Genomic DNA, 72,089 nt, shown 5'->3' on the forward strand with positions numbered 1-72,089 from the left:
ACGCACATCATTTATAGTTAACGGGGAGATCTCTCAATCCTTCCCACTGGAGAGGGGTACCCGCCAAGGATGCCCGCTCTCGCCTCTCCTCTTCAACCTGGCTATAGATCCATTGGCCATTCATATTAGAGAGGCCCTGAGGGGGGTGAGTGTTGGTTCTCACTCCACGCATCTATCCCTTTATGCAGATGACTTACTGCTCTATATTCAGAATCCTAATACTGAAATTCCAAACTTCTCGACATGTTACATCAATTCGGAAAGGTATAAGGATACAAGGTCAATTTAGATAAATCAGAGCTAATTTACCTGAAAAACACTGTAGGCCCAGACACATCTCAACTGACACTTAAAATCACAACAATTGCGTTTAAATATCTAGGCACTGACGGATAGTTTCGAGCGGGTGATATGAGCCACATTAGCTTCGGAAGTAAGAGAATCACACCTCAAACTTATGCATCACAGTTACATCACACCTGCCTTGCGAGCCAAATGGGTACCCAACGCAAACAACTCTTGCCTGAAATGTTCTCTCCTGGACCCAGACATATCACACCTATTCTGGGAATGCACCAAAATTCTACAATTCTGGGCAAAAGTACAATTCTGGCTATCAAAAATTAGCGGCAGAAATACTAAGCTAACACGAGACGAGGTCTTCTTCCTGCGAGGCCATGCCCAATCCTCCCCAACAGATCGCTTCATGAATGCCATCATACTGCTGTCCAGGAAGTTAATACTTAAGCACTGGATTCTCCCAAACCCCCACATATAACCCAACTCATAAGATTAGCACACACCCAGCTTCTTGTTGAACAGGCAGATGTTAAGGGGGACGTGGAGAAGAGAGTAAAACACTTCATGACCAAATGGGAACCTTACCTATTGCACCTCGCTCCTGGCATTAGACGGCACCTCCTGACCCCATTTCTCCACAGCACTTACCTTATGACTGAACAAATGAAGGGCCGATGGCTTCTGACTGAAGGAAACCCCTGACTTCTAACATAACAACTGACACCTACACTGCTCGCCACGACAGACTCCGTATTGTAGTCGAAGTTACTGATGTTGAACACTCACAAGCTGGCTGCTGGACTCCGGGATCCCCTCCCGCCCCCTTCTCCTCTCCTCTCTGTCACTGGAGGAATCTCCGAGGTAATCTGGAGGATTAGCCTCAGCTCTCTACTGAACCTCACAGGGCACAGAGTCTATAGTTTGTAGTTTATGGTTTGCTATTGCATCAGGATTGTTACATTCATGTCACACTTTAAAATGTTTAACCACGGTTACACTCGAAATGAATAGTTGTAAGCCACTAAGCTTAAATGAATGCAGTAACCGTTTAATATTAAACTCTGCTCATAGTTCCAAGGGTTGGCACTCCAGCATGAATGGTTGGATGATCTAAAGACTTAGACAAAGATAGCAGGAGTTATCTACTGTGAAACTGGGTTCTTAAATAATTATTTATTTCTCCTTGTTTCCCCTTCCTCCCCTCCTTCCCCACCTCCCAACCCTCACCTCGTCCTCTGCCCCTGGTCCTACCCTTCCACTACCCCCTCCTCCCCCATGCCCCTCCCCACTCTGTCCCTCCCATCTCTCCCAGTTGGTTTAATTAGAAAATGAATACAGGCTCAGGAGGAGATCGTTAGATAATACTTTCGTGTATCTTCCACCTTACTTATCACAAGTCTGAATATGTAAATGCATTGTTTATCCTGAACACCACAGTGATTTGTACTATGTCTCTCTGACTGAGTTTGTTAAAATAAAGTTATTTATTTCTCCTTGCGCCCCTCCTCCTCCCCACCTCCCAATCCTTACCTCATCCTCAGCCCCTGGTTCTACCCTTCCACCCTCTCCCACTCTTCCCCCATATCCCTTCCCACTCTGTCCTTCCCATCTCTCCCAGTTGGTTTAATTAGAAAATGAAAACAAGCTCAGGAGGAGATCGTTAGGTAATACTTACGTGTATCTTTCACCTTTACTTATCGCAAGTCTGAATATGTAAAAGCATTATTGTATCCTGATTACCACAGTGATTTGTATCGTCTCTCTCTGACTGAGTTTGTGAAAATAAAGTTATTAAAAATAAGATGTGATTTCACAATAAAACTTTTCCCACATTCAAAAAAAAAAAAAAAAAAAGCCTAACACCGCCAATAAAGGAGCGTAAAGCTCCGTAACGCCGCCCCATTGATTCCTATGGGGAAAGAAAAGTTATGTTTAAAACTAACACTCTAACATAAACCCCGAGTCTAAACACCCCTAATCTGCCGCCCCCGACATCGCCAACACCTACATTACACTTATTAACATCGCTGCCACCTACATTATACTTATTAACCCCTAATCTGCCCCCCCAATGTCGCCGCCACCCACCTACACTTATTAATCCCTAATCTGCTGCCCCCAATGTCGTTGCCGCCTACATAAACCCCTAAACCTATCCCTAAGTTTAACCCTAACCCTAACACCCACTAACTTTAGTATAATTAAAATAAATCTAAATAAAAATTACTATCATTAACTAAATATTTCCTATTTAAAACTAAATATTTACCTATAAAATAAACCCTAAGCTAGCTACAATATAACTAATAGTTACATTGTATCTATCTTAGGTTTTATTTTTATTTCACAGGCAAGTTTGTATTTATTTTAACTAGGTAGACTAGTTAGTAAATAGTTATTAAATATTTACTAACTACCTAGCTAAAATAAATACAAATTTACTTGTAAAATAAAACCTAACCTGAGTTACACTAACACCTAACCTTGCACTACAATTAAATAAATTACATTAATTAAATACAATTAACTAAATTACAAAAAAAAACAAAGACTAAATTACACAAAATAAAAAAGAAATGATCACATTTTTAAACTAATTACACCTAATCTAATAGCCCTATCAAAATAAAAAAGCCCCCCCCCCAAAAAATAAAAAACTCCCTAGCCTACAATAAACTACCAATGGCCCTTAAAAGGGCCTTTTGCAGGGAATTGCCCAAAAGAAATAAGCTCTTTTACCTGTAAAAAAAAATACAAACAACCCCCCAACAGTAAAACCCACCACCCACACAACCAAACCCACCAGTTAGTTTTAAATAGGAATTATTTAGTTAATGATATTAATTTTTTTTTAGATTGATTTTAATTATATTAAAGTTAGGGGTGTTAGGGTTAGACTTAGGGTTAGGTTTAGGGGTTAATAACTTTAGTATAGTGGCAGCGATGTTAGGGACAGCAGATTAGGGGTTAATAATAATTAACTAGTGTTTACGACGCAGGAGTGCGGCAGTTTAGGGGTTAATATGTTTATTATAGTGGTGACGATGTCCGGAGCGGCAGATTAGGGGTTAATAATTTTATTTTAGTGTTTGCAATGCGGGAGGGCCTCAGTTTAGGGGTTAATTGATAGTTTATGGGTATTAGTGTACTTTTTAGCACTTTAGTTATGAGTTTTATGTTACAGCGTTGTAGCATAAAACATATAACTACTGACTTTCAGTTTACGGTATGGATCTTTTAGTTATAGGCTGTACCGCTCACTTTTTGGCCTCCCAGGCAAACTCGTAATACCGGCGCAAATGATGTCCCATTGAAAAAGGACTTTTGGAAAGCTGCGGTAGTTACGTTGCGTTATGGCCAAAAAAGTGTGCGGGACAGCTAAACCTGCAAGACTCGTGATACCAGCGGTAGTGAAAAAGAGCCATAACGCTGCTTTTTCACTCATACCGCAAAACTCGTAATCTAGCTGATAATCAGGTAAGCATAAGTTTTGTTTTTCTATACAGATCTCAAATCTCTAAACTTGAGGGCATGGAAATTGAACGTTTAGTCCTCAGTGATAGAGGTTTCTCTCTCGCAAGCCTGTTTCAAGGAAGATTTACCACAAGGTTTGGAAAACCTATATTTAATGGTGTTCTTCACATGATTATTCCTGGCATTCCTTTCGGATTCCTAGGAATCTTCAGGATGGTTTGGATAAAGGTTTGTCTGCCAATACCTTAAAAGGACAGATCTCTGCTCTTTCTGTTTTATTTCACAGAAAGATTGCTAATCTTCCTGATATTCATTTTTTTGTCTAGGCATTAATTCAAATTAAACCTGTTATTAAATCTATTTCTCCTCCTTGGAGTCGTAATTTGGTAGTAAAAATTTAGCAGGGTCCTCCTTTTGGGCATATGCATTATTTGGACATTAAACTACTTTCTTGAAAAGTGTTGATTCTATTGGCCATCTCTTCTGCTAGAAGAGTTTGGGAAATGTCTGCTCTCTTTTGTGAGTCTCCTTATCTGATTTTTCATCAAGTTTAAGCTGTTTTGCGGACTTCTTTCATATTTTTGCCTAAGTTTGTGAAGTATAACAACATTAATAGGGAAATTATTGCTCCTTCCTTATGTCCTAATCCTAAGAATTCTATTGAAAAATCATTACACCCTTTGGATGTCTTTAGAGCTTTGAAATACTATGTAGATGCTGTGGAGTGCACCTAAGGTTTTCAGACAGACTTCTAATCTATTTGTTATTTTTTCCGGTTCTAGAAAAGGTCAGAAAGCCTCTGCCATTTTTTTAGCATCTTGGTTACAACTTTTGATTCACAAAGCTCATTTGGAGGCGGGCCAGTCTCCGTCTCAAGAGAATTAGAGCTCATTCTACTAGATCAGTTGCCCCATCTTGGGCTTTCAAGAATAAAGCTTCAGTTGATCAAAGCTGCAAAGCAGCCACTTAGTCTTCTTTGCATATCATTACTAAATGTTACCATTTTGATGTTTTTGCATCTTCAGAAGCAACTTCTGATAGAAAGGTTCTTCAGGCAGCTGTCTCAGTTTGATTCTAGTGCCTATAATTTAAGTTTTTTGATTTTAAAGAAACTTAATTATTTTTGGATTTAATTTCTCAGCAAAAATAGCTGTTTTTATTTTATCCCATCCTTTATTGTTTCTCATGGACTTCTTGGGTATTATATACCATCAGAAACAAGCTCATAGACTCTCGCCACCTATATGAAAGAAAACATCATTTATATAAGAACTTACCTGATAAATTCATTTCTTTCATGGTGGCAAGAGTCCATGAGGCCCACTCATTTTTTTGTGTGGTTTAGTATTTTTTTATATAAAGCACATCTTTTTTCCTGTTCCTCTTTTTTATGCTTTTGCTCCTTATTTACCTCACCAACTTATATGTTAAACTGAGGTATGAGTGAGGTGGGAGGTGTATTTATAGGCATTTGAGGTTTGGGAAACATTGTATATCCCATCAGTAACAAGCTCGTGGACTCTCGCTACCATGAAATAAATGAATTTGTCAGGTAAGTTCTTACATAAGTTATGGTTTTCCACTGATCTTCATTCCAATCTTTGTGACCTTTAGCATATCTTAGCCTTTTCACTTTGTTTGCTTTCCGAAAAAGTGGTTTCTTGGATGCTACCCTTCCACAAAGACTGTTCATGATCAAGCTTCTTCGGACTGTAGAAAGGTCAAACTTGGTATCCCGATGAAGCTGCCAGATGCTCAGCCAGGTCCTTGCTGGTCTTCTTCCAGTCTCTCAAAGAAGAAACCCTGAGAAACTTCCCATCAGATTTTGAAAGTTGTCTTGGCCCTCCAGTCCTTTTTTTGTCCATGACCTCTCCTGATTCTACAAATTTCTTTATAATAGCTTGAATACCACATCTTGAGTATCCAGTTTGTTTGCTGATTTCCCTTTGAGAGTGGCCTTTATGATGAAAAAGTATGATTTTATGTTTGTCAAATTCTGTGATCTTTGAAATTTTGAATGGAATGATGTTATTGAAAGTTGGTCTTATTAGCAAGTGTCCAATTAATTAAGCTCATACCACATGTGTATGTAATGTTCAAGCATGTCTTGCACAAACCTACAAACCTAGTGTAATAGACCTTTTTCACAGCAGTCATTTTGACATGAAATAGTAGAACAAATGCAGGTGTTAGCAATGACATTAATTAGGGTTCGATTCCATTTAGGTTTACTAGAGTCATGTTTCTGCTATTGCTCAAGTGTAAGGGGAGGTCACACTAAATATTTGCCATATTTTTTTCAGATTTTTTTCAGTTTTTTAATATTGCATACAAATATCCTGCATTTTCTGATTGCATTCTAATAAAGGGACTGCAAAATAATTATATATGGTCATTATACCATTGCTAAAACAACAAATCTAATGATGGCCTAAGACTTTTGCACAATACTATATTATATATATATATATATATATATATATATATACAAAACACGGAAGGGAACTGCACTCTCATACCGGACCGGGTACACATCCCATGACCCTGCAACATGCTCAGCCCTGGGTGCCACTGGCACTCACAGGAAGCTGTGCTGTCCCCAGAGCCACAAGCAGTTAACCCCAGACAGGTCTGGGTGCAAGAACCATAGGGAAAATTACAAAATAAATTAATACAACACACAGAGAAAACCCAGCACTCACTTACAAGCTCTCAGCTAAGATTTAAAAGCAAAAATGGAAAGGTTAGTCACCGCATCTGGCCAAATGAGACAAGCTCAGGTACCACGTCAAGGTCCTTTCCAATACCTGAGACCCTAAAACAGCCACACAATGCAAGCTTTCAAATCCAAACAAACTGAAAACAAGGGAAGGGTGCACAGGAATATGTAACCACCCTAGACATATACAAAACAGGCAAGGGAACTGCATTCTCATACCGGACCGGGTACACATCCCATGACCCTGCAACATGCTCAGCCCTGGGTGCCACTGGCACTCACAGGAAGCTGTGCTGTCCCCAGAGCCACAAGCAGTTAACCCCAGACAGGTCTGGGTGCAAGAACCATAGGGAAAATTACAAAATAAATTAATACAACACACAGAGAAAACCCAGCACTCACTTACAAGCTCTCAGCTAAGATTTAAAAGCAAAAATGGAAAGGTTAGTCACCGCATCTGGCCAAATGGGACAAGCTCAGGTACCACGTCAAGGTCCTTTCCAATACCTGAGACCCTAAAACAGCCACACAATGCAAGCTTTCAAATCCAAACAAACTGAAAACAAGGGAAGGGTGCACAGGAATATGTAACCACCCTAGACATATACAAAACAGGCAAGGGAACTGCATTCTCATACCGGACCGGGTACACATCCCATGACCCTGCAACATGCTCAGCCCTGGGTGCCACTGGCACTCACAGGAAGCTGTGCTGTCCCCAGAGCCACAAGCAGTTAACCCCAGACAGGTCTGGGTGCAAGAACCATAGGGAAAATTACAAAATAAATTAATACAACACACAGAGAAAACCCAGCACTCACTTACAAGCTCTCAGCTAAGATTTAAAAGCAAAAATGGAAAGGTTAGTCACCGCATCTGGCCAAATGGGACAAGCTCAGGTACCACGTCAAGGTCCTTTCCAATACCTGAGACCCTAAAACAGCCACACAATGCAAGCTTTCAAATCCAAACAAACTGAAAACAAGGGAAGGGTGCACAGGAATATGTAACCACCCTAGACATATACAAAACACGGAAGGGAACTGCACTCTCATACCGGACCGGGTACACATCCCATGACCCTGCAACATGCTCAGCCCTGGGTGCCACTGGCACTCACAGGAAGCTGTGCTGTCCCCAGAGCCACAAGCAGTTAACCCCAGACAGGTCTGGGTGCAAGAACCATAGGGAAAATTACAAAATAAATTAATACAACACACAGAGAAAACCCAGCACTCACTTACAAGCTCTCAGCTAAGATTTAAAAGCAAAAATGGAAAGGTTAGTCACCGCATCTGGCCAAATGGGACAAGCTCAGGTACCACGTCAAGGTCCTTTCCAATACCTGAGACCCTAAAACAGCCACACAATGCAAGCTTTCAAATCCAAACAAACTGAAAACAAGGGAAGGGTGCACAGGAATATGTAACCACCCTAGACATATACAAAACACGGAAGGGAACTGCACTCTCATACCGGACCGGGTACACATCCCATGACCCTGCAACATGCTCAGCCCTGGGTGCCACTGGCACTCACAGGAAGCTGTGCTGTCCCCAGAGCCACAAGCAGTTAACCCCAGACAGGTCTGGGTGCAAGAACCATAGGGAAAATTACAAAATAAATTAATACAGCACACAGAGAAAACCCAGCACTCACTTACAAGCTCTCAGCTAAAATTTAAAAGCAAAAATGGAAAGGTTAGTCACCGCATCTGGCCAAATGGGACAAGCTCAGGTACCACGTCAAGGTCCTTTCCAATACCTGAGACACTAAAACAGCCACACAATGCAAGCTTTCAAATCCAAACAAACTGAAAACAAGGGAAGGGTGCACAGGAATATGTAACCACCCTAGACATATACAAAACACGCAAGGGAACTGCACTCTCATACCGGACCGGGTACACATCCCATGACCCTGCAACATGCTCAGCCCTGGGTGCCACTGGCACTCACAGGAAGCTGTGCTGTCCCCAGAGCCACAAGCAGTTAACCCCAGACAGGTCTGGGTGCAAGAACCATAGGGAAAATTACAAAATAAATTAATACAACACACAGAGAAAACCCAGCACTCACTTACAAGCTCTCAGCTAAGATTTAAAAGCAAAAATGGAAAGGTTAGTCACCGCATCTGGCCAAATGGGACAAGCTCAGGTACCACGTCAAGGTCCTTTCCAATACCTGAGACCCTAAAACAGCCACACAATGCAAGCTTTCAAATCCAAACAAACTGAAAACAAGGGAAGGGTGCACAGGAATATGTAACCACCCTAGACATATACAAAACACGGAAGGGAACTGCACTCTCATACCGGACCGGGTACACATCCCATGACTCTGCAACATGCTCAGCCCTGGGTGCCACTGGCACTCACAGGAAGCTGTGCTGTCCCCAGAGCCACAAGCAGTTAACCCCAGACAGGTCTGGGTGCAAGAACCATAGGGAAAATTACAAAATAAATTAATACAACACACAGAGAAAACCCAGCACTCACTTACAAGCTCTCAGCTAAGATTTAAAAGCAAAAATGGAAAGGTTAGTCACCGCATCTGGCCAAATGGGACAAGCTCAGGTACCACGTCAAGGTCCTTTCCAATACCTGAGACCCTAAAACAGCCACACAATGCAAGCTTTCAAATCCAAACAAACTGAAAACAAGGGAAGGGTGCACAGGAATATGTAACCACCCTAGACATATACAAAACAGGCAAGGGAACTGCATTCTCATACCGGACCGGGTACACATCCCATGACCCTGCAACATGCTCAGCCCTGGGTGCCACTGGCACTCACAGGAAGCTGTGCTGTCCCCAGAGCCACAAGCAGTTAACCCCAGACAGGTCTGGGTGCAAGAACCATAGGGAAAATTACAAAATAAATTAATACAACACACAGAGAAAACCCAGCACTCACTTACAAGCTCTCAGCTAAGATTTAAAAGCAAAAATGGAAAGGTTAGTCACCGCATCTGGCCAAATGGGACAAGCTCAGGTACCACGTCAAGGTCCTTTCCAGTACCTGAGACCCTAAAACAGCCACACAATGCAAGCTTTCAAATCCAAACAAACTGAAAACAAGGGAAGGGTGCACAGGAATATGTAACCACCCTAGACATATACAAAACACGGAAGGGAACTGCACTCTCATACCGGACCGGGTACACATCCCATGACCCTGCAACATGCTCAGCCCTGGGTGCCACTGGCACTCACAGGAAGCTGTGCTGTCCCCAGAGCCACAAGCAGTTAACCCCAGACAGGTCTGGGTGCAAGAACCATAGGGAAAATTACAAAATAAATTAATACAACACACAGAGAAAACCCAGCACTCACTTACAAGCTCTCAGCTAAGATTTAAAAGCAAAAATGGAAAGGTTAGTCACCGCATCTGGCCAAATGGGACAAGCTCAGGTACCACGTCAAGGTCCTTTCCAATACCTGAGACCCTAAAACAGCCACACAATGCAATATATATATACGGAAATCTAAAAGAAGCACAATATGTTTAATAACACAAAATAAAACAAAAGTAAAGCCCCAATAGGTGGCTACTCACTCAGTAAAACCTCAATCATATGAGGTAAGTTCAGCATACACAGCTGTACAAGTATGGAATCACAAGTATGAGTTTTAATTAAAGCATTTATTTATTATATCTTTTGCTGACCAGAGTTCTTTCTGAAAGAAGGAGAATATTGCACATTGAGCAGTGTCTGTTTTGGGCTACCTTTTCCTTTACGGATATCTGCTCTGGGGATTAATACCAGTTTTCATGCATTGGATCCAAGGTTTCACAAGTCAGCATTATTGGTTTTGGTCCTCTTTCACTCTCCTAATACTGGCTGTGGATCAACATTCCTGCACCAGCTCTGAGACCTCATACAAGTCAGCTGGGCGGCTTCTAACAGTCCACCATGCCTCAATTGCACTGTTTGAGTGCATATCAATCTTCTTGCTATTTCTTCTGCTAGCAGAATTTCTGAACTTTCAGCTCTGCAGTGCGATTCCCCTTATCTTGCTTTTCATGCTGATAAGGTGGTCCTCTGTACTAAGCCGGGGTTTCTCCCTAAGGTAGTGTCGGATCGCAATATTTAACAGGAAATTGTTGTTCCCTCTTTTTTTCCTAATCCTTCTTCCCAGAAGGAACGTCTTTTAAATAACTTGGATGTTGTGCATGCTCTTAAATTCTACCTTCAAGCAACTAAAGATTTTCGGCAGACTTCTGCCCTGTTTGTTGTTTTCTCTGGTAAGCCTAGGGGTCAGAAGGCCACTTCTACTACCCTTTCTCTCTGGTTGAGAAGTGTTATCCTGTTAGCTTATGAGACAGCTGGATAACAGCCTCCTGAGAGAATTATGGATCATTCCACGAGAGCTGTTTCTTCTTCCTGGGCTTTCAAAAATGAAGCTTCTGTGGAGCAAATTTGTAAGGTGGCCACTTGGTCCTCCATTCATACTTTTTCCAAATTCTACAAATTTGATACTTTTGCCTAGGCTGAGGCTTCTTGTGAGAGAAAGTTCTTCAAGTGGTGGTGCCTTCTGTTTAGATTTACCTGGCTTGTTCTCCCTCCCTTTCATTCTGTGTCCTCTAGCTTGGGTATTGGTTCCCACTAGTAATTAGATTGTTTTGTGGATTCTCCATGCCATAGGAAAGAAAACAAAATGTATGATTATCTGATAAATGTATTTATTTCCGGGCATGGAGAGTCCACGACCCGCCCCTTTTTTGCATCAGGCGGTAGTTTTCTTTATAAATCTCAGGCAGCTCCATACCTTTGTGTTATCATCTTTTTCCATTTTCCTTCGGCCAAATGACTGGGGGTTATGGGTAAGGGAAGTGATACTTAACAGCTTAACAGCCAGATGAAGCTGCCAGATGCTGAGCCAGTTCCTTGGTGGACTTCTTCCAGTCTCTCAAAGAAGAAACCCTGAGAAACTTCTCATCAGATTTTGAAAGTTGTCTTGGCCCTCCAGTCCTTTTTTTGTCCATGACCTCTCCTGATTCTACAAATTTCTTTATAATAGCTTGAATACCACATCTTGAGTATCCAGTTTGTTTGCTGATTTCCCTTTGAGAGTGGCCTTTATGATGAAAAAGTATGATTTTATGTTTGTCAAATTCTGTGATCTTTGAAATTTTGTATGGAATGATGTTATTGAAAGTTGGTCTTATTAGCAAGTGTCCAATTAATTAAGCTCATACCACATGTGTATGTAATGTCCAAGCATGTCTTGCACAAACCTACAAACCTAGTGTAAAAGACCTTTTTCACAGCAGTCATTTTGACATGAAATAGTAGAACAAATGCAGGTGTTAGCAATGACATTAATTAGGGTTCCATTCCATTTAGGTTTACGAGAGTCATGTTTCTGCTATTGCTCAAGTGTAAGGGGAGGTCACACTAAATATTTGCCACATTTTTTTCAGATTTTTTTCAGTTTTTTAAAACTGCATACAAATATCCTGCATTTTCTGATTGCATTCTAATAAAGGGACTGCAAAATAATTATATATGGTCATTATACCATTGCTGCATTCTAATAAAAGGACTGCAAAATAATTATATATGGTCATTATACCATTGCTAAAACAACAAATCTACTGATGGCCTAAGACTTTTGCACAATACTATATATATATATATATATATATATATATATATATATATATATATATATATATATATATATATATATATACGGAAATCTAAAAGAAGCACACCGAAAATCTCTTCATAGCATAATATGTTTAATAACACAAAATAAAACAAAAGTAAAGCCCCAATAGGTGGCTACTCACTCAGTAAAACCTCAATCATATGAGGTAAGTTCAGCATACACAAAATCATGCCCCAATACAGATGAACCCAGACTGCAGTCCTTGAGGTATCAGCTGTACAAGTATGGAATCACAAGTGTGAATTTAAGTAGGAATGTTCAGTAGAGTTTAAGGTTATGTTGTCTGTTACACAATCGTAACGATAAGTAACAAGGAAGCAAACACACTCACCTGATGAAACGGTAAACTGAGAAACGCGTTGTGAGCTAAGTGCTTTTATGTTGTATTTTATGAGTTTTAATTAAAGCATTTATTTATTATATCTTTTGCTGACCAGAGTTCTTTCTGAAAGAAGGAGAATATTGCACTTTGAGCAGTGTCTGTTTTGGGCTACCTTTTCCTTTACGGATATCTGCTCTGGGGATTAATACCAGTTTTCATGCATTGGATCCAAGGTTTCACAAGTCAGCATTATTGGTTTTGGTCCTCTTTCACTCTCCTAATACTGGCTGTGGATCAACATTCCTGCACAAGCTCTGAGACCTCATACAAGTCAGCTGGGCGGCTTCTAACAGTCCACCATGCCTCAATTGCACTGTTTGAGTGCATATCAATCTTCTTGCTATTTCTTCTGCTAGCAGAATTTCTGAACTTTCGGCTCTGCAGTGCGATTCCCCTTATCTTGCTTTTCATGCTGATAAGGTGGTCCTCTGTACTAAGCCGGGGTTTCTCCCTAAGGTAGTGTCGGATCGCAATATTTAACAGGAAATTGTTGTTCCCTCTTTTTTTCCTAATCCTTCTTCCCAGAAGGAACGTCTTTTAAATAACTTGGATGTTGTGCATGCTCTTAAATTCTACCTTCAAGCAACTAAAGATTTTCTGCAGACTTCTGCCCTGTTTGTTGTTTTCTCTGGTAAGCGTAGGGGTCAGAAGGCCACTTCTACTACCCTTTCTCTCTGGTTGAGAAGTGTTATCCTGTTAGCTTATGAGACAGCTGGACAACAGCCTCCTGAGAGAATTATGGATCATTCCACGAGAGCTGTTTCTTCTTCCTGGGCTTTCAAAAATGAAGCTTTGGTGGAGCAAATTTGCAAGGCGGCCACTTGGTCCTCCATTCATACTTTTTCCAAATTCTACAAATTTGATACTTTTGCCTAGGCTGAGGCTTCTTGTGGGAGAAAGTTCTTCAAGTGGTGGTGCCTTCTGTTTAGGTTTGCTTGGCTTGTTCTCCCTCCCTTTCATTCTGTGTCCTCTAGCTTGGGTATTGGCTCCCACTAGTAATTAGATTGTTTCGTGGATTCTCCATGCCATAGGAAAGAAAACAAAATGTATGATTATCTGATAAATGTATTTATTTCCGGGCATGGAGAGTCCACGACCCGCCCCTTTTTTGCATCAGGCGGTAGTTTTCTTTATAAATCTCAGGCAGCTCCATACCTTTGTGTTATCATCTTTTTCCATTTTCCTTCGGCCAAATGACTGAGGGTTATGGGTAAGGGAAGTGATACTTAACAGCTTAACAGCCAGATGAAGCTGCCAGATGCTGAGCCAGTTCCTTGCTGGACTTCTTCCAGTCTCTCAAAGAAGAAACTCTGAGAAACTTCTCATCAGATTTTGAAAGTTGTCTTGGCCCTCCAGTCCTTTTTTTGTCCATGACCTGTCCTGATTCTACAAAAATTTTTATAATAGCTTGAATACCACATCTTGAGTATCCAGTTTGTTTGCTGATTTCCCTTTGAGAGTGGCCTTTGTGATGAAAAAGTATGATTTTATGTGTGTCAAATTCTGTGATCTTTGAAATTTTGAATGTTCAAGCATGTCTTGCACAAACCTGGTGTAATAGACCTTTTTCACAGCAGTCATTTTGACATGAAATAGTAGAACAAATTCAGGTGTTAGCAATGACATTAATTAGGGTTCTATTCCATTTAGGTTTACAAGAGTCATGTTTCTGCTATTGCTCAAGTGTAAGGGGAGGTCACACTAAATATTTGCCACGTTTTTTCAGATTTTTTTCAGTTTTTTAATACTGCATACAAATATCCTGCATTTTTTGGTTGTATTCTAATAAACGGATTGCAAAATAATTATATATGGTCATTATACCATTGCTAAAACAACAAATCTAATGATGGCCTAAGACTTTTGCACAGTACTATATATATATGTGACAGGGTCTGAGATCATATATATGTTAGCAGGAGAATGGAGCTCTCTGTTTATCCAGAATGAAAACAGTTACATTTCAGGTGCTCTCAGCTGGTGCAATTAGCTAGCTAGCAAAAGGCTGCTTTGAGAGCAAAGCTTTCTCTCTCTTCCTCTTGTGAGGAGGAAAATCACCTGACAAGACTGCCTGTAAGCACAGAGACACAGAGGGAGAAAAAGCAGGTACTCTAAACTATTGTTTTTCCAATAAAGCAGTTGTTTACTGGGGACAGTTTAGATGCCACAGTACCATAGTTAGGAATCCTTTAAAGTTTAGTTAGCCTCCTGAGTTAGGAGTAGGTGTTTGTTTTGGTTTGTTTTGTTTTTATGAAACCTGCTGTGAAACAAATAAATAGTTTGTTCCTTAATCAAATGAACTGTTCCCTCTTACTAAAGCCAAAAGCTTGGTCACCTTACCACAGTGGTGGCAGCGGTGGGATGGTCTAGTACTGGGAGATTAAAAGTACAGAGCCCACTTAAAGAAATATATATTAAAGTTTGTGTTTGCAAAAATGGAGGAGATCATAAAAGCCCTGTTACAGGCCACTGCAGTGCAGCAGGAAACCAACAAAGCGCAGTAGGAAAGTAACCGTTTACTATCTGTGCAACTTGGAACAGTAATAGAGGCGCAAAACACTGACCGCATTATGCTTAAAGGGATAGTGGACCGTGTCTCAAATTTCAGCAAAGGAGAGACCATCAGTGATACCAGAACTATCCAAGCAAGTCAGTATCTGCAAAAGATGATGTGGAAGCTTACCTCCTTGGTTTTGAAAAGACTGCCACTAGGGAGCAGTGGCCACATGCAAAGTCGGCTGGAATCCTTGCACCATTTCTCTTAGGAGAGACCCAAAGGGCTCACTTTGATCTAGAAGAGGAGGAAGCAAATTACTATGACAGTATTAAAGCAGAAATCCTGGCCAGGGCTGGTATATCCCCTGCAGTGTATGCCCAGAGATATCACAATTGGGCATATCAGGAGCATAAGGCCCCAAGAGCCCAGTTGTTTGACTTGATACATTTGACAAAGAAATGGCTTACCCCAGAAAACTCTACACCAGCACAAATTATAGAGACCTTGGTGTTTAACCGGTTTGTGCGAGCTTTACCAAATGGACTACTCCAGTGGGTGTGGCAGGATAACCCCACTACCTATGATGAGATGGTGGCTATGGTGGAGCGTTATACTGCTGTGAACGACCTTAAATCTTCTTCTCCACCTGCAAGAAGCCCAAAGGTGAAACAACACCTGGATCTAAAAGACTGGAGAACTAGTAGACATCAGAAAATGGTAAACTGGACCAGGCGACGTAAAGGAACTCAATTTGGCTCAAAAAATAATGAGCCCCAGAAATGACTGCAGAATGACACTGTTCCAATTACCTGTTATGAGTGTGGGCAATTAGGACACATCAAAGCTCATTGTCCACAACTGCAGGAAGCCATGGAATGTAGATATGCTTCTGTAGATAAAAACTTTTGTGGCCTTGTGTGTTTAATAGGGAAACAAGTGGAAACACGTGTTTTCAGTATACGTGTACAGCTAAATGGAAAGGCTATACTGCCCTAGTAGACTCAGGCAGTGATATTAATTTAGTTTATGAGAGTCTAGTCACACCTTTAGAAGTACTACCTGGGAAAAGGGTGGGTGTACTTTGTGTCCATGGCACTAAAGTAGAATATGCTACTGTTGGTAAGCCTATAAAAATTGAGGCGCCTATAGTCCCCAGGTTGCCCTATTCTCTAATATTGGGACGCAATTTCCCAGGTTTCAGCAGTCTTATACAAACTGAGCTAACCACAGTAAATAATCCAGAGCCTACAGCTGAAAACCTCTCAGATGTATTCCCTTTTATTTACTCTGATATAATTTCAAAAGGTGGTAAACCACGAAAATCAAAGAGAGAGAGAAGGGCATATAAGTACAGGGGTACAAGTAGTTTATGTGAAGCATTAATTTATGAAACTGAAAAAGAGGTTGAGGGTGAACAGCATCTTGACAATCTGTATACTTATACAAATTTTGACAGAGAACAAGTTAGTGACTTATTTTTACAAAATGCATTCTCAAATGTTGTAGAAGTTAATGGAGGTGGGGTAGAAAGAAAGACTAAAAATGTATATACCCATTTCATTCTAAGAGATGATCTATTGTATAGAGTAACCAAAGAGGAAGGGCAAGATATAGAGCAACTGTTGGTACCTCAGCCTTTTAAGAGAAAGGTGTTAGAGTTAGCACATGCCCATATTTTTGGGGGACATTTGGGAACAGAAAAAACCCATGACAGAATATTAAGAAGGTTTTTTGGTCAGGGGTTTATGAAGAGGTAAAAAGATTCTGTTCCTCATACCCAGATTGCCAGTTAACAGCCCCAAAGCCTCATTTACAGGCTCCTCTTATTCCCCTTCCCATAATTGACACCACTTTTGAAAGAATTGCCATGGACTTGGTGGGGCCTTTGGAGAAAACAGCCAAAGGTAACCAGTATATTCTGGTCATATTAAATTATGCCACACGCTATTCAGAGGCAATACCCCTGCATAACACAGCTTCTAAGAATATAGCTAAGGAACTGGTACAGGTTTTTTCAAGAGTAGGAATACCAAAAGAAATTCTTACCGACCAGGGTACCCCTTTTGTTTCACGTCTAATAAAAGACCTATGTCAGTTAATACAGATAAAGTCTCTGAGAACTTCAGTGTACCATCCCCAAACAGATGGGTTGGTGGAGAGATTTAACAGGACACTGAAACATATGTTACGCAAGGTTGTAAGTAGGGATGGGAAAAACTGGGATACACTACTACCGTATTTAATGTTTGCAATACGGGAAGTACCCCAAGCGTCAATAGGGTTTTCTCTCTTTGAGCTCCTTTATGGGAGACACCCAAGAGGCTTATTGGATATAGCTAAAGAAGAATGGGAAGAACAAAGGGTGCCTGGGAGAAATATCATTACCTATGTGAAACAAATGCAAGAATGCATAAAACAGTATTTGGAAGAGGTTCAACAGAGACAGCAAGTACTTTATAACATACAATCCTCTGTACGAACTTTCCAGCCAGGTGACCGTGTCATGGTTCTTGTCCCCATGGCTGAAAGTAAACTGTTATCTCGGTGGCAAGGTCCATATGAGGTTATTAGCCAAGAAGGACCTGTAAATTACAAGGTGAGGCAGCCTGACAGAAGAAAGGTAGAGCAAGTGTACCACATAAATCTGTTAAAGCCACCCACTCTTGTCCCTAAGGTGCAAGTGTCTACTGACCTTACATCAGAACAACAAAAAGAAGTTAAAGAAATGTTAAAAATAAATGCTGATATATTTTCTAATACACCAGGTAGAACCAGGGACGTAGTCCATGATATTGTTACTGAGCCAGGAGTAATTGTAAAAGTTAAGCCATACAAGGTACCGGAAGCAAAAAGAGAGGCAATACAGGCAGAAGTGGTAAAACAACTAGGGGTTATTGAAGAATCTAATAGTCAGTGGTCAAGTCCTATAGTCCTAGTGCCAAAGCCAGATGGGTCTCTGCGGTTCTGTAATGATTTCAGGAAACTCAATGAGTGTTCTAAATTTGATGCATAGCCTATGCCTAGGATAGATGAGCTTATTGAAAATTTGGCACCAGCCAGATTTCTAACTTAGAAAACTAATGAGGGAAGATCCCCCAAGATAAGAGCTGCACTAATAGCACTCAAAGCTTGGACTTGTGAGCAATGACAAACTGAAAAAAATTAAAATGTAACTTTTATTAGGTTCACTTAAAACATAGGGACCCAGTGTGTGAAAACACATAAAAACAACTAGAGACTTGATTGACAAAATTCCTGTTTATTGAAAATTATTGCCTTTGGAATAATATAAATCTAGCAGGAATTGGCATCTGGCGGATAAATCTACTGTATATTTACTGTGAGGGCATGATCAGAGTGTCTTTACAGTATCATATAACTCATCTAAAGGAGGCTAAAGAAGAGCCTACAAGGATAGATATATGTGTGTATCTCATATACTGTTGAAATTTTCATTGTTTATTCAATTGAGATTAAACAGATAGAGAATGGTGTACTGAATGATAATAACCCAAATATTGTTGTGAGATCATCAGTGTAATGCTTCAACATATAAAATTGAGGATTGTTCTATATAAAGTTCTTTATTTTCGCATATCCTCATATCCATTAGTCTCCTTGTAATATACAATGTTTATACAGTATGCTACTTCAAGCCCTGAGAATGTGGATTAATATGTATATCGTTTTTTATGTTGTATTTTTTTCCACATGTCCTCATATCCATTAGTCTCCTTGTAACATAGAGCTATTACATACTATGTTATCTACAAGTTACCTACATAGATTAATTATGTTATTTGGCACTTTATAGTATAGACTAGGAAGTGACTGTACGTATCTAGTCTTCCTGTGCTCATTAAAAAACGATTATAATAGTGCTGACAGATTGTGGTATTTAATAAAAGGATTGGTACAGAATTTTGTGTTAATATAATTCATTGCAGTGTTATGTAACACTGGTATATGTCTATGTCATTAGATAATAAATACTTGATAACAAACACTGTATCAATTCATTAACAGTTGTTATAAATAACCACCCTTCTGTTATCGTTTGAATATCAAGTAAGCCCTAGTATTAGGATAGTAACTAGTGAATGGATATTTAAAGATCACCGGGACATATTGTCCGTCCCCTTAATCTAGTGAAACTCTAAATAGTTTTCATTCCTTATGTACATAAATGGCTTTTAATCATATGATAGCGCACTATCTGTATTGACTAATTTCGGAAATATAGCTGTCAATAAGTATCAAGTTGATCCCCCAGAAATAACATTCCGAAATAGCCAATAATCCCCTCCCCTCTCTGACCGCTGGTGTAACAAATTTCACAGAGGCATCAGAGTTACCAGCTGTAATAGCTTTGCACGAAATTGCAGCTTGTATAGTCACTCTGATATAGTAAAGAGATTACAGCGTACACTACTTATGTACAATAGTACTACCTTACATAAGTACTTATCACTGAATATATTTGTAGATGTTAGCAATTCTAATTAACGGTTATAAAGTATAAGCTGTACTATTTGAAAATAAATACCGCCAGTGCGGTCAACAAGTTTAAAGTTTTTGTTTTTTTATAAATAAAAGTTTTTTATTGAGGTAATACAAGAAGAAAAAAAAACAAAACAAAAAAAACAGAAGCAAATCATACAATTTGTATCATTTTGGTGAAGTTTAAAGTTTTAAGTTTAAAAAAATGGAGCTCCCGTGTGCTCCTACCCCCCTGACGCGTTTCACCTGTTATGGGCTTTTTCAAAGGCGGCGAGCCGCCGGATCTTTGGGTTTAAATGTCAATACTAAGCCCGGTAAGTCTTTTTGCATATTGTGTTCATTGGATAGCTCACCTGTCAATCAAATCTCTTATCCAATAGGGACTGTGACAGTTCTCATGAATGGTGATAGCTGATTGTTGTTACTATGCATCCAGTTCTTGTATAACTGTCATATCATAATTATGCCTCTAAGTGTATTAATGGAAAGGATCTTAATCCGTTATGTTTTATAGCTGTCCTCTCTTTTTTGGAGATTTTTTCAAATTTAAATGATACACCAACGCTATCTTACATTTTAATCTAGTAGGGAGAAAGTGTGGTAATATTGTTTTGCCTATGAACATTAGAGAGTAAATAAGTTTATATTGAATATTCTTGTTTGATATGAAAGAATGTAAAATGTATAGTAGATAATCTAAAATTCTTTATTACACCTGAGTTGATTTAAATTTATTAGTTCTGCTATTCTACCAGTTGCTGTTATCTGTTGAAGTTTACTGACCTGTCAATTCTAGAGATAGAGAGTAATCTATCAGGTTTTCCAGTGGTGATATACAGTTGTGAAATTTCCAATTATCATTTAGTAGTGTATAAAGTTATGGGTCTGTATTAGACCTAAAAGAGCTGTGTGCTGCAGTGTGGCAGTGTGAGCTAATGTGACCGTTGTGAAATCTGTGATGCAAACTACCTATAATGAATTAAGGTGAACATTAATAAAAATGGTGTGATTGAATTTAGGTTTGTGTGAGAGGGGAGAAAATGGGTTTGTGCCTTGTTGTGAATCATTATGTAGTTGTGAATGTCATTACCTATAGTGAAGCTACTAAATCATTGTAGTAAAATAAGTGTTATATATATTTAAATCAAATAAAGTTCACTGTGAGGTAAAAATTGATTATTTAAATAGTGTTTTGAAAGTTATGGTGCATGGAAAAATATAATCAGTTCTCTTCAAAAGAAACCTATTCTTTCACAAATCTTAACTGTCTTAATCTACGTATATTCAATATGATAATTATGACAGGATCCTTTATCTGCAGAATTACATAGTATATACTCTGTTATTGTCAAGAATGCTGTATATACTCTAATGGTATCATAGATCCTCTGGTTAACTTAGATTGAATTTATATAATCCATAATTGTGACTATTTCTTAAAGGTGTACATAATAATTATTATTTTCATTAAGTCCATAGGGTTGGACTGTATTTAGTAGGTAGATCCATCTACTTTCTATTTTTAATAGAGAATTTTCAAGATTACCTCCTCTTATTCCAAGACTTACTTTCTCTATGCCTTGGCATAATAACTCTTCTTCATTAGCGTTATGGTAGCGTAAAAAATGTATAGCAACACTGGTTAGAGTTTTGCCATCTTGTTTATCTTTCCGTGCATTTCTTATATTACGAAGATGTTCCATTACTCTAACTATTAGCTTACGAGTTGTCATGCCGACGTAAATTTTGTCATATTTACATCTCAAGATGTATATGACTCCCTCTGTTTGACAGCTAATGTATCTGCTGATATAATGTCTTTGTTAAATCTATCAGTAATACATTCTGATTTAATGATATGTTTGCAAGTGCTACAATTGCCACATTTATGGGAGCCTGGAGCTAGAGAAGTCTTAGTTTTATGCCTCTGAAGATGACTGCTTGTGACCATATCTTTGATGTTCTTAGTTCGTCGATAGGTAATAGATGGTATATCACCTACAGTTTCTTTTAGAGTAATATCTGACTTCAGTATATGCCAATGCTTAATCTCTGTTTAATCTCAATTGAATAAACATTGACAATTTCAACAGTATATGAGATACACACATATATCTATCCTTCTTTAGCCTCCTTTAGTTGAGTTATATAATACTGTAAAGACACACTGATCATGCCCTCACAGTGAATATACAGTAGATTTATCCGCAGATGCCAATTCCTGCTAGATTTATATTATTCCAAAGGCAATAATTTTCAATAAACAGGAATTTTGTCAATCAAGTCTCTAGTTGTTTTTATGTGTTTTCACACACTGGGTCCCTATGTTTTAAGTGAACCTAATTAAAGTTACATTTTAATTTTTTCAGTTTGTCATTGCTCACAAATCCAAGCTTTGAGTGCTATTAGTGCAGCTCTTATCATTGGGGATCTTCCCTCATTAGTTTTCTCCTTGATTTGCTGCACAGCACCTCTTCCCTAAATTTATTCTTTACTATAGGTTGTAAAATATTATAACCATGGGGCGTGGCTCTGGGCAGCACCTTAAATGGTAGCAGTATCGGTTGCTCTGAGTGAAGCATTAATAATATGCCTTTTATTGATGTCTATGAGGACCATACATCTACCTCACTCTGATAATTAAGTTCTATTTATCAAGCTGAATCAAATGATATTATAATATTGGGACTACCACTCTTAATAACCGATCTGGAGTGTTGAGGCCTAAGGCAGTCACCCGAGTGAGAGGCTCTCAACACCCCCCGGTATCTTGAAAGCCGGGTATGCAGTGCAAAGACACTAAAAACTCCAGCAAAATGGAACCTGAAGCAGCTATCCTAATCGAAGATATATTTAATCTCTTAAATTAACATTTTTTACAGCTAACCAAGAAGTAGGAGGCATACGATGGAAATCTCCATATCACTGAGCCTGACCTAATAGCTGTAGAACGGGCGAGAGACCATAGGCCCTCCAAACACTGTGTTAATCCGAGCCTGCTCAACACACAAACAGACAACGGAACCTACACGAGTAATGAATCAAAGCTAGGCAATGGGGATCTAGAGACAATTGTCACACGCAGCTTGGCAATGATCTGGCCTGAGACTGATTCCGACTCCACTGGCGGTGAAGAGACAGATACCTCTGAATTAGGAGTGATCCTGGTTCCGCAGAACACCCCACTAACTAGGAGCATGTACTCGGTCCACCAGACACATCCCACAAAAGAAGGCAACCCTAGACCCTACAGTCGGGCGCATACAGGGAGCAAGACTTCACACGTGGGGTCTATATCCGCACAAGATGGCGCCGCACCGCCACCTCAGATGCCTTTTCCCCTGACTATCAGAAAGCGAGTGTCTTACCTTCTCACACGAGGTAATTGGCGACATAGGCGAGTCGCTAAAGAAATCTGCATCAAGAGTCCTACCTGGAGGAAATCACCCACATTGAAGGCCAGGAGCAGACACGGAGATAAGTTGGCAGTGTCCAGCTTGCAATCATTGTTCCGGTGGGTTCATCATCGAGGCTGGATTGGTCTTCCCTGGAGATGCGTAAGTCACACATTACATGGAGGCTTGGTGATGGCTCCCAGGTATACTCTTGGTTCTCAGGTCACCCGAGGTGTCGTACATCCCACTCGCTCTGGCATAGGCTAGCAGAAATCAGCTCATGGGGTTCTCAGGTCATTAAGTCTCCGCCTGATAGCTAGTAATTCTCACCCTGAACTCACTTACCTTCCAATTAAAGGACACTATTGAACTGCTCCCACAAAGCCCCAGGTGAACTTCGCCCCATGATTTACCTATTAATTCCCCTTAGAAGATATGTGTGGAATTGGTTCTATTTCTCATTTAAACAGTCCTATCTTATACCTTTTACTCTTAATGCTCATGCACAGAACTTGTGGGTTGGCTACCATAACCCACGCAGACTGCAGAGATCTAGGAGATAGTGAAAGAGCTGTTTTTACCACCTCTTGAACCACTTATTGATAATCAAGAGGGCTGTTTTCAACAAGAAGAGAAGAAGGGTTCTCTTCAATGAGGACTCTGTACCTTTCAGCTCCGATTGACTTATGTGCCTAATCATAGAATACATTAACTCTAATAGCGGTGCTGAAGCTTGAAGTAAAGGGAACATTATTTTATGATATGCTACAGTATTTAATATAACCTAATTGGAGAAATGTATGCATAACTTTTTAGGTCAGAGGCAATGAGTGTGTCCATTATTATTTATATTCAGTGCACCATGCTAACATAGACACCGCTGTTTGACTCACACCTGCTATTGATTATTATAGCGGTTAATTACATGGCAGGCGATGCATTTATATACCCACTCTCACTGTGACATAGCCACTCGAAAACATTAGAGGCTTTGTATAGGGCTCCTAAAACCATATATACAAAGTCTTTAATTCATGTTCCATGGTATATCATTGCCACAACCGAGCTCCCTGTAGATGAGATAACGACATGTCTGGATTCAGGGGATTAATCTAGTAGCTTTACGCAGCTGATACGGAGCTGAAACCATACCAGCCCCCTAACAATATAGATTTTGGGGGTTTGTAAAAGGCCCCAACTAATGTTTTACTAGTTCCTCTGTGTTAACGATATATGTACACTACAACATGTACTATAGCCACTAAAGAGATCCTAAGCTGTCAAATATTAGTTTGTATGCTCTTCGATACTTCAGATTTATAAGTTCCTGTAAGTAATGTATTCTATTTGTTTGTAATCCTAATCTCACAAATTGGGTCCAAAAGTGGCCCTGCAATTCTTTTCCCTACATTCCCCACCCCAATCTTACCTAGTTGTCAGTGGTTCAAAAGTGACTGTTATGTTTACTAAGGGGAAATTGTTCATTACCAAGTTTTAGCATACAAAGAGTGATACTTCATGAGCACTTGGTTCTCTATATTCTCCATAAGATGTTCAGCCTGCTATACTTTTTTATTTTTTCAGGTCCAAGAGTGACCGTGTTGAACATTAGAGCACCTCCCTAAGTCTTTCATTCAGCATGGGTCCATGAGTGGCCTGTTGAAAAAATGGAGGTGCAATCATCCTTTATATAAATGTAAAATGAGGTTTCATTTATCCAGTTTGGTAATAACCTATTGAATTGAGATGTCCTGACCTTCTATACTTATATATGCTAGCTTTGTAGTATATTATTTTATTTTTTTCAGGTCTAAGTGGCATGGCTAAACCAATTTAAGATGTGTAATGTATTACCTACTGAACTCTTTATTGTTGTTATTTTTATGTACAATCTCAATAAAAATTACTATAAAAAAAAATAAAAAAATATTACAACCATACAAAACAATATACAATAATTAGGGAAGCTAGCTACAGTAGTGCCATTGTACAACTAGTGTCTATATCAGATTTCTAACTTGTTTTGACCTCACAAAAGGCTATTGGCAAATACCTCTGTCTAAAGAAGCTAAAGAACAGACAGCATTTGCAACCCCTGGGGACCTTTACCAATATACCGTTTTGCCCTTTGGGTTACATGGGGCCCCAGCAACATTCCAACGGTTGATGAATAAGTTGTTGAAGCCACATGCCCAGTATGCCTCAGCTTATCTAGATAATCTGGTCATTCATAGGCAGGACTGGGAGTCCCATTTGCATAGAGTAGAAGCTGTTTTAGACACTCTGAGAGAAGCTGGTCTCACAGTCAATCCTACTAAAAGTATAATAGGCTGCTTAGAGGCCACATATTTAGGCTATACTGTAGGAAGAGGAACTTGGTACCACAAGATAGTAAGATAGCGGCCATTGAAAGCTGGCCCAAGCCCTTAAGAAAAAAACAAGTAAGAACTTTTCTTGGAATAGTAGGGTATTATAGAAGGTTTATACCCAATTTTGCCACCAGGGCTTCTCCACTAACAGATTTGACGAAAGCAAGGGCATCTGTGAAATAGACTGAGGTGGCAGACCGTTCATTTGCTGACTTGAAAACGGCTTTATGCTGTCATCCAGTCTTAATAGCTCCTGATTTCTCCAAGCAGTTCTTTCTGCAGACAGATGCTTCTGAAGTTGGCCTGGGAGCAGTACTGTCTCAATATATTGCAGGTGAAGAACACCCTGTGCTCTACTTGAGTCGTAAACTACTGTCAAGAGAGCAAAAATATGCTGTAGTAGAGAAAGAATGCTTGGCTATCAAGTGGGCTATTGAGACCTTAAGGTACTATTTGTTAGGCCGGTCCTTTACGCTAGTGACTGACCATGCTCCTTTGCAATGGATGCACAAATCGAAAGAAATGAATGCCAAAGTAACAAGGTGGTTCCTCTCTTTACAGCCCTATAAGTTTGATGTGGCCCATAGAGCTGGGCTTCTGCATGCTAATGCAGATGCTTTGACTAGAGTTTATAGTTTTTTTCAGCAGCCGCTCCACCCTACTGTGTTCCGCTGGAGGGGAGGATATGTGACAGGGTCAGAGATCATATATATGTTAGCAGGAGAATGGAGTTCTCTGTTTATCCAGAATGAAAACAGTTAAATTTCAGGTGCTCTCAGCTGGTGCAATTAGCTAGCTAGCAAAAGGCTGCTCTGAGAGCAAAGCTTTCTCTCTCTTCCTCCTGTGAGGAGGAAAATCACCTGACAGACTGCCTGTAATCACAGAGACACAGAGGGAGAAAAAGCAGGTACTCTAAACTATTGTTTTTCCTATAAAGCAGTTGTTTACTGGGGACAGTTTAGATGCCCCAGTACTATAGTTATGAATCCTTTAAAGTTTAGTTAACCTTCTGAGTTAGGAGTAGGTGTTTGTTTCGTTTTGTTTTTATGAAACCTGCTGTGAAACAAATAAATAGCTTGTTCCTTAATCAAGTGAACTGATCCCTCTTACTAAAGCCAAAAGCTCGGCCACCTTACCACAATATATATACAGAAATCTAAAAGAAGCACACAGAAAACCTCTTCATAGCATAATATGTTTAATAACACAAAATAAAACAAAAGTAAAGCCCCAATAGGTGGCTACTCACTCAGTAAAACCTCAATCATATGTGGTAAGTTCAGCGTACACAAAATCATGCCTCAATACAGATGAACCCAGGCTGCAGTCCTTGAGGTATCAGCTGTACAAGTATAGAATCCCAAGTGCGAATTTAAGTAGGAATGTTCATTAGAGTTTAAGGTTATGTTGGCTGTTACACAATCGTAACAATAAGTAACAAGGAAGCAAACACACTCACCTGATGAAACGGTAAACTGAGAAACGCGCTGTGAGCTAAGTGCTTTTATGTTGTATTTCATGAGCTTTAATTAAAGCATTTATTTATTATATCTTTTGCTGACCTGAGTTCTTTCTCAAAGAAGGAAGATATTGCACTTTGAGCAGTGTCTGTTTTGGGCCACCTTTTCCTTTACAGATATCTGCTCTGGGGATTAATACCAGTTTTCCAGCATTGGATCCAAGGTTTCACAAGTCAGCATTATTGTTTTTGGTCCTCTTTCACTCTCCTAATACTGGCTGTGGATCATTGTTCCTGCACGAGCTCTGAGCCAGCTGGGCGGCTTCTAACGGTCCACCATGCCTCAATTGCACTGTTTGAGTGCATATCAATCTGTGAGTAAGTTTCTTTTGTCACTTATCACATCTTTGAGGTCTGAAGATATCACACCATTGAGGCACCCTGTTTTTTGTTTGTTTTCTAGATTGGATACTTCTTGTCTCACAAGAGTACTACTGAAGAGGAGCAGCCCACATTCCCATTAAATGTGGGTATACAGCTTTTGGGACTTACAGACTTTTTATACCATTAGGTCTATCACTTATATGGATAGCCCATACATCATTTTGCCTTGTACTTTTTCATAAGGAAGCAAACAAATGTTCCCAAGCAAACCGTTACTTGTATCAGCGTATGTTCAAAAACACTGTGACGTAAGGTGGACGTGACCTTACACGTTTCAGGGAAATATCCGCTTCATCAGAGGCTTTCTGAAAGCCCACCTTCCCTGTCGCATTTAAAACACACTCCTAATGCGAGATCACTCCCACCTCAAAACGTCACTGATGTTTAAACCATTGCTAAGAACTCTAATTTCTTAATAGGATGCATAAACAGGATGGTAATAGTATATAAGTAAATAGCAGAAAAATAGTTTAATTGCATACTGAACAGATTAAAACCTGTCTCATAAGTAATAATGCTTAGTACAAGTACCATAATGAATAAATACAATTAAAAAGTATCAATCATAAATTAGTAATAATAATTATATGTTTACACAAAATGCCAACATCCTACAAATCTAAACATATACATAAAAGAATAACAAATATTAATAAAAAATATATATATAAAAAGGAATTTGATACAGTTTCAAAAGGGAAACTAGAAAAGGGGGGGTAATCTTAAAAGTAATAAATCAAATCTGATATATATATACACATACTTTAGAGATTCTAAACTTCTTAAAAAAGAAATAGGGATAATGAAATAATTCAGATTTTATATATATATATATATATATATATATATATATATATATATATATATATATATATATATATTAAAAAAGTATATAGAATAAGGATAATGGGTAAAAACTAGACATACCCCTTCTGGTCGAAAAAGAAAAGCCTTAATATCTACTTCACGGTTCATTCCTAAAGGCTCCAGGGTCTGTAGAAAATGGATCCAGAAGGTCTCTCGCTTTCTTAATAAAAGCATTATGTCTCCCCTTCTCTCAGTTAAATTTACTTGATCAATTGCCTTGAATTTTAGACCAGAATAATCATTATTTTGAAACTCTCTGAAATGATCTGTAACTCCATGGGACACATCCCCTCTCTCTATATTTGTTATGTGTTCCATTACTCTTATTTTGATAGCTCTTTTGGTTCTACCTACATACTGTTTCTTACATTGGCATTCCAACACATAAACAGCATATTTCGAGTGACAAGTCATACTGGACTTAATGTTTCTTTTTTGACCATTAATGTTAGAAACTATCACCTAGATTACGAGTTTTGTCGGTAAAGCCGTGCAGTGCTAACGCTTAGTTCCAGCTCACTGCTCACCTACAAACAACGCTGGTATTAAAGGTATTTTTCAACCCGGCATTAGCCTCTAAAAAGTGAGCGGAGAGCAAAATTTAGCTCCACATCTCACCTCAATACCAGTGTTGCTTACGGTAGCGGTGAGCTGGCTAAACGTGCTCGTGCACGATTTCCCCATAGGAAACAATGGGGTTGAGCTGGCTGAAAAGAAACCTAACACCTGCAAAAAAGCAGCGTTCAGCTCCTAACGCAGCCCCATTGCTTCCTATGGGGAAATAAAAGTTATGTCTACACCTAACACCCTAATATGAACCCTGAGTCTAAACACCCCTAATCTTACACTTATTAACCCCTAATTTGCTGCCCCCGACATCGCCGCCACCTACATTATACTTATGAACCCCTAATCTGCTGTCCCCAACATCGCCGTACCCTACATTATATTTATTAACCCCTAATATGCCTCCCAACGTCTCCGCAACTATATTAAATTTATTAACCCTTAATCTGCCGTCGCCAACATCGCCGACACTATAATAAAGTTATTAACCCCTAAACCTAAGTCTAACCCTAACCCTAACACCCCCCCTAACTTAAATATAATTTAAATACATCTAAATAAAATAACTATTATTATTATTCCTATTTAAAACTAAATACTTACCTATAAAATAAACCCTAAGATAGCTACAATATAACTAATAGTTACATTGTAGCCAGCTTAGGATTTATTTTTATTTTACAGGCAAGTTTGTATTTATTTTAACTAGGTACAATAGTTATTAAATAGTTAACTATTTAATAACTACCTAGCTAAAATAAATACAAATTTACCTGTAAAATAAACCCTAACCTAAGTTACAATTACACCTAACACTACACTATCATTAAATTAATTCCCTAAACCAACTACAATTAAATACAATTAAATTAAATAAACTAAAGTACGAAAAACAACAAACACTAAATTACAGAAAATAAAAAAGAATTACAATTTTTTAAAACTAATTACACCTAATCTAATCCCCCTAATAAAATAAAATAAAAACAAAATAATAAAATTCCCTACCCTAAACTAAATTACAAAAAGCCCTTCAAATCAGCTCTTTCACCTGTAAAAAAAAATACAATACCCCCCCAACATTAAAACCCACCACCCAACCCTACTCTAAAACCCACCAAACCCCCCTTAATCAAACCTAACACTAACCCCTTGAAGATCACGCTACTTTGAGACGTCTTCACCCAGCCGGGCAGAAGTGGTCCTCCAGAGGTTCTGAAGTCTTCATCCTATCCGGGCAGAAGAGGACCTCCAGACCGGCAGAAGTCTTCATCCAGGTGGCATCTTCTATCTCCATGCATCCGGAGCGGAGCGGGTCCATCTTCAAGACATCCGACGCGGAGCATCCTCTTCATCCGACGGCCGACTACTGAATGACTGGTCCTTTAAATTACGTCATCCAAGATGGCATCCCTTGAATTCCGATTGGCTGATAGAATTCTATCAGCCAATCAGAATTAAGGTAGAAAAAATCCTATTGGCTGATGCAATCAGCCAATAGGATTGAGCTCGCATTCTATTGGCTGTTCCAATCAGCCAATAGAATGCGAGCTCAATCTTATTGGCTGATTGGATCAGCCAATAGGATTGAACTTCAATCCTATTGGCTGATTGCATCAGCCTATAGGATTTGTTCTACCTTAATTCCGATTGGCTGATAGAATTCAAGGGATGCCATCTTGGATGACGTCATTTAAAGGACCAGTCATTCAGTCGTCGGCCGTCGGATGAAGAGGATGTTCCGCGTCAGATGTCTTGAAGATGGACCCGCTCCGTTCCGGATGGATGAAGATAGAAGATGCCGCCTGGATGAAGACTTCTGCCGGTCTGGAGGTCCTCTTCTGCCCAGATAGGATGAAGACTTCGGACCCTCTTGTCAGTATATTTATGAAAATCTTAGTAGTGCTATCCAAATAATATATCAGCTTATGGCAGGGTTATAACCAATACAAATAATAATTTTCCTTAAAAATAGAAACCCTTAATCAACATGCATCTACTAGACCATACAATTAATATAAATATCTGAATTCTTTTATTTAGTTAATATCCATGAACATTTTTGAAATATATTTGCAATAAAAGGAAATGAAATAATATTATATGCGCTTGAAAACTATTTAAATATGCTATGCAAAGTTCATACACGCTTATCTTAAAAACTAGCCTTATTTACAAATCTTTTAACATCCAAGCAATACAATTTTAAACTGTGCTCTTAAGCAATAGGATAATATATATATTCTGCTATTTAACTGCAATTTATCCTAATACAAAATTAACTGACAATATCAGAACTTGCATAGATGAGTTACTTAGCCAATCAGACACAGATTTAAACAATACCTAGGCTTATGACTACCAATTTAAAATACAATATACTTCTGAATTATTATTATTATATATTTGCATAGATGAAACAATTTAGTAGCAAAAATTTGTTTAACCATACACAGGCTGAATACTAGTAAAAATGCAGACTGTTCTCTAAATCTATTAAATACAAGTTGACTATGCTCTCACCAGTTCCCTTTTTGTTTCAAGTTTTTAAAAATTAGAACAATATATACTTCACCAATTTTGAACCAATTCGTAGCGGTCTTTAGGTCATCTTATTCGAAGGAAGGTTTTTGCACAAATCAGGGTTAAGTTTTGAGCTCCTTGCTGAAGTGAAATTTTCCCAGGTATATCGCAGCCAAAATCAGATCACTCGTTTCAGCAAGTTACAGACAACTCTCCCTTGTGCATTCAACACTCCCATTATATATAATCATTGATAACCTGTTTCTTTCACGCCCTTTTTGCTTGTCCCTTGTCATTGGATAATTGGTTTAGTATACATTGTTGTTATGGAAATGCCCACGGAGCCTTGTCCCTTGTCATTGGATAACCGGAATATCTCATTCCCAACAGCCAAAAGGCTTTCTGGCTGTAGTTCTCTCATGGCAACACCGGGTGGCAGTATTACAAACAGACACAGCAATATCATTTTTAAACATTTGAACAACCTAAATCAGTATTTCTATGAGAGGGTTATTCATTTATCATAATTTACTGCAACAACTATTCACAATATTTGTTTTGGATAAGTTATATCTTAATGAATTTTCTGATCATTTTGATATGAAATATCAAATACATCTAACATTATATTAAAATAATTTATATTTCATTTAGCCTAACAGAAAATTTATATTTCATAGTCATATCACATCAAAGTAACTTCCATATCTTCATCTCACTATATTTTAAAAGATGTATTTAAAACTTTATAAACATTTATTGCACATTCATATGATATGACTTATTTCATCTCACGCAGGCATTCCATCTGAAATAAAGTAATAAGTGTCATTAATTATTTCTTTCCAGTCCACAAGTATTTATTTATATTCTTAAAAACACAGAGGCTAAGTAAGATCTTTTATGTTTTAATAAATAAATAAATATATATATTTATATATATATATATATGCACATTCATTTCTATGTAGATCTGAGATGATATAAAATCCAGCAGATTATGCATTGTTCCCTTTGTAAAATGTATTTAATTCAGTATTGTACTGTATTCCAACAAGAATATGCCATATTTTATGTTTCTAATAAGCCCAGGATGTATGAACCTTCTTCATGCAGATCTGAGATTATATGTCTGAAAAATATAAACACTACAGAGGTTATTAAACATTTTTGACTGACTAAAACAGTTACCTCCCAAGCTTAGCAAATATCCATGTAATAATAGAGAATTAGACAATTTCCCAAATTTCTATATTTAATACATTCTGAGGCATGCATTCAAATAGAAAGAAAAAAATAAATGATTATTTGCTGTCTGTTCAGTAGGTTCTCAGGGTCACACCTTAGCATTTGTCTTTTGTTTCCCAAGGCCTTCACTGCCCCACATGGGGTCAATCCACGAGTAGTTGTAAAAGTCTTAATACAACATATTTTCTGTTTAGCTATCAGTGCAGACGTGTATTTGATGTTTAGGGATAACTGACACCTACATGCATAAAAGCTGTTTCCCTATGATTTTTACCAGTTCCAAGGGGGTATTTCAGACGTCTCGTCTCCATGCATTTTGTGTGGTGTCACCTATCTGACAATCTATCCTCTTAATTTGCCTTTTATGACTCATCCTGTCTCAAACTGTAAGTTGATTATAGCAAATTTGGTATGGGCTTCATGTTCACACTTTAGCTAGGAATGACTCTTTTAAAGTAATCCTTAAGAGTTTCCTGTGTAATTGAAGAAGTGGGGGAGAACTAAACCTGTCTGAAGTCAGTTCTTCTGAATGCAATGAGTTATTTTTCTACTGATCAGTGAAATATCTGATCAAAGGTACAGATTTATTAATCTTGAAATATATGATTAAAATATAAATTTATTAACCTCACATATACCTTGACATAAATCCCCTTTCCAACTTCAAATAGATGTAGGACACATGTATTTGAATTGGCTTAAAGTCAGTGGTATTTGATGAGGATCAACTGTATACCTCATAGACAGTCTCTTATGTAGGAAGTTTGTTATTTTGAGCCTTCATGTTTATCAGTCTTTAAACTACAGTATGTCTTTAGTTCATTTGGGGATATGACACTTCATTCTCCCTCTATGACTTGTAGTTGGGATCTGGGATGACATGCCCGCAATTGATTGATATGGACCCATTTATCTATGAAACTTTCATTTTTGGGGATCCTTATTTTATAGGCCACTGGAGATATTTTGTCAGTAATGACAAAAGGACCTTTCCATGAGGGAAGAAATTTCTTCTCCCTAACCTGATCTCTTCCAAAGTTATAAAGATAAACTTTATCATTTATTTCATATTCCTTTTTGGATGTTTTGATATCATAATAGGTTTTAGTGGCAGTTGCGGCTCTTTCTAAATTCCTTTGGGCAAATGCAAATGCATATTGCAGCTGTTTTCTTAGGTTCTCCACGTATTGATGTGTATTGGCAGCATTTATCAAGTTTTGGTCTGATGTACGGTACAGCAGATGCTGAGGTAGAACCATTCTTCTACCAGTCATCAGTTCAAAAGGTGACATTTTTGTAGCACTACTTGGAGTTGCTCTTAATGCCATTAAGACTAGCGGTAGTTTTACATCACAGTCTTTACCCGTTTCACTCACAAACTTTTTGAGGATTTTAACAATGGACTGGTTGTAACGCTCTACACCACCACTTGAGGCAGCTCTATAAGCAATATGGAGCTTTCTTTTTACCCCTAGTATTTTCCACATTTTCGTCATCACTTCGCTAGTGAAGTGGGTCCCCCAATCTAACTCGATTCTTTGGGGCAAACCAAATCTGGAAAATACATGGTTTATGAGCAACGCTGCACATGTTTCCGCACTATTGTTAGGTGCACTAATGCACTCTACCCATTTAGTGAATAGGATGTCACGGTTAACATGTATTTGTTACCTCTTGATGACCTTGTTACCGGACCAATAAAATCAATTTGTATATCTGACCATGTCATTACCATCCCCCTTTTCTGTAATGGCGCTCTATGCGTTGGCGCAGTGGGTTGAAACTGTGGGCAGATTAAACCCCCTTGACAGTAGGTTTGAACATCTTTCAACATGTGTTGCCAAAAAGCGTAATCACGCAATATTTCATACGTGAGTTTGGCACCGCGATGACCAGATGTGGGAGCATCATGGGCATGTTGAAGCATTAGACCTCTGAACTTGGTGGGTACTACCCACTGCTGGATGCCAGTTTTGGAGGTTCTAATTAATAAACCATCCTGTAACTTGAATTGTGATCTAGATTTTATTAAGATTCTAAGATCTTCTTTGCCAATACAATCATCTTTTGAGATGGGGTTGCTTTCAGGATCTTCTATGTGTTTATAGAAGATGCCTACAATGGGGTCTTCTTTTTGACTAGTGATCAGGTCCTCACTAGGAGAATCCTGACTCCATTGTACCAAGTTAGGCTCACTCTGTTGTTTTGCCTGGTTTCTGGTAATGGCTTCTACCTGAATTGCACCCATTAAGTGGTCAATATTAAGGAGTTCTCCAGTTATGGCTCCTTGTTTGGCTAATGAGTCCGAAAGATCATTGCCTTCCTTATCAGGACCTAGAACTCTGGAATGACCCTTGGTCTTTTTCCAGTGTATGGTTAAAGCATTGGATACCACCAGATTATCAATCTCGCAGAACAATTTGCCATGCTTGACTGGTTTGTTATTGCTCTTCTGCATGCCATTTCTTTTCCAAGTTGGCAGGTATTCAACAAAACTGTCACACACATAATTTGAGTCAGTTATGATCACAAATTCATGAATACCATGTTCAATAGCCATTTCAATGGTTTTGAAAACAGCAGTTAGTTCTGCAACTTGACTGGATCTTGGTCCAATGTTGAAACCTATAGATATATTTGGGAATCCATTTGCCCCTGTTATACCAATGCCAGCGACTAATCTGCGCTCATTATCAATAGTGGCATGGTAAGAACAACCATCAACATATAACCAAGGTAATGTTTGACAATGGTCCTCATTGTACATTTTATATGGGGAAAGCAATTGTTCCTCCAGAAAATCATCTTCTGATAATTCTTCCCCAGGATCTCTAGCAGTACAGTCGTGGAGCTCAGCAAGCCCTTGTGCGACTGGATTCTTTTTATTCTGCTTGTAGCAAATCTCTAATGGCCAGCCTTGTAAGGAAAGCGTCCATGCTGTTATGCGGCTATTTGACAAATTCCCATTTCTTATTCTTTCACTTTGCAAATATAGCAAAGGCTGGTGGGCCGTTTCTACAATAATTGTCTCGCCCTGTATATAGCTGCGGAAATTTTGTAGAGCCCATACAGTAGATAAGAGGGCTTTTTCGCAATCGTTAAACTTTATTTCTACTGGGGATAGATTTTTGCTCGCATAAGTTCATAAGTTCAAATTATCATGCTTTTGGTATAAAACAGCACTCATGCTTATATCTGTGTAACCTGTCTCTAAGAAGAAAGGTTTACCACCTTCAGGGTACGCTAAGCAAGGTGCTTGCGTGAGTTTTCTCTTCAGCTCTCTGATGGCTGTCTCTTGAGACTCACTCCAGTGCCATTTCACATCTTTCTTTAGAAGAAGTAGTAGTGGTTTAGCTAATTCCGCATAATTATCAATGAATTTGCGAGAATAATTTGTCATACCCAGGAATGATCTCAATTCCTTTAAGTTAGTTGGGTTTTTAGAATTCACTATAGCTTCCACCTTTTTCTTCTGGGGATTTAATCCTTCAGAGGTAACTTCATGTCCCAAGAAGTTTACACGAGTGCGGCACCATTGAGCTTTTTGTAGGGATAATTTGACACCTGCCCTTTTAAGTTGGCTAAGGACGTGTTTAAGCTCTGCGATGTGTTTTTCAAAGTCTGTGCTTTTGATTAAAACATCATCAACATAAGATAAGGTCCCCCTTTCCAGTGCATCAGGCATAGCCTTATGCATGAATACAGCAAATTCATGTCCAGAATTTATGTATCCAAATGGAAGTCTCTGGAATGCATATTGGACCTTTTGGAAAGAGAACGCTAGCTTATATTGGTCCTCTTCATGTACCTTTATGGTCCAATATCCCTGCGCACAATCAATGGCAGTGAATATTTTGGATCCCTGCATTTGTGCTAGGCATTGGTCAATATATGGCACAGGCCAGCCAGACATGTATACTCGTTTGTTTAGCTGTCTTAAGTCAGCACATAAACGCCATTGTCCATTGGGCTTAAGGACACCTAGAATAGGATTATTATAAGAGCTGTGCACCTGTCTGATAATACCGCTTTCTTCCAAATTCCTTATGATCTCTGCAAGAGAATCATACGAGGCTAGGGGAAGTCTGTATTGTTTGACAAATACAGGTGGTGCATCGGGATCTGTTTGTATTCTTGCAATGTGCAAGTCTGTAGTACCACAGTCATAAGAATCCTTAGCAAAAATATCCTTGTACTCCATTAGGAGCTCTCGCAGCTGTTGGTGTTCATCATCGCTGGAACAGCCATTAGCTAAGGATATTTGCTCTTCGACTATTTGCTGAAATCCTGGAAAGATTTCAGGCTGTCCTATTTCATAGGCTTCTTCCAATCTAGAGGTGAGATCCCCTTGATTATAGTTTACATTGCTCCCATGACTCTGGGTATTGGGGTAATCTTGCTGTTTGATTGGCTGATCAAACACTAGAGAGGCTTCTTCAATTTTACAGATGCCTTCCTCTGAGCTGAAGGGATAAATAGACTGAACATTAAATATACCCTCTGGCATAGATGCAAAGGATTGTTCTATTAATTGTTCTTCAGTTAGGTATCCTTCAGGTATTAGCCCAATTACATTATTCTGGAATCCAAAAGTGTAATAATTTGATTTCAGTGCATATCCTATGGTAGTTCCCTTGGATAATCTTATATCCTGTGGGGTCATGTTATGCACAACAATATGTATTGGAATAGTTCCAATATTCACCATAGGAGTGTAGGTTACTGTGACACCCAGATTTTGTATTCTATGGGAGAGGCAAATTAGTGTTTCAGAAGTTTTTAATTTCTGACCTCTCTTCACCTGTAAGGGTAAAAGAAACTTATCAGCCCCAGCAGGAATTATAACATCGCTAGATACCTGCATAGTCACAGCATATGGTAATTGCTGGTTTGACTTCAGGGCTGCATTTTCATCCTGAAATACTTCAGGGTCCCCCTTTAACCTGCTCCAGAGGCAAGAGTTAATCAAATCTATTTGTATGGCATATCTATGTAAGATATCATTGCCAATGTATATTTGATTATGGGGAGTATTTAAAACTAAAAACAGGTGCTTCACTGACTTCTTACCAATAGAGATAGATAATAAGCACTTAGCTGTGATGTTATAGCTTTCAGACCTGTCATCCAGGCCGTTGACACAGTGGTCTTGGGGAGAAAGATATTTAATCACTTTAGGTTCAGCTATTTGCGCTAATAAACCTTCGCTTATATAGCTAGCTTCCTGTTTTAAGTTTATTTTAGCATACTTGGTTTTACCAAGGTCATGTACTTGTATAGGGATAAATAGATCCTCTTTAACTCTCTCAATCCCTGTGAGGTATTGAGCGTGGCCTCCCCCCTTAGGGATTTTATGATCCCCCTTGTGGAGTGATATGGTTAATACATCGCCATCTAGGGAAATATTCGCTATCTTTCCAGGCGATATTTTAAAAGTATTACCATCAGAGCCACTAAAAGGAGTCTGATCATCTATTTGTAGAATAGTGATTTCAGGTACAGAGTTATTCCTGAAATGAATCTCCACAGCATCTGGTTTCTCTTCCACCACGTGACAGCTGTGTCGGGTGCGAGATATACCAGATTTTTCAAAATTGATAGGCCGTTTAACTTGTGACCAAATTACATTATTTATGCAATCAATTATGGTGCTTAATCGCTTCAGGAGATCACTACCAATAATTAAACTATCAGTTGGCAGATCCACTATAATGACAGGGTGTCTTATGACTCTGTTCCCCAATTTAAATTTTAACCAGGCAGTACCGTAAACTTTTAGTGAGTCACCCCCAACACCTATTAGAGAACCGTCAAATTCTCTTATTTTTGGTTTGTGGGGTGTTAGCTCATTTAGCTGTGTGTAGTACCTGTGGGATAAGATAGTTGCCTGTGACCCAGTGTCAATTAATCCAGTGATAGGGTTGGAGACTGAATCTTGCAGCTCAACTAATACATAATATCTTCCTGCAGTTTCTACCATTTCACACATAAAGTTGGCGTTATCATACATTTGTGGGCTTCGCCACGTGTTACCTGAGTTTGCCATGCTTTCCTATGCAGAAGAAGCTTCATACCTACCGGTCTCCTCTATGACAGGACCAGCTGGATTCTTGCGTACTGCATCTGTGGAAACAAGGTTAAGAGAGTGCTGCAAAGGAAGAGGTTTGTTAGTTTTTCCCGGATGAGGTTGCCTGTCATCACAGCTAAATTGTCCGTTTCCAGTCTGTGGGGAGAGAAGATGATTAGCATCATTGATATTTATTACTACATTTTGTATATCTCTCCCCTCCCCTTTAGGTGATACTGCAGTATTTATGACTGTGCCTGTGGTCCACTGCTGACCACTGGCTGTACCCCTAAAAAAGTATTGTTCGGTTGCTGAGTCGTAGATTTTTGACTCATATTAGCGATTTGTTCGCTCAACCGATTTAACTGGGTAAACAGCATATCTACCTGATTGTACAAGTTACCTCTACCCATGGGCCTATCTCCTGGTGCCCCATAATAATGATTCCTAGACCATTGGGTTCCCTCAGAATCAGGGCCGCTATTTCTATTCTGGCTTGGTTGCCCCTGGGGTTCAGCTTGTTCAGCATTAGTACTTTGGGGAGCATTATATACCTGGGGTGTCTGGTTACTCTGAGAATATCTTCGCCGTCTATTGTATCTACCCTTGAGCGGATACCAATTATTTGGTGAGTATTCTCTTTGTGAGTAATTATTCACCTGATTATGTCCCCCACTTTGGTTATAGTCTCAGCAGTGCCTCCAATTATTATGTCAGTATATTTATGAAAATCTTAGTAGTGCTATCCAAATAATATATCAGCTTATGGCAGGGTTATAACCAATACAAATAATAATTTTCCTTAAAAATAGAAACCCTTAATCAACATGCATCTACTAGACCATACAATTAATATAAATATCTGAATTCTTTTATTTAGTTAATATCCATGAACATTTTTTAAATATATTTGCAATAAAAGGAAATGAAATAATATTATATGCGCTTGAAAACTATTTAAATATGCTATGCAAAGTTCATACACGCTTATCTTAAAAACCAGCCTTATTTACAAATCTTTTAACATCCAAGCAATACAATTTTAAACTGTGCTCTTAAGCAATAGGATAATATATATATTCTGCTATTTAACTGCAATTTATCCTAATACAAAATTAACTGACAATATCAGAACTTGCATAGATGAGTTACTTAGCCAATCAGACACAGATTTAAACAATACCTAGGCTTATGACTACCAATTTAAAATACAATATACTTCTGAATTATTATTATATATTTGCATAGATGAAACAATTTAGTAGCAAAAATTTGTTTAACCATACACAGGCTGAATACTAGTAAAAATGCAGACTGTTCTCTAAATCTATTAAATACAAGTTGACTTTGCTCTCACCAGTTCCCTTTTTGTTTCAAGTTTTTAAAAATTAGAACAATATATAATTCACCAATTTTGAACCAATTCGTAGCGGTCTTTAGGTCATCTCATTCGAAGGAAGGTTTTTGCACAAATCAGGGTTAAGTTTTGAGCTCCTTGCTGAAGTGAAATTGTCCCAGGTATATCGCAGCCAAAATCAGATCACTCGTTTCAGCAAGTTACAGACAACTCTCCCTTGTGCATTCAACACTCCCATTATATATAATCATTGATAACATGTTTCGTTCACGCCCTTTTTGCTTGTCCCTTGTCATTGGATAATTGGTTTAGTATACATTGCTGTTATGGAAACGCCCACGGAGCCTTGTCCCTTGTCATTGGATAACCGGAATATCTCATTCCCAACAGCCAAAAGGCTTTCTGGCTGTAGTTCTCTCATGGCAACACCGGGTGGCAGTATTACAAACAGACACAGCAATATCATTTTAAACATTTGAACAACCTAAATCAGTATTTCTATGAGAGGGTTATTCATTTATCATAATTTATTGCAACAACTATTCACAATATTTGTTTTGGATAAGTTATATCTTAATGAATTTTCTGATCATTTTGATATGAAATATCAAATACATCTAACATTATATTAAAATAATTTATATTTCATTTAGCCTAACAGAAAATTTATATTTCATAGTCATATCACATCAAAGTAACTTCCATATCTTCATCTCACTATATATTTTTTTTTTTATTGAGGTTCATTTAGAAATATACAATGTTACACATAGAGAATCTCGTGTCACAAGAGGTAAGATAGCAGTTTTACAGAAGGTACGAACAATAAGAAAAATTAGATCATAAAAAAACCAAACACAAAATTAATAATATATATATCGTGAACATTGTACAAATGCACTATTAGTCACCTAGGGACCTTTTAAATAATATTGTAGGAAAAAGAAGGTAATTGCGACCCCAGGAGACCACTTATGGATCTCAAAAGATAAACCTCATTTTTAATACTTTATATCGGTATGGGAAATAAACTTAAACATCTTTCTTATATTTCAATAGGCCATTATTGAACTTAATCTAGATATTAACTCGAGGTGGGAAAAAATCAAAGAAAGAGAAAACCATTTAGCACGTTCAGTTAGTAGGTGATGTTAAAGGTTGTGGGGGTGCGGCATTGGCAAGAGAAGCCGCGTATTTAACCCTCCTATACTAGGAGGTATATTAAGGTGGGGGGGGGAGGTAGTAGTATGGAGACGAGAGTCAAGGAAGATTGACTGGCGTGTACTAGAAGAACGTGTTTTTAAATCACCTTAACTAGGTGAGACATTATAGTTGGGAGGAGGGGAGGGGGTGGTTGTATAGTAGAAACAGAATAATTTATATTATACTAACTCAGAAGTGGGGTGAGCTTCAGTATTGCTCTCAGGAGCATATGGGTTACCAAGGGAATGATACAGAAGGGTTGGTTCCTTACTAGGCCTCTGACCAGTTTGGCCCGTTAGAGCCTAGAGAACTATATCTTTTGTTTAGACATGGCTAAAATAGGGTTCTATATGGAGGGGAACCACCAGTCAGAGTAGTCATGTGGGTCCAGCCCACTTAGGTGGCGTGACAAATGCTCCTCCCCAGTATGCACATTAATAAATTATTAGGTCTACAACAAACATCCCATGTTAGATATAAAAAGCAGGTTGAAGTCCTAGCCGAGCCGTCTCGGCCGCAGACGGCACAGCAAGACCCATTTTAGTGAGCAGACATGAGGACTACATAAATATTACCAATGCTGTGCATTTAACAGCATAGTCAGCGAAGTGTGGAATATGGGGGTTCCAAAATATTAAGGAGGGCAGTCTGGGAAGCCATAAGTGCATTATAAATACATACACAAATTACTCATTAAATTGATAAGTTTGAACTGAAAGACATCAGATGCACATCCATACAGGCATAATATGAGAGCAAGGTATCTAAGTAGGAAGTGCGCAGGGCCAACTATTAGCTATGGAATAGAAATTATAACAGACTAAGTGTGTCTTTCAGGACTATACAAGATATATATTAACTACAAGTTATGCTATACAAATAATTGAATTGAACATGGCGTTTGTTGGATCTGTGAGAGACATATCATGCAGTCTGCATCTCTAACAATCATAAACCACCCCAATACTACAAATAAAATAAAACCAACCCAACATAACTAGTGACTATGAGATAAACATTCTGCATGTCTGGAGGAGAGGAATACGTGGCCCCCGGGAGTGCCAAACAAAAACAATAAATGTTCAGCATGGCAGAGAAGCGTCTCACTTTTAAATCACTCCCAAACAAGCAATAGTTTCTTTAAGCATAAAGAAATCATCTCCACGCCAGCCTCCATACTGAAAAAAGAGTGTCTCTTCATTCCCCATCTCCACAAGTGTTCCTTATGGGACATAGCCAGAGAAATGGTTATCAAAAACAGTGCCCTGTGTTTAAAGAGCTGGATCCGCCACACTCTGGGCTATTTATGGTGTGATATGTCACTTCAAGTATGTGTCCGCAGGTATAGACAACTGTTGGTGTGTGTGCGGACTCCTATAGCTTGCAACTTACCCCCAGGGTCCCAAAGTCTCAGCAGAGAGTGAATTGCGCAGGGTATTACACTAACTGGTAATGGAGTCTGTGATTGTTGCTCTGAGGCATGTAGGAGAGCATGCAGAGGTACTGTAGTGGTAGCTAAAGTTGCAGCATGTAGCTTCAGGGGCTTGCTGCCATGACCGAGCGCCAGAATCTGTGCGAGAGCCTCAAGTGGGATCGCGCCGATGTGAGGGAGGGCTCCCATAGCCACTATAGTAGTTTCTACCCCTCTAGCCGCCAGATAGACAGGATGGCCTGGCTTTTTTGTTGTGCCACATTCCTGATTCACCGTAGTTGTGTTGCAGGCGGGGGGCAAGCGCCGGGGCCCCTCAACACTGCCCCCATCTCTTCCAGGCAAGACGGGCTCAACGATGGTGGGCTGCCGGAGTTGACAGCCGCCATCACTGCTAGTTGCTGCATATAGCTTGTCAGCCAAGGAAGCGTGGTGGTTCTGAAGTAAGAGCCTCAACTCCTCCAAGAAATAGGGCGAGAATCTTATGGTGCAAGCTGGAGAGGAGACTATGAGAGGTACATTTTCAGTTGCCATGCTAGGTAGACGGTTATAAGATAGAAGAGTAGCGTTTTCAATATGGCGGCTCCCCCTCTCAGCTCCACAGTATAGGCCAATAACGGTATCCCGGTGCAGACTCACCGGAGCCCTAAAAAGTAGATAAAAGTAAACTGAAACAGTTCCTGGGTTCATCTGGATAGGTTCCGGTTATAAAGGAATGCTGAGATACACAATTGGACCGTAGAATTAGGATCATGGGCCCGGGAGCTGCACCCAGACACGTCCAGCCAGTACTGCAGTTGGCTCCGCCCCCCATCTCACTATATTTTAAAAGATGTATTTAAAACTTTATAAGCATTTATTGCACATTCATATGATATGACTTATTTCATCTCACGCAGGCATTCCATCTGAAATAAAGTAATAAGTGTCATTAATTATTTCTTTCCAGGTCCACAAGTATTTATTTATATTCTTAAAAACACAGAGGCTAAGTAAGATCTTTTATGTTTTCAAAACATATATATATATATATATATATATATATATATATGCACATTCATTTCTATGTAGAGATGATATAAAATCCAGCAGATTATGCATTGTTCCCTTTGTAAAATGTATTTAATTCAGTATTGTACTGTATTCCAACAAGAATATGCCATATTTTATGTTTCTAATAAGCCCAGGATGTATGAACCTTCTTCATGCAGATCTGAGATTATATATCTGAAAAATATAAACACTACAGAGGTTATTAAACATTTTTGACTGACTAAAACAGTTACCTCCCAAGCTTAGCAAATATCCATGTAATAATAGAGAATTAGACAATTTCCCAAATTTCTATATTTAATACATTATGAGGCATGCATTCAAATAGAAAGAAAAAAATAAATGATTATTTGCTGTCTGTTCAGTAGGTTCTCAGGGTCACACCTTAGCATTTGTCTTTTGTTTCCCAAGGCCTTCACTGCCCCACATGGGGTCAATCCACGAGTAGTTGTAAAAGTCTTAATACAACATATTTTCTGTTTAGCTATCAGTGCAGACGTGTATTTGATGTTTAGGGATAACTGACACCTACGTGCATAAAAGCTGTTTCCCTATGATTTTTACCAGTTCCAAGGGGGTATTTCAGACGTCTCGTCTCCATGCATTTTGTGTGGTGTCACCTATCTGACAATCTATCCTCTTAATTTGCCTTTTATGACTCATCCTGTCTCAAACTGTAAGTTGATTATAGCAAATTTGGCTAGGGATGACTCTTTTAAAGTAATCCTTAAGAGTTTCCTGTATAATTGAAGAAGTGGGAGAGAACTAAACCTGTCTGAAGTCAGTTCTTCTGAATGCAATGAGTTATTTTTCTACTGATCAGTGAAATATCTGATCAAAGGTACAGATTTATTAATCTTGAAATATATGATTAAAATATATATTTATTAACCTCACATATACCTTGACACTCTGGAGGACCACTTCTGCCCGGCTGGGTGAAGACGTCTCAAGGTAGGGTGATCTTCAAGGGGTTAGTGTTAGGTTTTATTAAGGGGGGTTTGGGTGGGTTTTAGAGTAGGGTTGGGTGTGTGGGTGGTGGGTTTTAATGTTGGGGGGTATTGTATTTTTTTTTACAGGTGAAAGAGCTGATTACTTTGGGGCAATGCTCCACAAAAGACCCTTTTAAGGGCTATTTGTAATTTAGTTTAGGGTAGGGAATTTTATTATTTTGGGGGGCTTTTTTATTTTATTAGGGGGATTAGATTAGGTGTAATTAGTTTAAAAAAATTGTAATTCTTTTTTATTTACTGTAATTTAGTGTTTGTTGTTTTTCGTACTTTAGTTTATTTAATTTAATTGTATTTAATTGTAGTTGGTTTAGGGAATTAATTTAATGATAGTGTAGTGTTAGGTGTAATTGTAACTTAGGTTAGGGTTTATTTTACAGGTAAATTTGTATTTATTTTAGCTAGGTAGTTATTAAATAGTTAATATATATTTAATAACTATTGTAGCTAGTTAAAATAAATACAAACTTGCCTGTAAAATAAAAATAAATCCTGGGGGGCGGAGTCAACCACGAGCTGCACAGACGCAGATACCAGTTGCTCCTGCTCTAATAACTCATTAAAAGCCACTAAATAGCCCCAAAATACTACCCTACATAGTAAAGAGAACGCGAGATGTATTAATAAACTCTGTAGTATACAATTGGCAGCATCTAATAGAAAGGCACGAAGATAATAGTAGAGGCATTGATGGAAAGCACTTAAAGATCTCCACAACAGAGAAGGACAGACCACCTATTCATCGATGCCTTCCAACCTTGAATCTAACGGCATTCAACCCCCGGACGCTTTGGCCGCATTGGGACACCGCATGGACGCCCAGTTCCACATCCTTTCTCAAAGCTTATCGCTTAGACAGGAGGAATCTCTTGCCCCTCCAGAGGGGGATCTAAATAACTTCTCCCCGTGTGTTCATAACTCGAGTCGACAGGACAAGATGGCCGATTTGGCCAGTCAAAGCCCTTCTACATTACCCCATCGGACTGACGTCATTCTTGACTCCACTGCCACTCTCCCGGCTCCTGTTCCAGAGCGGCCGGTTGGGACGGAGGTCGGGGTAGGTGCATCTACACTTCACCTTTCTGAAGTCGGTCCTCCTGATCCCGGGCTCTTGATAACCACGCATCCTTTATTATCTGCGGAGAGGACTGACAATGATAGGAGGGTCCGACGTTTAGATCGCAGAGCGGTACTATGTCTCTGGTCCACGTTACAGCCCAGCGGTGTGCAAGAGGTGCCCGATCCAGTACACTTCTTATGCAATGACAAGTCTAGACATCCTGGCCCCAAAGACCTGTTCCTTCTCTCTGATCTTCAGAGTAGTAGTATTAAAGATAACTCCCATGTGCGCTCTCTGAACCGAGTCCTAAACCTCGCTACTATGACAGCCTGCAGAACCTTCTGTGACATCCAGGCCATGACCCTAAACATGTAACATTTACAAGACCACAGACGGTTGGGAGTAGGCTAATTTCTAATAGCATTAACTGACACGGAGCTGTATAGTTCTGTCTGACACTAGATTTGCTCCTGCGTTGTCTTATTTACTTCAACCATTGGCACCTTCCCTGTCATCTCACATGTTTTTCGTTAAGACTGTGTATGTTATGTTCCCTGTTTTTTTGTTTTTTTTACTACACTTACTTTGGGGAAGGTACTCCAAATATATTATGTTATTGTCAGGAGCTAATATAAGTTTATTCCCGTCACTAATAGTTTCTCATATTCTACTATTCTTTATGTTTTATAGCAGGGAGTGCCTTATGAGGACACGCTGGTTCCCCCTCACAGCCTCCTGATTTCTAGATCCTCTTATTATATTATACCATTTTGCTATAAGCTATTGGCATGCCCTCTACAGGGTACTAAATATAGGGGGCTTATAACTAACCCCTCATGAGTATAGAGGCTACAATCCCTCAGGCCTTTCTCCTGTAGGACCTGGATTAAGATTCTGCTATTCCCCATTTACATTATCAACGACATTTATCGTAGATACTATACGTGTTAGTATAAAAGTTTGTTATTTTTTATATACTGTATTAATGATATTTCTCGTTTGATGTTCCTGAGTTATAAACAAATTTTTACCACATAAGCTAAAACCGCAAATATGGTAGTTTGAATTACCATTTACTGACCTGAAGTGAGGCTCTTGTTATAGTCAACTCATTTCAGGTAATATAAGCCTTTATTCTGCTCACTTACATCCTATTCCACTCTTATCAAGCGCCTCGCATATATACCCTTCTTTAGGATACAAAGGGGAAGAAGTATGGTCAATATAATTACTACCCACCCTAACTAATGACCAAACAATATTTCAATTAGTGAGATACATTTCAATGTGTTCAGTCCTAACTAGGACTCAGCTCCCAACATTCATATTAAAGAATCCTAGCCCTAACGGTAGTATAAGCCTAGGTAGGGCTACATTACTCTATAATCAGCTATGTTGGCTGTTTTAGTTGAGCTCACTTGAATCAGTCACATCCCAAGGGTTTTTACAGCTCTTATATACCTTTAGGTGTCATTTTGTACCCAATAGACTAAATAGCATTTTGGTATTCATGACTAGCTCTTATATGTATAATCCTTCCTAGCCCACACTGGCCTTCTCTTTCATCAGATGAATAATTATGCTCTTGGGAGAGGTTCATGCACACCTTTTTACAGCTTTTATTGTACACGATCCACCCCAAGCTTGAAACATGGTACTTTTATCAGCTCTACATTTTTTAGGTATGTTAGGGGTGACACAAAATGTTTATGTTGCAACTGTCATGTAACATTAGAAATGTAACCGTAAGCTAAACTCTCCATTACTATGGTTTAATGCTACCTAAAACACAGTCCCATAGGGACTATTCCCTGACTAGCATCTCCCCTACATATTCGCCACACAATCCTAATTATATACACATTATTTATCCTACACCTTATTGAACATCCACACTAAGCAACATATAGTATACATTAGCCTATTCCCCTATATGTAATTTCTTCAGGAAGCCCCCTCAAACGATTTATACTCCAATATACCTAGAGTCCCAAAAGCCCTCACAGATTCATACCCTAACAGACTCCACCCCCCCTCCCTTTCCCATCTCTTTATTAGAGAGGCTCTGGCCCGCTGAACATCCCTCTCCCCAAATAAAACCACTATACTAAACCGCATGTTGCTTCAATCTAATTAGAATAGATAACTTACTATATGATTTCCATAGTAACATGGGGACCATCTTTACCCTCACTAAATCAAAGGTTATAAAAAGAGGTTTCATCCTTATGTGTCCCGGCTACCCTCCTCTTCCACACACAAGTGCTCCCTATTACCCGCAACCATATATATCATACATCTTACGATCCACACTTTGGACATACTCTTCTAATCTTCACCAATGACTAAATCCTTACTGGTGATCTTGTTATTTAGTTTGGTTAAAGCTTTTATTTATATGTAGCTACTTGTCATGGCACTCATTTTTGCAATATCACTGTCTTAATGTTTTAGACCAAACCTACCTTCTATAAGAGAATTGTTAACATGTATTATTTATGCTTGGCAGATATCTGGACATATTTTATGTTTTGCTGTAACTGGTTATTACCTCAAAAAAAAAATATTGTTAAAAAAAAAAAAAAATCGTAAACTGGCTACAATGTAACTATTAGTTATATTGTAGCTAGCTTAGGGTTTATTTTATAGGTAAGTATTTAGTTTTAAATAGGAATTATTTAGTTAATGATAGGAATTTTAGTTAAGTTAGAAGGGTGTTAGGGTTAGGGTTAGACTTAGGTTTAGGGGTTAATAACTTTAATATAGTAGCGGCGACGTTGGGGTGGAAGATTAGGGGTTAATAAATGTAGGTAGGTGTCGGCGATGTTAGGGACGGCAGATTAGGGGTTAATAATATTTAACTAGTGTTTGCGAGGCGGAAGTGCAGCGGTTTAGGGGTTAATATATTTATTTAAGTTGCGGCGATGTCCGGTCGGCAGATTAGGGGTTAATAATTTTATTTAAGTGTTTGCGATGTGGGGGGGGGCCTCGGTTTAGGGGTTAATAGGTAGTTTATGGGTGTTAGTGTACTTTTTAGCACTTTTTAGTTAAGAGTTTTATGTTACGGTGTTAGCCCATAAAACTCTTAACTACTGACTTTTAAATGCGGTATCAGTCTTGACAGGAGAGGCTGTACCGCTCACTTTCTCCAAGACTCGTAATACCGGCGTTAGTAAAATCCCATAGAAAAGATAGGATACGCAATTGACGTAAGGGCATTTGCGGTAAGCTCGAGTTGCGGAGAAAAAGTGAGCGGGACACCTGTACCTGCCAGACTCGTAATACCTGTGGGCATTAAAAAGCAGCGTTGGGACCTCTCAATGCTGCTTTTTAAGGCTAACGCCAAATTCGTGATCTAGCCGTATATGTTTGTGATTTGACTCTATTAGTGGACAAGTATTACAACTTTTTCTGTTACATCTAAAGAATCCTTTATTATTTTTATTTAACCAATTAGAGGTTTCAGATTTTCTCAAAGCGCTAGGAGCAATAATATCTTTCAGACTTTGATTCTTCCTAAATACAACAAGGGGTTTATCTTCTATAACCGTGCCTAAAATAGGGTCCCTCATAAGTATATGCCAATGTTTTTGGATTGTTCTTTTGATTTTATTTGATGTCCCTTCAGAAGGTCTTCCCTTTTAAAAATTTTTGCTCTATTGTAACCTGTATCAATCATTTTTTTATTTTTTTTACATGGAACACATAACGAATATAGAGAGAGGGGATGTGTCCCATGGAGTTACAGATCATTTCAGAGAGTTTCACTATAATGATCTACAATTCAAGGCAATTGAACAAGTAAATTTAACTGAGAGAAAGGGAGACAGAATGCTTCTATTAAGGAAGCGAGAGACCTTCTGGATCCATTTTCTACAGACCCTGGAGCTATTAGGAATGAACCGTAAAGTAGATATTCAGGCTTTTCTTTTTTTGACCAGGAGGGGTATGTCTAGTTTTTAACCATTATCCTTATTCTATATACTTTTTGTAATATATATATATATATATATATATATATATATATATATATATATATATAATCTGAATTATTTCATTAGCTCTACTTTTTTTTAGTTTAGAATCTCTGATGTATATATATATATATATATATATATATATATATATATATATATATATATATATATATATATATATATATCAAATTTGATTTATTACTTTTAAGATTTTTCCCCCTTTTTTTCTAGTTTCCCTTTTGGAACTGTATGAAATTACTTCTTTATTATTATATATTTTTTATTAATTATGTATATGTAAAGATTTGTAGGATGTTGGCGTATTGTGTAAACATATAATTATGATTACTTATTTCTGATTGATTCTTTTTAATTGTATTTATTCATTATGATATTTTTACTAAGCATTATTACTTATGAGACAGGTTTTAATCTGTTCAGTATGCAATGAAACTATTTTTCTGCTATCTACGTATAAATCCTATATAGATATTAAAGTTCTTAGCAATGGTTCAAACATCAGTGACGTTTTGAGGTGGGAGTGATCTCGCATCAGGAAAGTGGTATAAATGTGACAGAGTAGGTGGGCATTTATAAAGCCTATTATGAAGTAGATATTTTAGTGAAACGTATAAGGCCACGCCACCCTTACATCACTGTGTTTTTGAACACACGCCAATACAAGTAACGGTTTGTTTGGCAACATTGTTTGCTTCCTTGTTACTTATAGTTACGATTGAGTAACAGCCGACATAACCTTAAACTCTACTGAACATACCATCTTATATCTGGACTTGGGATTCCATAGTTGTACAGCGGATACATCAAGGAATGCAGCCTGGGTTAATCTGTATTGGGGCAGGATTTTGTGTACGCTGAACTTACATCATATGATTGAGGTTTTACTGAGTGAGTAGCCACCTATTTGGGCTTTGCTTAGATTTCTACATTACAACATTTGGATCTGGTGCCGCTCGATTTTCCTGAGAAGCAGACATCCTTCCAAAAGAGTTTTTACATCTTTTTGGACTGAGTATTATTCAACCAGATAAGACTTTTATCATTATTTCCAATTTTATTTCTATATTTTTTTTCACAGGATTATGCTGCTTTTTTCTTGTTTATATATATATATATATACACACATATTGAGAGTTAGATTGCTATTACTTACCAACACATGGGTCCTTTATGGTATTGGTGATCTTACGTGAATTTCCCAGGCACTTGCATTTATAATCGCCATCAATATTAGAACAGTTTCCATACGGTCCACAGATCAATCGGTCTTCTTCGCACTCATTTATATCTGTGATAGAATTAAATCTTTAGAATTTTATACATACTGTACTACAGGGCTCTCTTGCCCAATCTTTTTATATGAACAAATGAGCATAATTTCTTTTAACAACATTTCAAATGTGATATGTAGTGTTGTTTTCTACTAACACATGCTAATAGCTGTAATATGCTGCAGTGAAGTATCTCTTATTCTACAGACCCCGGGATGCTCATTTATGTGCCTTACATGTTTTTCTTTCTTTACAAATATGTACAACTCTGTTAGACACACTATTGTCTATTATTTATGGAATATATACCTTTATGGGTAATTAACATCTAGATAATTGGAAATTATTTGAATTATATTACCTAGTAACAAAAATGAAAATATATACATCCAAATACAAGGAAAATATCCATTAAATGCTTAGAATCTTCTGTGTTGAATCCTCTTCAGGAAAAAATGCATTTACTCCAATAAATGTCTACAGAAGACCTAAACATTTCCTGTTGGATGCCATTATATTGATCTCCAGGAATCTCCATCACCTTGATACGAGAGAAATATCATATTGGTTGATAGGATCTTTGTTCTGCTTAAGAAATATAAATTAAGATGAACAGGAAGATGTTTATATGTTGTGATACGACGGAGACACTTCTGTGCCCACAAGAATACTGGACTGATCTTGCTAAGGGATGCCAAACATTGGGTTCTTCCACTCTGTGATTGAATTTATGAGACTGCTGTCCTTTTGCTAAATAAAAAGTTGACAGGCTGACCTTAAAAAACTTTCTTAAAGTGATGTAAGGACCTGAATATTGTCTTTATCTCCAGAATTTTGGAGGTAAGAATTAATTCTCACAAACTCCACATGCCTTGAACAATGTGATACTGATATTTTTCTCCCCAACCAGTTTTGATAGAGTCTGTTAAAAGTTCTATCTTTCTGAACAACCTCATCTATTCTCTAGCAGTGAAGAACTTGCAAAGCTGAATATACTTTAAATCTTAAATCTTCTTCAAAAGGAGAATACTTATTCTCTTTCTTATATCAAAAGGATTCCCCAAAAAAGTTGTTTGTTAGTTGGTATTGGTTAACTTTTCTCCTAGTTGACTATCCAATAAGTTTGTATGTGAAGCACCAGCTGCATATGAAGAAGGGCCTTTCCCAACAGACCGCTATTAGAAGAATGTCATCTAACTAGTGAAGCAGGAATATTCCCTATGAGAGGTACAAGGTCTGCTTGTGGATGTTCTGGGAGTTGATTAAACCATGAAAAGGCAGTGCCAGAAACATAAAATGCTATTCTTCTGCTACTAAAAGAAAATACTGAAGGTGGTGGTGACATAGGTATGAAACAATATCAACTATAATTGAGGCCTGTGGGCACAAGGAAAGGCATTTGCATGCATCAGACCCATAACTTTTTTTGTTACCAGGAACAATGTATTCCATGCTACAGCTTCCTTGACAAGGATGATCTGTGAATAAAAGTCCTGACTGTGATTAAAATCTTTGAATCAGATTTGATTGATGAAGCCTATCTATGCAAAGGTGAATGACAGACTGTTTGTTTAAATCTGTAGAGAATTGTTTTAGTTAAATATTTTTTATAAAAGTTTAACAAGTCAAGGAAATTAAGTAATGGAAACTAAACAAAAACTTAAATAGGAAAAGGGGAGATAAAATATAAAACACAAATTGATGCAACCCAAGGTACAAACTATTACTATATAAAAGACAACATGTTATATTATTACTAGTAGAAAAATACAGAAAGAGTAAGTAGCACTTTTAAAGCACAGACAATGCCAATCTGCTATATATTAGTCAAGTGAGAGAAGAATCCTATATTATAAAAGGCCAAGTATGTTTCTCCGATACAGTCATGCGCAGTAGAGACTGCAGCGCGAGACAAACATACTTGGCCTTAACCCCTTAATGGTCGTTAAGCCCTGGGCCTCCCTATGCTGCAATCTCGCTAAAAGTAACAAAATCACTATTTCTGCATGCCCCACAAGTGGGGCAGTGCAGAAATAGTCTTGCAGAGCTAACGAAGCAGAGAGGGACACGCTGTGTCTCTCTCTGTATCGGGCAGCGGTGGTGCCGATGGAGGGTTAGGAGGAAGGCGGGTGTGGGTGGCCTATTGCTGGAGGGGGGCGATTACCAGGTGGGACCGCTGCACTGCAGAAATAAAAATGAAGAGCGGCAGGGAAGGGAAAAGAGGTAGGGAGAGAGAGGGGATCCAAGTGGATGGGGATTTTGGCCCGTGTACACGGGCTTTAGGACTCGTACAAAATAAAACATAACATTTAATAACTAAAATGAAAACAAATAACATGGAAGTTTAAAACATAGTAAATAAACCAAGTCTGAATGCTAGAAGCAAGGTTCATTTATTCACAATCCTCAGTCTATGGTCTGTCATTGATTAACTGATAAAAGGTTGAGAGATGTCACTCAAAGGAGTGAGAACAGGAAAGCTGTTAGTCAAATCCTTTCCTTAATTATAAGTATCATATGCCCCAATATTAATCACAATGAAATATAAGTATAAATGATACAATACTGGAAGATCAAGGGAGTATCCAGTAACAATTCTAAGCTGATTTCTTATAGAATTTATACCCATCTCAAACTTTTTCTATACCATGGGCCCAATGTACTAAGCATTGGCTGTACAAGGTTCCCGAATTGAGAGAGACATCACCATACTGACGGGGGACCTCAAGGCCAAGACTGGAAGCAACATTGTACAAAGAAGTCATGGGCAACCATGGCCTTGGCAACATGAACGATAATCTCTGCATCCTGAACAGTCTGGTTATAGGTGGCAGTGTATTCCCACAAGGCAAAGTGGGTGTCACCAAACCATTCAACAGATAACCAGATCCATGTCTGCATTACAAAGAAATTCTGGAGGTTCCTGCTGGATGTCAAAGTGATGAGGGGCATCAGACCATCACGAAAAAAAGTGTGTTTAGGGTTAGCGCTAAATTAAAGCTTAAAGAGGGTGTAAAGATAGATATTCTGTAAGAGTTATATATATTTTTCTTATATAGTGATATTCATATAAACATTGTGTTTCATATAAAAAGTTTTAATAAAAATTAAAAATACAAATAAAGATGGATGCCGGCATCAATTCTATATGGAAAATTAGATACAATGTATACAAATGTAGCGTTATATTATAAAACAATGACAATATAACAAAATAATTAAAAGCAATTTGAACAGGTTTTATATATTAAACTTTAAAGAGAAAATAGCGATTATAACCGTGCATATAGGTGTTAGATATTTGTATTGATATTACCTTATATGCAGAGATTTGTGTATATTCGCTATTTCAATGGACCGGGACTCTCAGTGTTTAGTCCTGTATTGATTATGTTTTTTGAAACAGTTTCTATTTGTCGGCGGTTCTCTCAAGGAAAAAAGTCAAAGTTCCAACTTTAGTTTTCCCTGCCGTATGATGTCCGTGTCCTGATATTTTTCTTTATATCAACTCTGTGGTTTGTGATGGCTTTGTATGCGTATCATATACGCCGTATCGAATGTCAGCGTGACAGTGAAATTTCTGTGTTGTTGTGGGGAGATTTCTCCTTGTGGTTAATTGCCTCCAAGTGGTTCCGGAGCAAAGTTGAAGAGAAGTAGATTGTTTGTTGAGTCACCGCTGTCTTATTCCACAGCGGTTAAATTATAAGAAGGATAGTGATCAGATCATGGGTTAGGAATTATACTTATAGAACTGCACATGCTTATGTTTAGTTCAAAGTACCCAGCCTACTGCACTATATCCGACTTAAATGAAAGTATCCAAAAGTAGCAATCTTTCCAGTGAGCAAAGTTCTACGCGTTTCAGCCGCTTGGGCCTTTATCAAGATGCATCAGACCATCACATCAGACCGAACGTGGCATCAGACCATCACATTTTTATGGCCAGGCTAAAGCTAAAGCTGAAGAAAGCATGGATGAAACCAACAAACTTACACCAGCAATATAACTCCACCCTCCTCAAAGATGTACAGAAACTGAGTAAACTTTTTGCTGAAGGTGGCTGAGTATTCACTCAGTTTCTATACATCTTTGAGGAGGGTGGTGTTATAATGCTGGTGTCAGATTGTTTTAATTTTTTTGCTAAAACTGAGTATTTAAAGTCCTGCAAGAATTAGAGGATGATAGAGACCAGGTAGAAAGTCAGTGGGAGAATATTAAAGAAACAATGGCATCAACCTGCTAGGTGGTACTGGGTCCCACAAAACACCAGCATAAAGAATGGATCTCCACCGTAAAATCAAAGAGAGAAAGGAAAAGAAAAGTTGCATCAACAGTAGCCAAAAAAGAGCAGAAAAAGCAAAAGCTCAGGTTGAGTACACCGAAGCCAGCTAGGAAACAAAGAGAAACTTAATAGCAGACAAACAAAGGTTCATCTATGGTCTTTCCACAGAAGCACAGGAAGCAGCAAGCCATAAGAACTTAACATAAAAAGGAAACTCTAAATGACAATAAAGAAAGGCGCTTCCATGTGTGTGTCTGTATCAGGAAAAAACAAAATCCCCAACCCATCTGTGATATTATACTCACAAGTGATATAGCACTCTGTCGTGCTAGAAGAAAAAGGGATATCTCATAAAAAAAAGTGCAAACTACATAACTCTTCCCAGGCAGTGTTTAACAGAGTAATTTTGAGCAGAATTAAAGGGGCAGTAAAGTCCTAATTAAACTTTCATGATTCAGATAGGGCATGTAATTTAAAACAGCTTTCCAATTTACTTTTATCATCTAATTTGCTTTGTTCTCTTGATATTCTTAGTTTAAAGCTAAACCTAGGTAGGCTCATATGCTAATTTCTAAGCCCTTGAAGGCCGCCTCTTATCTGAATGCTTTTTACAGGTTTTTCTCAGCTAGAGGGCATTAGTTCATGTGTGCCATATAGATAACATTGTGCACATGCTCGTGGAGTTATTTAAGAGTCAGCACTAATTGCCTGAAATGCAAGTTTGTCAAAAGATCTAAGATAAGGAGGCAGTCTGCAAAAGCTTAGATACAAGGTAATCACAGAGGTAAATAGTATATTAATATAACAGTGTTGGCTATGCTAAACTGGGGAATGGTAAATAAAGGGATTATCTATCTTTTTAAACAATAAAATTTTTGGGGCTCCCAGAATGATAATACGCCGGTTATCATAGCTGATATTCATCATCAAGTCTCACATCTATAAGATTCAGTTACTCTACATATAGCTGAGGCTGGTAATACAAAGATTGTACTATTTATCGGCTAGATTACGAGTTTTGTCGGTAAAGCCGCGTGTTACTAACGAGCCTTTTTTTCTTACCACTCACTTAAAACAGCGCTGGTATTACGAGTTTTCTTCAAGCCGGCGTTAGCCTCAGAAAAGTGAGCGTTGAGCAAAATTTAGCTCCACATCTCACTAGTCTAAACACCCCTAATCTTACACTTATTAACCCCTAATCTGCCGCCCCCGCTATCGCCGCCACCTACATTATACTTATGAACCCCTAATCTACTGCCCCACACATCGCCGAACCCTACATTATATTTATTAACCCCTAATCTGCCCCCCCCAATGTCGCCGCAACTATATTAAATTTATTAAACCATAATTTTCCGACCCCAACGTCGCTGCTACTATATTAAATTTATTAACCCCTAAACCTAAGTCTAACCCTAACCCTAACACCCCCTAACTTAAATATAATTTAAATAACTCTAAATAAATTATTCCTATTTAAAACTAAATACTTACCTATAAAATAAACCCTAAGATAGCTACAATATAACTAACCCCTTGAAGATCACCTTACCTTGAGCCGTCTTCACCCAGCCGGGCACAAGTGGACTTCCAGAGGGGCAGAAGTCTTCATCCGATCCAGGCAGAAGAGGACATCCAGACCGGCAGAACTCTTCATCCAGGCGGCATCTTCTATCTTCTTCCATCCGGAGCGGAGCGGGTCCATCTTGAAGACATCCGACGAGGAGCATCCTCTTCCTTCTTGATCCGACGACTGAATGAAGGTTCCTTTAAGTGACGTCATCCAAGATGGCGTCCCTTGAATTCCGATTGGCTGATAGAATCCTATCAGCCAATCGGAATTAAGGTAGGAAAAATCCTATTGGCTGATGCAATCAGCCAATAGGATTGACCTCGCATTCTATTGGCTGATTGGAACAGCCAATAGAATGCAAGCTCAATCCTATTAGCTGATTGGATCAGCCAATCGGATTGAACTTCAATCCGATTGGCTGATTGCATCAGCCAATAGGATTTTTCCTACCTTAATTCAGATTGGCTGATAGGATTCTATCAGCCAATCGGAATTCAAGGGACACCATCTTGGATGACGTCACTTAAAGGAACCTTCATTCAGTCGTCAGATCAAGAAGGAAGAGGATGCTCCGCTTCGGATGTCTTCAAGATGGACCTACTCCGCTCCGGATGGAAGATAGAAGATGCCGCCTGGATGAAGAGTTCTGCCAGTCTGGATGTCCTCTTCTGCCCAGATCGGATGAAGACTTCTGCCCCTCTGGAAGTCCACTTGTGCCCGGCTGGGTGAAGACGTCTCAACGTAGGGTGATCTTCAAGGGGTTAGTGTTAGGTTTTATTAAGGGAGGATTGGGTGGGTTTTAGAGTAGGGTTGGGTGTGTGGGTGGTGGGTTTTAATGTTGGGGGGGGTATTGTATTTTTTTTTACAGGTGAAATAGCTGATTACTTTGGGGCAATGCCCCGCAAAAGGTCCTTTTAAGGGCTATTTGTAATTTAGTATAGGGTAGGGAATTTTATTATTTTGGGGGGCTTTTTTATTTTATTAGGGGGATTAGATTAGGTGTAATTAGTTGAAAATTCTTGTAATTTTTTTTTCTGTAATTTAGTGTTTTTTTTTTCATAATTTAGTTTATTTAATTTAATTGTAATTAATTGTAGGTAGTTTAGGTAATTAGTTTAATGATAGTGTAGTGTTAGGTGTAATTGTAACTTAGGTAAGGGTTTATTTTACAGGTAATTTTGTACTTATTTTAGCTACGTAGTTATTAAATAGTTAATAACTATTTAATAACTATTGTACCTAGTTAAAATAAATACAAATTTGCCTGTAAAGTAAAAATAAATCCAAAGCTGGCTACAATGTAACTATTAGTTATATTGTAGCTAGCTTAGGGTTTATTTTATAGATAAATATTTAGTTTTAAATAGGAATAATTAAGTTAATTATGTTAAATTTATTTAGTTTAATTTAAATTATATTTAAGTTAGGGAGGGGTTAGACTTAGGGTTAGACTTAGGTTTAGGGGTTAATACATTTAATATAGTAGCAGCGACGTTGGGGTCGGAAGATTAGGGGTTAATAAATGTAGGTAGGTGTCGCCGATGTGAGGGACGGCAGATTAGGGGTTAATAAAATGTAACTAGTGTTTGCGAGGCGGGAGTGCGGCGGGTTAGGGGTTAATATATTTATTAAAGTGGCGGCGATATCCGGTCGGCAGATTAGGGGTTAAACATTTTAGTTAAGTGTTTCCGATGTGTGGGGGGGGGCTCGGTTTAGGGGTTAATAGGTAGTTTATGGGTGTTAGTGTACTTTTAGCACTTTAGTTTAGAGCTTTATGTTCCGGCGTTAGCCCATAAAACTCTTAACTAATGACTTTTAAATGCGGTAGGAGTCTTGGAGGTAGAGGGTGTACCGCTCACTTTTTTCCAGCGATCGTAATACTGGCGTTAGGCAAATCCCATTAAAAAGATAGGATACAAAATTGACGTAAGGGGATTTGCGGTAAGCTAAAATCGCGGAAAAAAAAGTGAGCGGTACACCTGTACCTGCCTGACTCGTAATACCAGCGGGCGTTAAAAAGCAGCGTTAGGACCCCTTAAAGCTGCTTTTTAAGGCTAACGCCAAACTCGTAATCTAGCCGCATGTTTGCTGGGACCTGAGCTAGTTCGTTGTGAACTCAGGCGGTGGCCTTCACTTATGTTCTCAACCCTCCCCCCGTCATCCGGGTCAGGTCAGCTTTAGATCTGCTGAATACACATACCCTCTATTTCTCAACCCTGAGCGCTAGCTGCTTATATTCAACAACCGTACACAACATACTCTCTCTGAGCATGTTCAGCCTACCAGAAGTGATCACATTTGTGATGGCAGCAATCGAAAGTGCTACGGAGGCCTTCCCTACAAGTATAGAAATGCACTTTTGTGACCTCAAACAAGAGATTGCAACTTTACACAATCAAATTTATGCAGCTGTCAAACAACATACAGAGAAAAATCTCCACCTACAGAGCCAAGTTTGCACACAGCAGACTCCGACCGAGGTCCAGCATCCGCTGATAACAGCGGTCTCAACAGACCATGAGCCATACGATGGAGTTCTAGTAATCACAGAGAAGAGTGTCTTGGACTTTGTAGTATCCAGAAACCGGACCAATGACAAGATAGCGCCGACTGGACTGAAGGAGAACCTGGCAGGTATGCCTCTACAAATGAAGGTACGCAGCGATGCTGTGAAATCCCAGCCTACAGCTGAACCATCCTCCACTACTTCTACAGAGCTACAGTCTATGTCCCAGGGAAGGAATCATAAGCCATGGTTACACTCCGTCTCTAAAATTACAGCTGCCCTAGCTCTGAGCAACGCATCGATCTCAGCAAAGAAAGCAACCGGACTGGTGGTCAGTTACGTATCAAAAGATCTATTCCGATTATTTGCACTAATGCTCGAGCAGTATTACAGGGATCTCCCCAGACATTCACCTAAATCTGGTGTAGGCTAGACCTAGATTAATCTTGTAGCGTAACAAGTCTCCACCTAAATTCTGGTGACATTAAAAACCTTGATCAGCCCTATATAGCATAGTGAGATATATCAAGGGAACAACAGTTTTATAAGATTTCCGTCATCAACTGATCAACTGCTGCCGATCTTAATAACAGCTGGCAACTTACCCTAATGCTATTTGTAATCTAGGAGTCAAAACATTCAATGCATAAAAAATACACAATGGCCTAGATTTAGAGTTTTGTCGGTAACGACCCGCGTAGCTAACGCCTGCTTTTTTCTGGCCGCACCATAAAAATAACTCTGGTATTGAGAGTCCAAAAAAAGGCTGCGTTAGGCTCCAAAAAAGGAGCGTAGAACATTTTTAACGCAACTTCAACTCTCGATACCAGAGTTGCTTACGCAAGCGGCCAGCCTCAAAAACGTGCTCGTGCACGATTCCCCCATAGGAAACAATGGGGCTGTTTGAGCTGAAAAAAAACCTAACACCTGCAAAAAAAGCCGCGTTCAGCTCCTAACGCAGCCCCATTGTTTGCTATGGGGAAACACTTCCTACGTCGGCACCTAACACCCTAACATGTACCCCGAGTCTAAACACCCCTAGCCTTACACTTATTAACCCCTAATCTGCCGCCCCCGCTATCGCTGACCCCTGCATATTATTATTAACCCCTAATCTGCCGCTCCGGACACAGCCGCTACTTACATTATCCTTATGTACCCCTAATCTGCTGCCCCTAACACCGCCGACCCCTATATTATATTTATTAACCCCTAATCTGCCCCCCCACAACGTCGCCTCCACCTGCCTACACTGATTAACCCCTAATCTTCCGACCGGACCTGAGCGCTACTATAATAAAGTTATTAACCCCTAATCCGCATCACTAACCCTATAATAAATAGTATTAACCCCTAATCTGCCCTCCCTAACATCGCCGACACCTAACTTCAAACATTAACCCCTAATCTGCCGACCGGAGCTCACCGCTATTCTAATAAATGTATTAACCCCTAAAGCTAAGTCTAACCCTAACACTAACACCCCCCTAAGTTAAATATAATTTTAATCTAACAAAATTAATTAACTCTTATTAAATAAATTATTCCTATTTAAAGCTAAATACTTACCTGTAAAATAAATCCTAATATAGCTACAATATAAATTATAATTACATTGTAGCTATTTTAGGATTAATATTTATTTTACAGGCAACTTTGTAATTATTTTAACCAGGTACAATAGCTATTAAATAGTTACCTAGTTAAAATAATTACAAAATTACCTGTAAAATAAATCCTAACCTAAGTTACAATTAAACCTAACACTATACTATCATTAAATTAATTAAATTAAATACCTACAATTACCTACAATTAAACCTAACACTACACTATCAATACATTAATTAAATACAATATGTACAAATAAATACAATGAAATAAACTAACTAAAGTACAAAAAAAAAAGAAAGAACTAAGTTACAAAAAATAAAAAAATATTTACAAACATAAGAAAAATATTACAACAATTTTAAACTAATTACACCTACTCTAAGCCCCCTAATAAAATAACAAAGACCCCCAAAATAAAAAATGCCCTACCCTATTCTAAATTACTAAAGTTAAAAGCTCTTTTACCTTACCAGCCCTGAACAGGGCCCTTTGCGGGGCATGCCCCAAGAAGTTCAGCTCTTTTGCCTGTAAAAAAAAACATACAATACCCCCCCCAACATTACAACCCACCACCCACATACCCCTAATCTAACCCAAACCCCCCTTAAATAAACCTAACACTAAGCCCCTGAAGATCTTCCTACCTTGTTTTCACCCTACCAGGTTCACCGATCCGTCCTGAAGAGCTCCTCTGATGTCCTGATCCAAGCCCAAGCGGGGGGCTGAAGAGGTCCATGATCCGGTCGAAGTCTTCATCCAAGCGGGGCAGAAGAGGTCTTCCATCCGATTGAAGTCTTCATCCAGGCGGCATCTTCTATCGTCATCCATCCGGAGCGAAGCGGCAGCATCCTGAAGACCTCCGACGCGGAACATCCATCCGGCCCGACGACTGAACGACGAATGACGGTTCCTTTAAATGACGTCATCCAAGATGGCGTCCCTCGAATTCCGATTGGCTGATTCTATCAGCCAATCGGAATTAAGGTAGGAATATTCTGATTGGCTGATGGAATCAGCCAATCAGAATCAAGTTCAATCCGATTGGCTGATTCGATCAGCCAATCAGATTGAGATCGCATTCTATTGGCTGATCGGAACAATCTGGCGGCGACGTTGTGGGGGGCAGGTTAGGGGTTAATAAATATAATATAGGGGTCGGCGGTGTTAGGGGCAGCAGATTAGGGGTACATAAGTATAACGTAGGTGGCGGTCGGCAGATTAGGGTTTAAAAAAATTTAATCGAGTGGCGGCGATGTGTACATAGGTAGTTTATGGGTGTTAGTGTACTTTAGGGCACAGTAGTTAAGAGCTTTATGAACCGGCGTTAGCCCAAAAAGCTCTTAACTCCTGTTTTTTTTCTGCGGCTGGAGTTTGGTCGTTAGAATTCTAACGCTCACTTCAGACACGACTCTAAATACCGGAGTTAGAAAGATCCCATTGAAAAGATAGGATACGCAATTTACGTAAGGGGATCTGCGGTATGGAAAAGTCGCGGCTGAAAAGTGAGCGTTAGATCCTTTTTTGAGTGACTCCAAATACCGGCGGTAGCCTAAAACCAGCGTTAGGAGCCTCTAACGCTGGTTTTCACGGCTACCGCCAAACTCTAAATCTAGGCCAATATGAGCTTGACCATGCTGGAACATGGTGGCAAGCTAGAGGAGCTCTGAGCAGCAACGGCACATTATGGCCAGTGAAGACCAGAAACTCTGCCCAAAAACCTCATTAAGCACATACCGGAGTATGTGAATCTCAGGCGGATATCTTGTTGGGCAGCTAAAGCTACAGAATAGCACACTTAACACCTGGTCTATATATCGGAAGGCTGAAGCCGTCGCCATTTTGGATGCCAAGCAGAGGAAGATTTAGAAACTACAAGGAGACATACGAGTAATCGTGAGATGCCGATTTCATGGATGAGCCCCCTAACAGTCAGATAAGTGCCCAACACTTCACTACACAGTAGCGCTAACTGGAGCGGAGGAAATATTCATAACAGGCGGCCATGTGCTCCTTCCTACACTTTGCTATTACACAGCGTACCCAGGTTCAGGGCAATTAAAAGTGGAGAGCAGCATGTGAAGCCTTGCAACGGCTGTTTTCTGAAAGGGGTAAAGAAACATTTGCTCAATAAATAAACATTACAGAACTCTCTAATAGACCCACCCCATTCTTTTCTCTGACAGCTAGAGATCTTTGTTTTCAATTGGTACAATCGATGTATGACTTCTGTTTCTCCTTATGCATATAGTTCATATATGTGACACATCACCAAGATTAATGCTCAGCTAATTGTTTAATACTGGGACTTTTTCTATAACTTATAAAGCGGATATTTCTTATCCACAAGCAGCTGCTGAAAAAGTATAATCAATAAAGCAACAAAAAACAAACAAGGGAACAGTAATCACAGAATAACTAAGCCTTTTCTGAGTGGAAAACTATATTCCCAAACTGAGTTGCACATTTTTCAAAAATGGCGATGAGAAAAAATAACAAATCTGAAAAACAAAAACCTCCTGCTACCCACATAAAATTGGTCAGTGTACCTTTTTCCAACCACAAGAGGCTGCTATAACCTCACAAACAGAAGAAAGTACAGATCTAGGCAGCATCTCCCCTGCACAGGAAAATGCACAAATCCCTATATCCTCTAAATATGCATCACAACTTAAAAGGGGCATCGCCAACTTAACAACTAAGGCAGATTTCCAGTCACTCACAGATCTAATTAAATCTTGTGACAGACCCCTCTGTCCTGGAACTATGTGCCTCTCCTGGTTAATTTGTGTGGATACGTATGATTTCCTGTCCGTACTTCCCCGTTCGTTTATTCTTTTTTTAATCTCCCGAACCCCGCTGAAACTGCCAACCTCCCTATGGATTATGGATTCTGGCATTATGTTTAAGTCACCCTGTGCCCATTATAGGTACAGAGTGTGAATCCAACAGTACTAAAGGGGATAACTCTCTCCTTGTTCAGTTTTTGAGAAAACTGTATTTCCTGATACAGGTTTCCTGGCATCAGCTGTTGTTTATTGTAATTAGGTTTAGGTGATACGCTTTCACCTTGTTTAATCACCTCCAGAGCCCAGACTACTAGGTGCCAAGAAGGAATCCATTGTTTTCTTGTGTTTGATTGTTAATTTGCTTATGTAATGTATTTTTATTGTATCCTGTAAAAAGGGCGTTTTTCCTCAATCCATGGAGATAATTGGATTTCTTCCCAATTATCTCCAGGATAGAGAGGAGGGATTTACTGGTACCAGGTGGGAGACCTGCTTAAATACCGGGCATGTAGCCCTCAATAAATGAGATTCCTGTTTTACCCTCAAGACGGAGCTTGGTCTCGTGTTTGGGGGGAATTGCTACTTGGGATTATTCTTTTGCCTGTTCCAGGAGAGAAGGATTTCGTGTATTTTCCCCGTTCGGTGAATTAACTGGGTTCATGTGTTGCTATTCCCGTATTAAGGGCATCTTTCATCTGGTATTAACCCTCGATATCCGGGTTATACCATAACAAATCTGAACTGTCAGCTATGAAAAAAGATATTACTGAAATGGGTAATAGAGTGTTGGACATTGAAGAAACGCAGGAAACAGCCAATGAAATGATAGACACGATCACTCGTACTTCATCTATAGTGATGAGCTTCAAATGAAGATAGAAGATCTGGAAAACTGAGGATGAAGAAATAATTTATGTATCAGAGGCATACTAGAATCAGTAGTACCTAAAGATTTAGAGGGATATGCTCAAGATTTATTCAAACATCTTCTGGGAAATACTTCAACTGCCCCCATAATTCTGGAAAGAATACACCGAGCTTTGAGACCTCAGCCAACAAATAATGCACCTCCCAGAGATGTAATCCTTCGTTTCCTTAATTTAAAGGATAAAGAATCAATATGGCAACAAGCCATACAAGCACGGTCTATCACTTACTTGGATCATACACTGTAGATCTACTTGGATCTAAGCCCAGCCACCATAACAAGAAGAAAGGAGGTCAGACACCTCACATTACAGCTGCAGGAGAAAAATCTAAAATATAGATGGGGATACCCGTTCAGTCTCAACGTCACCAAAGTTGGCATCACTCATACCTTCAGAGGACCACAGGACTTGGAAAATTTCACAGCCCAACTGGGACTTGTGGGCTCCACAACAGACTCTAATGATTCAAGAAGATCTAACCACCTACAAGCATCTAGCTCAGAAGTCACCACTAGATTCTCTCTAGATCGAAATAGTCACCACTAGATTCTCTCTAGATCGAAATGGTCACAAGTACCAACTAGCAAGAAAATGGGACAGAAAACACCCCGGAAAACACAGCCTGAATCTGCTCACATAAGTATAGAGATTTATATATGTGGATTTCTGCTCAGCTATTGCACGACTGCTAAATTACTATTCATAGTTTTTAGCTATGCTATCTGATTGCGGAACTTTAGAAATAGTTAAAGGTTAATACTCCGTGATTAAGTTAAAATAATCAGATGGTATTGTTATTTGTGTTATACTTTTCATGCACCTTATGGTTTTCACTTCACAATATAAATGTTTTATATTCATCCTGAAAATGCCGTACTGCGACCTCGTCGCATTTGTAGAGAATGCACGGTGGTGTTCTCAATGTTTTATGTTTTTGTTTATGGTTAAATTGTACTAGGTATCAATGCATGTCACAGTGTATTAATGTCATTACACTTGTTGGTTAACACTCCATATAGGTTTATTCAATGGGAAGATTTACAACTAAGAGAAATTTTGTTAATTCACATACTCGTGTTCACTATGGTACTCAACATAATACTTCATATACTACTTTACAAAGGGGAGTCAGCTAGTGCTTCACTTCTTATCGCATAGCCATGAATGACAAAAGGGATAACACACTTACATTTCTAACAATTAATGCCAAAGGCCTTAATAGCCTGATGAAAAGAAACATTGCTCTGAAAGATATTAAATCTAAAGGGAGTGACATAGTTTACATCCAAGAAACACACTTTCTCAAAGGTAGGGTTACACATTCTATTCCCCACCCCACAAACGTTATTCTAGGATAGATCATATTATGCTAGATGTACACAGCTTATCCCTGGCTACTAAATCAGAAATCCACCCTTGTATATGGTCAGATCACTCAGCCATTGACTGCGTACTCAAATGGCCTAATATGCCACTAACAAAATATATATGGCGGCTAGATAATTCTGTTTTAGATGATCCAATACACTTTAAAAAAATAGAACAAAATCTTATAGAATACTTCAATCTTAATGAAGGATCGGTTGCAGATAATAGAATACTATGGTAAGCGCATAAGGGGGTAATTAGAGGAGACCTCATGAAAATCAAAGCATACATATTAAAACAAAAAACGACTGCCCTGCAATTAACACTGGATAGAATAGCAGATATAGGGGCCTATCTATCAAGCTCCGAAAGGAGCTTGATGGCCCGTGTTTCTGGCGAGTCTTCAGACTCGCCAGAAACAGCAGTTATGAAGCAGCGGTCACAAAGACCCCTGCTCCATAACCTTGTCCGCCTGCTCTGAGCAGGCGGACAGGAATCGCCACAATTCAACCCGATCGAGTACGATCGGGTTGACACCTCCCTGCTGGCGGCCGATTGGCCGCGAGTCTGCAGGGGGCGGCGTTGCACCAGCAGCTCTTGTGAGCTACTGGTGCAATGCTGAATACGGAGAGCGTATTGCTCTCCGCATTCAGCGAGGTCTTGCGGACCTGATCCGCACTGTCGGATCAGGTCCACAAGACCTTTGTTAAATAGGGGCCATAGAAACAAAACATAAATCTGACCCCACGAATGACACAATACTCCAAGAGTTAACCATGCAAAAGCAAGCTTTAGCCGCTATTTTAAATAAGGAGCATAAGAGACTCTTTAAACTAAATCAGAGCTATTATAATGAAGACAACAAATGCCATCAATTGTTAGCAAGAAAGCTTAAACGGAAAACACATAGATCCTATGTTCTTAAAATTAATGATAATGTACAATACCCAAGATATTGCAGAATCCTTTCATAAATATTATGAGGCCCTTTACAACCTATCTTCAGGCACAACCCAGGATGCTAATACGACATATCACAATAGACTGGAAAAAATACAGAAATACTTAGAGAAAATAATAATGTCCAAGTTAGACAAACAACAAAGTGAGGATATTTTGGAGTCAATCACGGTAAGAGAGATAAAGTCAATTATTAACCCCTTAATGACCACAGCACTTTTCCATTTTCTGTCAGTTTGGGACCAAGGCTATTTTTACATTTTTGCGTTTAGCTGTAATTTTCCTCTTACTCATTTACTGTACCCACACATATTATATACCGGTTTTCTCGCCATTAAATGGACTTTTTAAAGATACCATTATTTTCATCATATCTTATAATTTACTATAAAAAAATATATAAAATGAGGAAAAAATGGAAAAAAACACACTTTTTCTAACTTTGACCCCCAAAATCTGTTACACATCTACAACCACCAAAAAACACCCATGCTGAATAGTTTCTAAATTTTGTCCTGAGTTTAGAAATACCCAATGTTTACATGTTCTTTGCTTTTTTTGCAAGTTATAGGGCAATAAATACAAGTAGCACTTTGCTATTTCCAAACCACTTTTTTTCAAAATTAGTGCTAGTTACATTGGGACACTGATATCTTTCAGGAATCCCTGATTATCCTTTGAAATGTATATCATTTTTTTTAGAAGACATCCCAAAGTATTGATCTAGGCCCATTTTGGTATATTTCATGCCACCATTTCACTTCCAAATGAAATTGTTCACTTTTTCACAAACTTTAGGTTTTTCACTGAAATTATTTGCAAACAACTTGTGCAATTATGGCACAAATGTTTATAAAAGCTTCTCTGGGATCCCCTTTGTTCAGAAATAGCAGACATATATGGCTTTGGCATTGCTTTTTGGTAATTAGAAGGCCGCTAAATGCCACTGCGCATCACGCGTGTATTATGCCCAGCTGTGGAGGGGTTAATTAGGGAGCATGTAGGGAGCATCTATGGTTAATTTTAGCTTTAGTTTAGTGTAGTAGACAACCCCAAGAATTGATCTAGGCCCATCTTGGTATATTTCATGCCACCATTTCACCACCAAATGCGATCAAAAAAAAAAAAAAAAAAAGTTCACTTTTTCACAATTTTAGGTTTCTCACTGAAATTATTTACAAACAGTCTGTGCAATTATGGCACACATGGTTGTAAAAGCTTCTCTGGGATCCCCTTTGTTCAGAAATAGCAGACATATATGGCTTTGGCGTTGCTTTTTGGTAATTAGAAGGCCACTAAATGCCGCTGCGCATCACACGTGTATTATGTCTAGCAGTGATGGGGTTAATTAGGTAGCTTGTAGGGAGCTTGCAGGGTTAATTTTAGCTTTAGTGTAGAGATCAGCTTCCCACCTGACACATCAGATCCCCTGATCCCTCCCAAACAGAGCTCTTCGCTCCCCCACCCCACAATTGTCCCCGCCATCTTAAGTACTGGGAGAAAGTCTGCCACTACTAAAATAAAAGGTATCTTTAAAAAAATAATTATATATTTTTTTTAGCATATTTACATATGCTGATGTGTAGGATCCCCCCTTAGCCCCCAACCTCCCTGATCCCCCCCAAACAGCTCTCTAACCCTCCCTCTCTACTTTTCTGGGAGCCATCTTGGGTACTGGCAGCTGTCTGTCAGTACTCTTTTTTCCCCCCAAAAATGCTTTTTTTTTCCTTTTTCTTTTTAATATTTTTATTGAGGATCAAAAACAAACATACATGACTTCCATTGTGAAATAACAAAAATACACTTGCATTATGTTCCATATCAATGGGATAGCACATAAGCAGATAGGTTCCTGAGCAAAAGAAAAATAGAAACATAAAATATAAATAAAGAGGGATACAATAACATAGTGACCGATTGAAGTAATACCTGTAAAATAGAATAAAACACATATCTAATGCTGATCCTCGATTTTCCACCTCCATAAAAGTAAGGCCCCTTTTGAACCTCCATCACATCCATCATGCATAATATCAGGAGGCTTGAAGCAATATAAGGACCTAATTGGGCCCTCTGGATGCTATTGAAACCAGTTGATCATAACTAAGATATATACAATATATAGAGTATATGTAACCATCCAAAATAAGGGAAAGGATAATATTGTTTTTTAATAGAACAATAGATTAGATATAGTTCTATAATATTGGTAAGCCAGGGGTGGTGTAACACAGCATACTTATAGCTGACTATTATACCTTGTAAAACAAACAAACAAGAACACATCCTGTGTCTAGATATATCTGGCCCTGATCTAAAGGGGTGCATAAGCAGAGGTTTCATAAAAATATGACAACTAGGGTTAACAAACCGAGGCTAAGACTGATTGTAAAATATGGTTTTAGCACCTGATGTAATTTTCAACTATTGAATCTTATACTTTAACACAATCAATAGGGTATCTTGGGTTGGATAAGGTAACGTAATAAGTGTGCAGTAGTAATGGTAAGGGGATGCATTGTGAGGACTATTATACAGTGTTACATGTAGTCTTTAGTTACCATTATTAATTTTGAAAACCATCTGTCTCGTCGCCTTGGCCACAGGCAGCAAGTCCAGTTTTACCTTCACTGAAAAAATAGCTTGAATGAAACATGTTTGCTCTTACACTAAATGCTCTCCCAATATTCCCTTCCTCAGTCAAAATAATATATCACACTAACACATAAACCTCAAGATATGAAATTCAGCAGTCATAGTAAAGAAAATGAACTTAGTAGTAAGGTGAATAGACGATAAACAAATCAAACATTAACTAAATGAAATCTTAAGATATCTTAGTCACTTAAATATAACAGTCTTGGTTTGGGTCCCATCAGAGGCTTAAGGTCGATGTCAGATGTTACAAACTGCTATTTGTAACTGGCCCTTTAAATGGAAAATTGCCCAGCTTCCCTGGATTTTGGAGAAGCCGATTTGCCAGCCTCCTTCCTCATGACTATGGCCCCTGGAAGATTGTGCCCCTGAAAACATATTAACTTTTATTGGGTGTGTATGGCCCTTTAAGAACCGTCTGGGGACATATTGTGACTTTGGTGAACAATGCCCCTTTTAGACTATGTCCCCAGACCTGTAAAATAACTTGTCCCTGGCTTCTCCCACTTGGTTCAGTAAATAGGGCTTACTGAACCAAGTACCACACAGGCAGAGTGTTCCACAGAAAGGGAGCACTGTTACAAAAGCATTAGTTTTCATTGTGTGCCATTAAGAGTTAATTTTGTTCAGCTTCAAGAACCTATTCTAAATACAAGTTTGCTGGGATCAGCTCTAATTAAGTTTAGTGATAAACATTCCCATTGTCTAATCAGCCTGCTAGTGATAAGATGGACCGCATTGTTTTCTTGTAACTTGTTATCTGCTGAAGTAATGTAATTCTATGGTGGCCTGTCAAAGGGTGTTGTCTCGCTATCTAAATGTATCAAATGTGTGATTGGGGATTTTATGCCTCCCCCTGAGAGTGTCTTTTTTGCATGTAACCTCAATAAAAAGCAGGCTGTGTGTTCCAGCACATCAGACCTATTCTTACCCTCTAACTTGCAGCTTTGACTCATGTTTGTAGGGGACAGCTATAATCACTACAGGGATTGCTATGCTCTTTATACTCCCTTAGCTACTGAGCTCCTGTAAGAGCTCTTGTTCCTGATCCTGCTTCGCTGTACAGAAGGAAGAGGTTCACCTACTGGAGCCTGGTCGTAGGTCCAGGGCGCAGAGCAGATGGCGAGATACCAGCCCAGCAGCGGTGGTTCGTAGAGTCTGCATTACGTATGGTGGCGACGCAGTAGTTATAGTGTCTACGGTGCTGATGATCCTTTGGTGAGCGCTAAGAGCATCCTTTTCTACGGTCCAACTTCCAACCAGCCTGGAGGCAACCGTAACATCAGATAAGACCAAAATTTTCCCTTCAGTATTCACTTTAGCCCACGCCAGTCACCTCTATAGGAGAAGGGGTAGTAATAAGGGGGAACAGAGCGGCCCTATATTCCAGCATATCAGAGAAACCAGCTCTCAACCTTCAAGATCTGGCAAGTACAAAGTTAACTTTTAGCAATAATTTCCCCAAATGTGCATCTTTGCGTAAACATAAAATGTCCACTCTTGAACAAAATGTTAAAATGAAGGATATAATCCTATGAGGAATCGGAGCTAGTAGGTGTAGCTATGTGGTCTAAAAGGGAACAAAGTTGACCGTTTCCTAGAATTACCTCAATCCTATTCCGAATCTATTTTGCAGATTTCCGTACATAGAGTTATGACTCTTGCTCATGTACCCCCACGGCTGAGGTGTCTCACTATCAGCAAAGGATCTCATTATGTCTCCGCTTCTGTGGCGTCCACGATCTCCCTCTGACTGGATGCAAAGCTTCCAGGATGGCTTCCGTTCTGCTCTCAGACCTTTAGCGCTGGATCTAGTGTCCCCTGTGAGCAGCATCAGCTCGCTCCTCTCATTGATCCACAGTCACTCATCTCCATCTCTCAGCAGCGGTAAGCATGGGGTCACTACCCAATCAAACTGGGCAACAACAGGTCCGGTGTGTTCAGACCAAATTGCACGAATGCCTACACCGGGAGCAGCTGGTTGTAAGGCAGGTAGGGAGGCAAATGTCATGCTCATGGACAACTGTATTACAACCGCAGGTGTAGATAAGCAAGTTGCTTTTATCTCCGATGTTATCTTAGGTCTTAGAGTCAACTCATTCAAAGGTCTGAATCCCATGTATTCAGTTAAGGCTGGATCAGGGATTGTAAAGGAATTTCTCTGCATCTCCATATCATCAGCTCCCTCCATTACTTTTAGTATGCTCTCCTCCAATTATTATTATTATTATTATCATCAGGTATTTGTAGAGCGCCAACAGATTCCGCAGCGCTGTAAACACAGTCAATATACAGGATAGCTTTTGCAGGGATCAAGTGGGTAGAGGGCCCTGCCCAGAGTTTCACTGTTGTAGTCGGCTCTTATGAAGGCGATCTGCAAACAGCTGGGCTCATAGGCTTACATTCTAAGGGGTTCAAGGGGAAAGCAATGGAGTTAGGAAAGGTTAGTGTTGGTTGTAAGCATCCCTGAATAGTAGAGTTTTTAGGGAGCGCTTGAAGCTGTTAAAACTAGGGGAGAGTCTTGTGGAGGGCGGCAGGGAGTTCCA

The sequence above is a fragment of the Bombina bombina genome, chromosome 6 (assembly GCF_027579735.1).
Source record: "Bombina bombina isolate aBomBom1 chromosome 6, aBomBom1.pri, whole genome shotgun sequence".
NCBI lineage: Eukaryota > Metazoa > Chordata > Amphibia > Anura > Bombinatoridae > Bombina > Bombina bombina.